The 72,089-nt window shown below is 41.6% G+C and overlaps 1 protein-coding gene across 2 annotated transcripts; it reads right to left on the reverse strand.

Annotated features, from left to right (window-relative positions):
* Positions 1–5,041: 5,041 nt before the first annotated feature.
* cop1 (COP1 E3 ubiquitin ligase) lies at positions 5,042–53,892 on the reverse strand. Of its 2 annotated transcripts, none has more exons than XM_079818408.1 (20): positions 53,330–53,892; positions 46,946–47,005; positions 46,748–46,845; positions 46,602–46,666; positions 46,407–46,526; positions 39,942–40,010; positions 39,796–39,855; positions 37,547–37,638; positions 37,343–37,400; positions 37,151–37,265; positions 32,183–32,318; positions 27,849–27,992; positions 26,345–26,453; positions 21,275–21,356; positions 21,078–21,194; positions 20,882–20,999; positions 19,200–19,324; positions 17,232–17,392; positions 9,902–9,946; positions 5,042–7,301 (listed from the first exon to the last, which is right to left on the reverse strand). In XM_079818408.1, exons 1-20 carry the CDS (start codon positions 53,593–53,595, stop codon positions 7,284–7,286), a joined length of 2,058 nt encoding a protein of 685 aa, XP_079674534.1. In that variant the 5' UTR covers positions 53,596–53,892; the 3' UTR covers positions 5,042–7,283. The 2 variants fall into 2 exon arrangements, with proteins under 2 accessions (XP_079674534.1, XP_079674535.1); XM_079818409.1 differs by having other exon boundaries at positions 6,300–7,301; positions 21,275–21,353.
* Positions 53,893–72,089: the final 18,197 nt, after the last annotated feature.

Genomic DNA, 72,089 nt, shown 5'->3' on the forward strand with positions numbered 1-72,089 from the left:
ATTTGAACTACTTTATAATCAAAATCTTTTCCAATCTTGACAAAACACATATCGTCGGAAAGGTCTGAGTCTCAAGGGTCCAGATTTGGTGACCGTTTTGTAATGGAAGTGACATTTGGACAGAAATTTACAGGAAAATACATCAAAAAAACAATCAATGGAATTTGATTGACTCCCGGTGGCTGTGTTTGGTACAGCGCCTAAACAAAATCTCATGGGAACTTCAATTTTTGTGATATCAACTTCAAATTTGGAATACAACTTTAGACATATGGCTTTGATTTTATAGTAATTTTAGATTAAAACGTTTTTGTAAAATATACATTTTATATAAAATAAAAAATATTTAGTACAGTATTTTTTATTTACAGTAAATGTAAACTTCCATAACTTTTTCATACTTTCATATTTTGAATTGCTTCAATAATCTATTGAATTGAATTCAGCAATAATCTACCAAGTGTCTGCTATAAAACAAGACCAAACTTAGGTCTATATTCCAAAGCATTGTTGAATTACAGCCCTTTAAGTTTGGATAGTGCATTTTCATGTGTATTCTCAAAAAGGGGGGTGACAGTTAAGGGGTTTAAGCAAACATTTAACCCAACCGCTGGGTTAGAACAACCCAAATGCTCAACCCAATTTCCATTTTCAACCCAACTTGGGTTATTTTTAACCCAGCATATTTTAGAGTGTACACTCGTAGAATAAAAGAGAACTAACACACCACAGAAATCTAACATCTGTTTAATGACATGGTGTCATTTTGACGACATGGAAGGGCCTTTTAAAGTCACTGTGAAACACTTTTTTGTATGGAATATTGTAGTATTTATTATAATTGATTTATCTGTATATGGTGATTTATCTAATATGGTGCAAACCATTACTTATGCAAAAATATAATAATTAATGTGCCCTCATAATGTTTAATCAAAAAAACGTCTCATTCTTGCAAATATATCTATAATTAAAGCTGCAAGCATTGATGAAAGGGCCCTCTAAACATTAGACTGACCAAATATGTTGTTGTTCTGGGTAATCATAGTGTAAAAATGTAATTTCCTGTTGCCAGCAGGTGGTGCTATGACTGAATATTGACATGTAGGTGTCTTCAGGCCAGGACTATTATCAAACATGTGAAGTTCGGGGCATTGTTTTTAGCAGAAGATTGGGATTGATTGGACATTGTATGCCCAAGTTACAATAACTTCCTATTTCATGGCTAAAACATCGTATTTGTCAGGCCGCCATGGACACGTCCTTCAGGGAAAACTCAAGATCTTCACAGTTTAACATCACCAAGGCCTTTAGATTAGACTGACCAAATATGATGTTGATCTGGTTAAAGCTCTAGGAGGAGTTCGTTGAAGTACAACGTCTGGAAATAGGAAAATTTGCAACAATTTTGTGAAGAAAATTCAAAATATCTCACTTCCTGTTGGGTTTCAGATTTTGCACCCAGGGTATGTGTATCTTTTTTGTAGGTGTTGGGCTGTTGCATGTGTCTACCGAATTTCATACTCGTACGTGAAATGTAGCTCGAACGCCGCTTAATTGCGCTATCGAGCCATTTTGCCACGCCTAATTCTGAACCAAATATGATGTTGTTCTGGTTCAATCTCAATGAGGAGGTAATCACAGTGTAAAACATGTCATTTCCTGTTGCCAGCAGGTGGCGCTATGACTGAATATTGACATGTAGATGTCTTTAGGCCAAGGTCCTCATTTATCAACAGTGCGTAGAAAAGGTTCGATATTTTGTCCTACGAATTAAATCTCGAATGTGCCGAAGTACAAGAAAATCTGTATTTATCAAACCTGCGCACACAGTTCTTGCGCACATAAGCAGTCATCGTTGATAAATCCCACATGTGTGTAAGTCTCATGCTCGTTCACCGTCATTAGCATTCAGAAACGCCTCCGATGAACCATATATGGTGACAACACTTCCCTTTAAAAATCACGGGATTGTGTTTTTTCCTCAACGCAATAATGGCAAAGAAGATGAGCTTCACAAACAACAACAAAATCTGCATGTTAACAGAATGAGACCCTTTTCTATCCACATCATTAAATGTGTTGGCTGATGGTGCATTTCTGCCGATGTGTGTGTTCAGTCTATGGCTCCAGTTATGTTTGGGAATCTGGCGATAGCAAGAAAGCCCCATTTTTTGGCTTGTTGAGGATTTCAGCAAGAGAAATGGATGTAGGTTGGGGCCAAGGAAATAATTGTGTCGTAACATTTGTCACAGTCGTCTTTTATAGGGTTTGACACCAATTACACATCGTCTTTAAAACTACAAACATGATCCATTGAATGTTTTATAATTAAAGGAAACACAGGACATGTGGATTGCTTAATGCATACGGTCTTAAATGCTTTTTACTGTATGTGTAGTGTCGCTATTCTACCACTAGATTCTCTGTGTAAGCTCAGAGCTGTGCTTATATTTACACATTCTACGTATAAGTGCAAGTTGGTAAATCCCACACTTCGCGTAAAACTGCCCAATTCAAATGTTTACGTGCTTTTCTTATTTTTATTTTTTGAGCGGTGATGAAATATATTGCTCTTGTAAACACTCGCCAGCATTTAAATAAATACTAGTGTAGAAATGCATCCAAATGACAGCGAAGTGCAACTGTACGGTGCTCTGCAGGGGTCAAAAAGGATTTAAACAGTGAATTTTGAAGTGATATATTCTTGAAAACTCGGAGATGTGGATTCAGACAGCAATTAAATGACCACATGACCTGGTGTTTGTCATTCGGTCGGGGATCTGTACGCGGATGGTGGGAGACGGACGGCAATAAAATCACATAAAATCCCTGTAAATGATGACAATACCTTCCGACCGCACAAGAAACAATTACCAGGGCTTCAGCAACTCCTTCACCACTAACTGAGCGAGCTGGAAAATCACACTTTTCCCGGGACACAACATCATGGCCACCAACAGAACTCAGCACAGACTGTTCTTGCTCTGGCTATAACTTCTGGATACATGGTAGCGGTGCCACGACCGACCGAACGGCTTCGCTCGCATCTTTTCTCCGCCGCCATTACTGAACTACAACTCAAACTAGCGCACCACATCAACGTCATCGTTCTCAGCCACGTCCTCTGTTCGCTGATTGGACCGGTAAAAACTTGTTCGGAGAAAACCTAAGAATATACCGCAGTCCCAGGCGAAGAACTGAAGGAAAATGAAAATTGAGCCGAAGTACGTAGCAGGGCGGAGCTAGGCTAACATTGTACACCCAAGTTACAACAACTTCCTGTTTCAAGGCAAAACATCGAACCACCACGGACACAGCCTTCAGCGAAAACTCAAAATCTTCACAATGTAACATCATCAAGGCCTTTAGGATAGACTGACCAAATATGATGTTGATCTGATTAAATCTCTAGGAGGAGTTCGTTGAAGTACAACGTCTGGAAATGGCAAAAACTGCAAAACATTTGCAGAGAAAATTCTAAATATCTCACTTCCTGTTGGGTTTCAGATTTCGCACCAGGAGACTTTTTAGTAGGTATTGGGCTGTTACATGTGTATACCGAATTGCATACTTAAACGCGAAACGTAGCGCAAACGGCGCTTAATTGAACATGTGTAGGTGGCGCTATCGGGCAATTTTGCCTCACCTTATTCTGAAACCCATATCAGATGTACATTTTCGCCACTTCTGACACGTGTGCAAAGTTTCCTGAGTTCTCCAGCAGGTTCAGGCCCTCAAAGATGCGATTCATTTCGGAGAAGAAGAAGAATAGACTGAGCCATTACAATAGTTGCGTTTTCTGGTGCGAGGGCCGGATAAACTGACAGTCACATAAGATCAGCAATAGCAAACCACATTGATCCAAACATTTCCCGATGGATAAAATAAGTCCCGCCCAACATTTTTTTCTTGCTTGAGAAGCCATTTCACTCGAATACATGTCACAAAAGGGAAGAAAAGACTTCCATTTCATGCCAAATTTAACGAATACAACTGGCCAGATCAACAGATTCCTCTGTCTCAGGAAGCTTCCCGTTCCTCTTTCTTTGGGTTCCTCAGTTGTGTGCTAATGATGGTCCGACTGAGTCTCACTAAACCTCCACATCAACCAGACCTGAAGAGACACAGAGAGTCACACTAAACAAGCTGGGAACTTAGAAGAGAATAACACAAGACTAGAAGTTAAGAGGGAGGGTTTAAAAAGCACCTGTGCCAGTGTTATGACCAACATTCATGCACTTTACTATAAGACTGAGGCGTTATGAACTGTAATATGTTTTTCAATGTGTTTTTTATCAGTACTGGTCTGGTAGCGGAGCAGAAACTTGGAAAAACTACTCTAATCTGATCAATATATTATTAGACTTGACCTTTAAATGGTTGGTTACACATTCAGTGCCCTAACAAATTATTTACCCTGCTTGTAATATATACACATACCGATCAGGCATAACATTATGACAAGTGAAGTGAGTAACACTGATGATCTGTTAGTGGGTGGGATATATTAGGCAGCAAGTGAACATTTTGTCCTCAAGAGTTGATGTGTTAGAAGCAGGAAAAATGGGCAAGCGTAAGGATTTGAGCGAGTTTGACAAGGGTCAAAGTGTGACGGCTAGAGACTGGGTCAGAGCATCTCCAAAACTGCAGCTCTTGTGGGGTGTTCCCGGTCTGCAGTGGTCATCCATCATAAAAGTGCATCCATCCATCATAAAAGTGCATCCATCCATCATAAAAGTGCATCCATCCATCATAAAAGTGCATCTATCCATCATAAGAGCATCCATCCATCATAAAAGAGCATCCATCCATCATAAAAGAGCATCCATCCATCATAAAAGAGCATCTATCCATCATAAAAGAGCATACATCCATCATAAAAGTGCATCTATCCATCATAAAAGTGCATCCATCCATCATAAAAGTGCATCTATCCATCATAAAAGTGCATCCATCCATCATAAAAGTGCATCTATCCATCATAAAAGAGCATCTATCCATCATAAAAAGTAAAATGTTTTGGGTGAACGATCACTTTAAGGCAGTATTTCTGTAAAATTTAATCTCATACAAGAATTAAGATCAAGCTCACGCTCAACTAAACAAATAAAAGAAACATTACAAAACCAACAAGGATGGAAAGGTTGTTAGCCATTTCTCAGTGATTGAGTTACATGAGGGCATCAAATCCATGTTAGTTTTTACATTTTTTCTGAACACTTTTTAATGTTTGGTCGCCATTATGGAGATCAGGGTTTTACACAATTTTTGGCAAAGAAAGCCGTAACCAATGATCAGGTGATAGATAACAGCATTATAAAGGGGAGTAGTTTACTACTTTATTCATGATCGAAAATGATTATTTATGAATAATATATTTACCAACAAAAGTTTTATGCAGCAGATCGGTCATTCTGAATTTAGATTTTTAAATATATTGTGGGAACTTTTTTTAGACACAAACGCACAGACATCAAGAATCAGCATATGAATCTCAACAATGGTGACATGTTTCATGCCACAATGGATGCTGGGAACCATAATTGTAATACTTTGTTGGCTCCCAGCATGCATTGCGGCATGAAGCACATCACCATTGTTGAGATTCATATGCTGATTCTTGAGGTCTGTGTGTGGCAAAATACTTTTTCCCCCGTAATGTATTTTAAATTCAGAATGTCTGATCTGCTGCAACACTTGTGCTGGTAAAATATTGGTCAGAATTAAGATTATTGATTTATTAGAGTTTATGAGGCTGAAAACTTTCTTTCTTAGCAACAAATTATGTATTTTTCTAAACACTGTTACAAAGAGCACAAACTCACTCAGAGTCAAACTGCCCAACTAAGGGAAACACTGATCTCCATAATGGCGACCAAATTATTTCCAATAAAAAATTGAACATCTGAACCTGTTAATTCTTAAGAACTTGTTTCTAATGGACAACATTTCTTGAATTGGCTCAACTACAAAAGATGTGTTACAGAATAGTTGCATATCTAATAATGTATATATATTTTTTATGTCACAGATGACTTATTTTCAGTTTGTATAACTTATTTACAAAAGTTGAGTCAAGAAAAAGCCTGGGGCAATTAGTACTTAGATTTTTTAGAACCGTACATTTTTGTACACTGTATATACTCCTAAAACTACACGTTTACTTTCAAACATTTCACTTTGAGAAAAGAAGGAAGGCAGGGAATATCTCAAGTTTTTTTTTTTCAATGTTAGAAGAATAAACAGCAAAAAAAAGAGTCAATGTATGCTTAATTCATTGAGATATTGCGAAGAAAGAAAACAAACTAGTATGATTTAATCACAGATTTTTGACTCATTTTTATCCAATATATGAAGATATGATATAAAGAAACACCCAAACCCATAACCGCAGTTATCTTCAACAGATCCAGGAAAACACTGTAAAATATAACACAGTAACATTACCCTGATGAAACTAATACATTCTGACGCAAAGATGAAGACGGTATATAACCAAAGGGAGAAAAAAATCATTTATTCATTCAAATGAATGTTAAAATGAGTAAATAAACAGAATTACTGAGATGCAACAGAGGACTTACGAATAAAGCTTGAGACCTAAAGGCTATTATGGGTCCAATGTTCACACAATTTCTATAAATTATTAAAATAAATAACACTTGTACAAGAAGATGAAAGAGCAGCAATGTTACGGGTGGTGTTAAATAATCCCAATGGAGTATACATAGTGTCATTAAGCCTTGACCAGTTAAACTTTAGTCCATGTTTGATCACTTGGGGGGAAAGAAAGACTCATGAATCTCATGCAAAGGTTGTCTGATGAGTATAGGAGTTCCTGGGACTGTACGATCATTTAATCATTAATACCAAATTAAGAGTATATAATGTATACCTAAAAAAACCCTCGATATAGACATCCACTCAAACCCACAGAAGGAGCTGGACTCTCGTTCGGGAGACCATGGGGATATGCCAAAGCTTACACACAGATTATCAAAAACAGGGAAAAGAATAAAAAACCAGGAGTATTTCATTGTGTTATGGTCTTGTGCTTTGGCCTCAGAATGTCTTGTGGCTCAAGGTTTGAGACGAGAATGTTTCCACCTTTACAGATGTTCAGATGTCCAGCTGTTAATACCGTCAGCACAAACGTGTCCTCAACATTACAGCCATAGTGTGCCGATGCAGAATGCTCGAGTCTCTAATATAATGTTGTGCTGGTCGTCTGCTTTATTCCCAACAGGTGTTTAGCCGACTCTGATGATTCCTGTGGACCTTCACACCAGCTCCAGTACCTGCAGAAATGGGGAAAGAACATGTGTAGGACACAGTTTATGCTTGGCATTGTTTTGGAAATGGATGTGATATTCAATAACTGAAGCAATTATGACTAGAGATTAGGGATGGGACGGTGTGAACATTTCCGCTGGGCTAAAACCTCCCAACCTCTGGACTAAAACATCCCAACCGCTGGACTAAAACATTCCAACCTCTGGACTAAAACCTCCCAACCTCTGGACTAAAACCTCCCAACCTCTGGACTAAAACCTCCCAACCTCTGGACTAAAACCTCCCAACCTCTGGACTAAAACCTCCCAACCGCTGGACAAAAACAACCCAACCTCTGGACTAAAACCTCCCAACCTCTGGACTAAAACCTCCCAACCGCTGGACAAAAACAACCCAACCTCTGGACTAAAACATCCCAACCGCTGGACAAAAACAACCCAACCGCTGGACAAAAACAACCCAACGGCTGGGCTAAAACATCCCAACGGCTGGGCTAAAACATCCCAACCGCTGGGCTAAAACCTCCCAACGGCTGGGCTAAAACCTCCCAACGGCTGGGCTAAAACCTCCCAACGGCTGGGCTAAAACATCCCAACGGCTGGGCTAAAACATCCCAACGGCTGGGCTAAAACATCCCAAACGCTGGGCTAAAACATCCCAACCGCTGGGCTAAAACATCCCAACGGCTGGGCTAAAACATCCCAACCGCTGGGCTAAAACATCCCAACCGCCCGCTGGGCTAAAACATCCCAACCGCCCGCTGGGCTAAAACATCCCAACCGCCCGCTGGGCTAAAACATCCCAACCGCCCGCTGGGCTAAAACATCCCAACCGCCCGCTGGGCTAAAACATCCCAACCGCCCGCTGGGCTAAAACATCCCAACCGCCCGCTGGGCTAAAACCTCCCAACCTCTGGGCTAAAACAACCCAACCGCTGGGCTAAAACCTCCCAACCTCTGGGCTAAAACCTCCCAACCTCTGGGCTAAAACATCCCAACCTCAGGGCTAAAACATCCCAACCGCTGGGCTAAAACATCCCAACCGCTGGGCTAAAACATCCCAACCTCAGGGCTAAAACATCCCAACCTCAGGGCTAAAACATCCCAACCTCAGGGCTAAAACACCCCAACCGCTGGGCTAAAACATCCCAACCGCTGGGCTAAAACATCCCAACCGCTGGGCTAAAACATCCCAACCTCAGGGCTAAAACATCCCAACCGCTGGACTAAAACAACCCAACCGCTGGGCTAAAACAACCCAACCGCTGGACTAAAACAACCCAACCGCTGGGCTAAAACAACCCAACCGCTGGACTAAAACAACCCAACCGCTGGGCTAAAACAACCCTATCGCTGGGCTAAAACATCCCAACCGCTGGGCTAAAACATCCCAACCTCAGGGCTAAAACATCCCAACCTCAGGGCTAAAACATCCCAACCGCTGGGCTAAAACAACCCAACCGCTGGGCTAAAACAACCCAACCGCTGGGCTAAAACAACCCAACCGCTGGGCTAAAACAACCCTATCGCTGGGCTAAAACAACCCAACCGCTGGGCTAAAACATCCCAACCTCAGGGCTAAAACATCCCAACCGCTGGACTAAAACAACCCAACCGCTGGGCTAAAACAACCCAACCGCTGGGCTAAAACAACCCAACCGCTGGACTAAAACAACCCAACCGCTGGGCTAAAACAACCCAACCGCTGGACTAAAACAACCCAACCGCTGGGCTAAAACAACCCTATCGCTGGGCTAAAACAACCCAACCGCGGGGCTAAAACAACCCAACCGCGGGGCTAAAACAACCCAACCGCGGGGCTAAAACAACCCAACCGCGGGGCTAAAACAACCCAACCGCTGGGTTTGTCCATTTTCAACCCAACTTGTCTTGTTTTTAAAACCTGCACTATTTAACTTTGCGTTAATTCATTATTTTAAGCGTTGAGCTAATGCATTAGCGTTTAACACACCCGGTCATGCGCTTCGACAGATGAGTGTGTGTCCTCCATTTTACAGGTTACATCCACTGATCTATATAGAGAACTCCTCATCTGTAAATGCTACTAATTCACACCAGTATTCCCAAAATGAGGCGCTTTTTGATTATAAATTAATTTTTAAAAGTGTGTAACTGAGCTCTAGCACCCTGCAGACAGTTTGGGCTGTTTTCTGCATATAATAAAAATATATATTTAATGACAGGTATGGGGGGGTGGGGGGTTATTAGGCGGAAGTTATATAAAAAGGTCATATTCCTCCCTTCAGATCCATTTGAATAAATCTTGCATACATGATACAGACTAGATGATTTTTCCCAGTGTTTGCTGCCCTCTAGTGTTTACAGCCCAAACTATCTGCAGGGTGCTAGAGCTCACAGGCCTTCCGCCATTCCTTCTCGTTCAAAAAACAACATTGACTGATTCCCACCAGACTGCTGCTGGCAAAATAGCAGACATTCAAAATAACGATAATCAAACACGTTTTTTACAGCGGTTTACCAGTCCCATCCCTACTCCAGATCCTCCCGCTGAGCTTTGAGTAGTTACATCAGATCCTCCAGCTGAGCTTTGAGTAGTGATTTAGCCTGTTTTGCAGAACACTCACCTTGATTGTTCCTTGACTGTTGGCTGCGATCAACACATTTGACTCCTGAGGATCAGAACAGAGAGAGAGCATTGACTGACAGAATGTGCTCAACACAATTCAGCTGGGGGTGTAGCTACTCAACACGAAATTACTACACAATGTAGTAAGCATTACATTATTATTGTAATAGAATGTTCATCATGTAATAAAATCTTGAGCTCATAACGTAATAATTTTTACATTATGAGGAATATATTACATTATAAACTCACCAAAAACATGTCACTCATTATTGTAATAGCTTTTCAAACAAAAAATTGTATTCTCTTAAAGTCAGTTTTTAAAAATATAATCAAGTCTTAAACTACCTGCGAATCAGATTAATATTCATGCAATTATTATTATTATTATTATTATTTAATTATTCCTTTATCGTACATTTTTTAAAATCTAAACCTAGTCTTAACTTGCCTAATAAATCCACCAGATTACTGATTCTGCTACTACTACAAGGTATAAAACTAATTTCTCTCTTTTTTTCTTCTTTTTTTTTTTTTTACAAAAAATAAAAATAAATTCAGGGGTCTGTTTTACTGTTTTTCAACTCACACACAATCTCACTAATAGTAGTAGTAGTAGTAGTAGTAATAGTAGTAGTAATAATAGTAGCAGCAGCAGTAGTAGTAGTAGTAAAAATAACAGTAGTATTGGTAATAGTAGTAGTAATAATAATAATAATACTAGTAGTAGTTTAAAGGTGTAAGGTTTATTAATAAATTCAGGGGTGTGTTGTACTTTTTTTCAACTCACACACAATCTCACTAATGGTAGTAGTAGTAGTAATAGTAGTAGTAATAATAGTAGCAGCAGTAGTAGTAGTAGTAGTATTAGTAAAAGTAGTATTAGTAATAATAGTAGCAGCAGCAGCAGTAATAGTAGTATTAGTAATAGTAGTAATAATAGTAGTATTAGTAAAAGTAGTATTAGTAATAGTAGTAATAATAGTAGTAGCAGCAGCAGCAGTAGTAGTAATAGTAGTATTAGTAATAGTAGTAATAATAGTAGTAGCAGCAGCAGCAGTAGTAATAGTAGTATTAGTAAAAGTAGTATTAGTAATAGTAGTAGTATTAGTAATAGTAGTAGTATTAGTAATAGTAGTAATAATAGTAGTAGCAGCAGCAGCAGTAATAGTAGTATTAATAAAAGTAGTATTAGTAATAGTAGTAATAGTGGTAGCAGCAGCAGTAATAGTAGTATTAGTAAAAGTAGTATTAGTAATAGTAGTAATAATAGTAGTATTAGTAATAGTAGTAATAATAGTAGTAGCAGCAGTAATAGTAGTATTAGTAAAAGTAGTATTAGTAATAGTAGTAATAATAGTAGTATTAGTAAAAGTAGTATTAGTAATAGTAGTAATAATAGTAGTATTAGTAATCGTAGTAATAATAGTAGTAGCAGCAGCAGTAATAGTAGTATTAGTAAAAGTAGTATTAGTAATAGTAGTAATAATAGTAGTAGCAGCAGCAGCAGTAGTAGTATTAGTAAAAGTAGTAATAGTAGTAGCAGCAGCAATAGTAGTAATAGTAAAAGTAGTAATAGTAATCGTAGTAATAATAGTAGTAGCAGGAGCAGTAATAGTAGTAATAGTAAAAGTAGCATTAGTAATAGTAGTAATAATAGTAGTAGCAGCAGCAATAGTAGTAATAGTAAAAGTAGTATTAGTAATAGTAGTAATAGTAGTAGCAGCAGCAGCAGTAATAGTAGTAATAGTAAAAGTAGTATTAGTAATAATAGTAGTAGCAGCAGCAGCAGCAGCAATAGTAGTATTAGTAATAGTAGTAGTAGTAGTAGTAGGCCTAGTAGTAGTAGTAGTTTAAAAGGTGTAAAGGTAATTTATCTTTCTTTTTTCATTTTTACAAAATAATAAAAATAAAATAAATTCAGGGGTATGTTGTACTGTTTTTCAACTCACACACACACTCACTAATAGTAGTAGTAGTAGTAGTAGTAGTAGTAGTAGTAGTAATACTACTAGTAGTTTAAAGGTAGTAGTAGTAGTAGTAGTAGTAGTAGTAGTAGTAGTAGTAGTAGTAGTAGTAGTAGTAGTAGTAGTAACAGTAGTAATAGTAGTAGTTTAAAAGTGTAAAAGTAATTTATCTTTCATTTTTTCATTTACAAGGTGGTCTGACAGAACGCATTGAGGATGTTTGGCATTAACCGTCCTGGCCATTTGCGTTTCATTATTGTTATGTGTCCACAAAAAGGCCTTGACATTTTACTTCTGCATAATTTATGTGTGGATGAGAAAGCCAATTAATTAAGAGCAAGACACTAAGCAGAAATTCAGTCTGCTCAGCACATCGGTTTTGCACACAATTATTATGGTTTTTTTTCTCTCTGGGAAAATGTCAAGTATAAAAGGTGTGTAATACACAGGGGATGTGGAGCAGACGTAATGTTTGCACGGGTTCAGCGGATACACCAACACACGAGTCCACATTCTGCTCACATTTCTGAGATGATCACACTAGAAATGTTAATTCTCTGGGGAAACACAATTACTGTGCATTTTTAATTCTAATGGCATAGTGCCATTCACAGGAGACAATTATAAATGAAAATACAAATTGGACGAAATGCACACTTTTATGAGTTGAGCGAGCTGTGATTGAAGTACTACAATAGCTCAAATTAAATAGAAATACTTCAAACAAAACAAAAACTAATTATGGTCCCACTTTATACCATGTACTTGCGTCCAAAACATAAGCACAATCCGAATATGCCAGTAATACGCATGCTAATAAGCAACTAGTTAATAGTGATAATTGAACCCTTAAATAAAGTGTTAATATGTGTAACCCTAACGTTTGTGTCTTTTTCAGTTTAGTTTTTTTGATCATTGTGCCTGTGGTAATGCTAACTACATACATTTTGGCACAGGTGTGTATTTTTATTTACCATTTCACACCCATTTCCTTTAAAAAAATCCCAAATCCAAGTTCTGCTGGGATCTGATGGGGAAAAGTTGAATCTGACCGAAAGCTCATTTTTTGAGATATCAACCTCAAATTTGGAACACAAATTTATAGATTTGTGGCTTTGAATTTCTAGCAGTTTTAGAGTTCAAATTGTTCACTGCAAAAAATGCTTGTCTTACTTAGTATTTTTGTCTTGTTTTCAGTCCAAATATCTAAAAAATCTTACATTAAGAAGCATTTACTAGACAAGCTAAAGTTTTTGTCTTGTTTTGGGGGAAAATAACTCAAAATTAAGGGAGTTTTTGCTTAAAATAAGCAAAATAATCTGCCAATGGGGTAAGAAAAATAATCTTAATTCAAACAGAAAACAAGATTATTTTTCTTACCCCATTGGCAGATTATTTTGCTAATTTTAAGCAAAAACTCACTTAATTGTAAGTTATTTCCCCCCAAAACAAGACAATAATTTGTATTTGGCTGGTAAATGCTTCCTGTTTTGAGAATTTTTAGATGTTTGGACCAGAAACAAGACAAAAATACTGAGTAAGAAAAGCATTTTTTGCAGTGTTTTATAAAATATTATTCATAAATCATTTTCATAAACCTCTATACATTTTTTTAGTTTCACTTTTTAAACTTGTTTGACTTCAATAATCTGCTTTAATAATCTTTAAAATGAGACCGAATGAAAATCCGTGCTTCCAATATTATTATTTTTTTATAATTGATGCACACAGGTTAAATATGAGCACATAGTAAGTTAAGGCCAACTAACATAAAGAGGGTCCTTAATTATAATTACAAAAGCACAAAAAAAACAACAACTAAAACTTCAGTTAAAATTAAAATGAATACTGAAAATATAAAAGCCAATTAAAATATGAATAAATACTACATGTGTATAATTCACTCAACTTTAACATTTGCATAAAGACAAATATTTTGGGCCGTTACAGACATTATGCCAAATATATATATATATAAAAAAAAGAGATGACCTACTTACTCGAAATGAAATATGACAGAATGGGGAAAAACCCCATTAAATACACACAGAACCTGAAAGCTCTTCCATCATCCCAAATGAAGGTTCACTAATTTAATAGGGCTGAAATTACGCATCACTGTTCTTATAATAACATTCTCATGTTCTATAATACTAATAATAATATTACATTACTAATACATCATTCGGTATGGCCGTGTTCAGAAAACTAAAGAGAAATTTTTAAAACATCAAAATTGAAAAACAAAAAGAATCTGGTTAACTCGTATCATTGTGCCCACAAACTCTTAAAGAAGACCAGGGCAATTAAATCATCAATCTGAAAATGCCATGATCGTGACATCAGAGCAAACATTATAAATCTCCTGGGGTAATAAATACAGCACATGGGCTGAAAGATGACTTTATAGCAATGCCTTTTACTGCAAAACACACTATTTAGAGGAGTGTGGGTTTCTGAGAGCCGTCCTTCATGTGCCAATGACTTCAGTTCTACTGCCCCCTATGGGTGTAATATTGACAACAAAATAATATCTCTATATTTTCTGGGATCTTCTCGATAACGATAATTAGACGATATTTGGCTGAGTGTGTTATTGAGCTGGTGAAGGTTTATATTCTTCATATTCTGTGTGACAGAAATCATCTTTTCCAATACGTTTCAATTGATTTTTACCTTTTATGCATTTGTTTTTTAAACCTAATTATATGCATGCATCATCTTTGGTGTCAATTTCATAAATGTAATACAATTTAATTATAATAATATATAATCAAATTAAATAACTAAATTCATCTTTGCAATGGAGCGGAAACACAGAAGCTCATCTGAAGTGGATTTAGATCTTTTACACAGACTGCTAATAATGTTTTGATTATGAATATTGATTTGAAATGATTAAAAACAAGAAAAGATACTTTCAATGTGAAATTAAAACCACCAGTAGGTGACAGAGTCACTGTTAATGAGTGATTGATTGAGATTAAATCGATTCATTCAAGCGGCTGATTCATTCAGGAACAAAGCATTTGACTCTTAATCTATCCGAGTCATTGAATCATTGATTCAACAGATTCATTCAAACGGCTGATTCATTCAGAAACGAAGCATTTGACTCTTAATATATCTTAGTCATTGATCAAATGGATTCATTCAAACGGCTGATTCATTCAGAAACGAAGCGTTTGACTGTCTTAATCTATTTTAGTCATTGATTCAATGGATTCATTAAAATGGCTGATTTATTCAGGAACTAAGCATTTGACTCTTATTCTATCTTAGTCATTGAATAATTGATTCAATGGATTAATTTAAACGGCTGATTCATTCAGAAACAAAGCATTTGACTCTCTTAATCTATCGTAGTCATTGAATCATTGATTCAACTGATTCATTCAAACGGCTGATTCATTCAGAAACGAAGCATTTGACTCTCTTAATCTATCTTAGTCATTGAATCATTGATTCAACAGATTCATTCAAACAGCTGATTCATTCAGAAACGAAGCATTTGACTCTCTTAATCTATCGTAGTCATTGAATAATTGATTCAATGGATTAATTCAAACGGCTGATTCATTCAGAAACAAAGCATTTGACTCTTAATATATCTTAGTCATTGATCAAATGGATTCATTCAAACGGCTGATTCATTCAGAAACGAAGCATTTGACTCTCTAATCTATTTTAGTCATTGATTCAATGGATTCATTAAAATGGCTGATTTATTCAGGAACGAAGCATTTGACTCTTATTCTATCGTAGTCATTGAATAATTGATTCAATGGATTAATTCAAACGGCTGATTCATTCAGAAACAAAGCATTTGACTCTCTTAATCTATCGTAGTCATTGAATCATTGATTCAATGGATTCATTCAAACGGCTGATTCATTCAGAAACGAAACATTTGACTCTCTTAATCTATCGTAGTCATTGAATAATTGATTCAATGGATTAATTCAAACGGCTGATTCATTCAGAAACAAAGCATTTGACTCTCTTAATCTATCGTAGTCATTGAATCATTGATTCAATGGATTCATTCAAACGGCTGATTCATTCAGAAACAAAGCATTTGACTCTCTTAATCTATCGTAGTCATTGAATCATTGATTCAACTGATTCATTCAAACGGCTGATTCATTCAGAAACAAAGCATTTGACTCTCTTAATCTATCGTAGTCATTGAATCATTGATTCAACAGATTCATTCAAACGGCTGATTCATTCAGAAACTAAGCATTTGACTCTCTTAATCTATCTTAGTCATTGAATCATTGATTCAACTGATTCATTCAAACGGCTGATTCATTCAGAAACAAAGCATTTGACTCTTAATATATCTTAGTCATTGATCAAATGGATTCATTCAAACGGCTGATTCATTCAGAACTGAAGCATTTGACTCTCTTAATCTATCTTAGTCATTGAATCATTGATTAATTCAAACGGCTGATTCATTCAGAAACAAAGCATTTGACTCTCTTAATCTATCGTAGTCATTGAATCATTGATTCAATGGATTCATTCAAACGGCTGATTCATTCAGAAACAAAGCATTTGACTCTCTTAATCTATCGTAGTCATTGAATCATTGATTCAATGGATTCATTCAAACGGCTGATTCATTCAGAAACAAAGCATTTGACTCTCTTAATCTATCGTAGTCATTGAATCATTGATTCAATGGATTCATTCAAATGGCTGATTCATTCAGAACCGAAGCATTTGACTCTCTTAATCTATCTTAGTCATTGAATCATTAATTAAAAAAGCGGATTCATTCAGGAACAAAGCATTTGACTCTCTTAATCTATTTTAGTCATTGAATTATTGATTCAATTGATTCGTTCAAAAAGCTGATTCATTCAGGGAGGAAACACAGACGTGTGTTGCTCAGAGATACAATTACAGCTGTGGCTTTGTTTTGAACCATTTTCGTTGGCGAAATAGAGCAAAAACAGGCTATATGGAGTCTAAAATGTAAGTCACTTAATATGAACTTCTTGTTTAGTAAACTTGTATAAACTCAATATCACAAACTGAAACGCTATTTGTGTGGTATTTATTAGCTATATTAAATGATATAAATACACATTAATGCGCACCCGCACTAGTCTAATCTATGAGACTACATCACAGTGTATGCGTGGGCTCTCTGTGTGTGTGTGTGTGTGTGTGTGTGTGTGTGTGTGTGTGTGTGTGTGTGTGTGTGTGTGTGTGTGTGTGTGTGTGTGTGTGTGTGTGTGTGTGTGTGTGAGGGATATACTCCATGATGTCATGTGCCCCGGTCAGGCCATGTCCTGCTTCTAGAAGAGGGATTTATCATGTCAAACGGGAGATAAGACTGAATCATACCCCATCAGGAAGAGCTCGCCAGCAAACCGCACTGACAAACTCATTGGTGTCGTCCTCCTTCTTGTCCTTGTCCAGGACACTCTTCACAGTGTCAAACTTAAAAGTCAGCAGCGTCTTGGAGAGCCCCTTGTAGTACAGGTACAGGGAGTTATTTTCACTTCCTGTGGGGTGTGAAGCGGTGGCATTATTGAGGGTTTAACACCATAAACATTTATTACGGTGTCCTCAAACTGTGCCAAAAGTAGAGGTGTCGCGATACACTCGTGTCACTGCTTCTCATTTAGTATCATCATCTTGTTTAGAGTCCAAACAGCTTAATTCTTAAAATCAAGACAAATTAACTAAATAAGTAAGATATTTTTTTTCTTGTTTTCTAGGGGGAAAAAATTATCTGTCTATTATCTTTCTATTTTTCTATTTTTTATTTTATTTTATATTTCTATGATTATTTATACCCCTTTGGCAGATCATTTTGCTTGGAAACAAGACAAAAACATGCTTTTCTTACTTGTAATTTTTAGATATTTGGACTGGAAACAAGACAAACATACTAAGTAAGAAAAGCATTTTTTGCAGTGTAGTATATTTGTCTTGTTTCCAGCCCAAATATCAAAAAATTACATTAAAATAACAAAATCTGCCAATGGGGTAAGCAAAATAATCTTGTTTTCTGTTTGAATTAAGATTATTTTATTTACCTCATTGGCAGATTATTTTGCTTATTTTAAGCGAAAACTCCCTTCATTTTGAGTTATTTTTCCCAAAACAAGACAATAACTTTTACTGGTCTAATAAATACTTCTTAAATGTAAGATTTTTTTTACTAGAAGCAAGACAAAAATGCTAAGAAAAGCATTTTTTGCAGTGTTCGATATAAATCACGATATTTTAAGCCAAAATAAAGAGTTTTTTGTTCGTTTTTTTTTAAATATTATTGTATTATCATCACAAATATTCCCCCATTGCATCATTATACATTATATATAGTAGTTTAATGTTAGCCTGACGTCGTCATCCTAAAATTCAAGTCAGAATATGAGTCTCCATTGGGCTGTGATTATGGGCTGTTTCAACCCAACCAGGAAAGAAAATGCCTCTGCACTCAATTGGACAGACCTACAACCAATCAGAGCGACGTATAGTTGTCAACAGAACTCAACTGCACGCACGCTGGAGGAAGTAGAAGAAGAAGAAAATAAGTGTAAACGATGTTTGCCGGTGTTGTAAACAGAATGTAAGGATACACAGAGTACTTACACTGCAAAAAATGCTTTTCTTACTTAGTATTTTTGTCTTGTTTTCAGTCCAAATATCTAAAAAATCTTACATTAAGAAGAATTTACTAGACAAGCAAAAGTTGTGTCTTGTTTTGGGGAAAAATAACTCAAAATTAAGAAAGTTTTCGCTTAAAATAAGCAAAATAATCTGCCAATGGGGTAAGAAAAATAAACTTAATTCAAACAGAAAACAAGAATATTTTTCTTACCCCATTGGCAGATTCTTTTGCTTATTTTAAGCAAAAACTCCCTTAATTTTGAGTTATTTTTCCTCAAAACGAGACAAACTTTAGCTTGTCTAGTAAATGCTTCTTAATGTAAGATTTTTTAAATATTTGGACTGAAAACAAGACAAAAATACTAAGAAAAGTATTTTTTGCAGTGTACCAACACCATCATCATTTCTGAGACAAATAGTAAAGGTGAACGCATATACGAACAAGTTCTCCGTTTAGGAAAACGAGTTCAACCCAAGCGATCTTTGGGGACGTGATCATCTGTCCATCATCGTGTAAAGCCCGCCCTGATGATCTGATTGGTTCCAGCATAGTTATAAAACAACTCAATATCGCGAATCATATCGTTTACATCAACGATGCATATCGGCGCATTTCCATATCGCGATATATCGCGATATATCGTTACACCCCGAGGGAAAAGTAAAATGTTTTGTTTGTATAGTGCCACTCACCACATGCTACATAGTCTCCATTAGAAGCCAGACCCACGAAGTTCTTCTCGTTGATGTGGCCTTTGAAAGAGCGCAAACAATGAGGCTTGTTCACGTTCCAGAGTTTGAGCTGGCTGTCCGTCGAGCTGCGGGGCGGCACAATTACACTTCAATATTACATTTATAACTCAAAAGTTGTTTGCAATTATTGGTGCTCAGATTTCTCATTGTAAGGTTTGGATCATGGTTCTAGTTCAAAGATTAGGAAAGCTGAGGAGCATTTATAATAGCGCTGGGAATAAAACACAGATTTCTCATTTTTAATCGACTCTCTTTTACTAACCGATAGCAATTCTTAAAGGATTAGTTCACTTCAAAATTTCCTCGCCCAAGATGTTCATGTCTTTCTTTCTTCAGTTTTTTGAGGAAAACATTCCAGGATTTTTCTGCTCATAATGGACTTCAATGGGAACCAACGGCTGAAGGTCCAAATCACTGCAGTTTCAGAGGAAGAGCTTCAGAGGCTCTGACCAATCACAGACGAGGAATAGTCTGATCTAGACAAACCATCGAATAATGTTGTGTTTTTGGAGTTGTGAGATCCAGTGGATCACCGGGCAATCACTGCTCATTAACCCCAGCGAGAGCAGCCTTTCCTCGGCCAGTCCTTCTGCCGTCTGCCACTGGCTCTGATGTCTCTGTAGTGGTTAAACATGAGCTAAATTTTCATCTTGAGTAGATCTAACGGCCAATCTTTGGTGTCCTGAATCTATCATTTGTTGTCTGCCAAATTGTTTTGACTGAGGGCAAAGAGAAGTTTCATAACTTTATTTTTTAGGATATTTAAATACACATGCAGTGAAGATAATGTAGGAGTTGCCTGGACCACATTTGTGTGGCTATTAATGCTTAATATATATGTTTAATGAAAATGAAAAGAGGTAGAGTGGTGTTTTATGACATTTCTCCTGGAGTGCCTTGAACGCGCGTCAATTTCGCTTCCAGCGCGTACAATTCGCCGCGAATGCATTCAAAATGTTCGCGCGTGAAATTAGACGCGGTAGACGCGATTTTGACTCTATTCTATCCGCGTTTGGTGTGAACGCAGCATTAGTCTTCACACAAGCACTTTGTAAACACGGGAGCGATACTTCAACCTACGTCTAGCGTGACCTTTCCTACGCGATTACGCAATCCGTGGTGTCACAGAGCAGCGGAAGATGAGCATTCGAGGTTAAAGTGTATAAATGTGTATGTGTGTTGTAAATGGTTTGTCTAGATCAGACTCTATTCCTCGTCTGTGATTGGTCAGAGCCTCTGAAGCTCTTCCTCTGAAACTGCAGTGATTTGGACCTTCAGCCGTTGGTTCCCATTGAAGTCCATTATGAGCAGAAAAATCCTGGAGTGTTTTCCTCAAAAAACTTCATTTGGACTTAAGAAAGACGAACATCTTGGATGAGATGGGGGTGAGGAAATCATCAGGAAAATTTTCATTTTGAAGTGAACTACTATACATCCAAAATACGAATCGTGAAATTTGTGTCAATACCCAGCCATAATTTATAACCAATATGTTTGTAAGACTGTACTGGTCCAATAGTATCGTGATACAGCAATATAAGTAGTTACCATGACTTGTGTGTTATGTACATGCATTTTCCATTGATAACAGAAAAGCACAGGAGTTTTCAGAGAATACATACGCAGACACAATCTCTTCTCCATTGACAAACTTGGCGTAGGAAACCGCTTTCCTGTGGCCTTTGAAAACCATGATGGGCTGCTTAGTGTTTCTCAGGTCGTAGTAGTGCACACAGTGGTCTGGAAAGGGTTTAAAATGTTTTATGATTTCTGCGGGAAGTATTATTTTTAATAGATCGATTGAAATGAATGATGTACCTGCACAACCAAAGGCAAGGTGATATCGAGAGGTTGGGCTGAACTTCACACAGCATACATTGGCCTTCGCTTCAATGCTGGCCACTGAATTATCCAGGTTGGTGGACCACAACTTGACTAGGATAAAGAGAGCATTCATAAGTATTTATGGAAGAATATCTGCAAATCAAAATAACTTGTTCAGTCGCAAAAAATACCTTTAGCGTCGTCCGATCCTGATGCCAAGAGCTTGGGATCCATGAGGTTGAAATCGACACTCCAACACCGCTTCTCATGCTCCTGAGAAAACCACAATCTACCTTAGATTACGTCTAAAGGAATCACACATTACACACTAAAATCACATTCATAAGAATAGTTTGTGATTCCGTTTTAACCCTTTGATTTTAATAACATAAGGTACAGCACAGCCTACAGTACATCCATTTGTATATTCATAATTTTACATGGTTTAGAAAATAGTGTTGGGGAAGATGCGAAATATGTTTTCACAGTATTTAGAGAAAATAATTGTATTTCACCTCATTCATTGAAAATAAATCAACAAAATAAATCATTGAATCAAAACAGACGTAAATATTACTCACTCTTTTCCAGGACATTTCAATTTTAACAAAGGATCAAGCTAAATATTGCTCTCCAAGTTTTAAAAAGGCGTATTGCCATGACCACTATAAAAACTGTTGAAATATGAACTCATAAATCATACATTATGATGGTTTACGCCACTGAAAAAAAAAATTAAAAAGGTAATTCTGACTCTCGCAATTGCGAGTTTACATAATTGTGATATACTCGCAGCAATTGCCCATTATAAAGTCAGAACTGCGAGTTTATATCAAGCAATTCGGACTTTTCCAGGACAACAACAAGATTTTCCAGGGCATTTTAAATTTTCTCTAATTTTCCAGGACGAGTGGGAATCCTGATTACTTTTCAAAAGTTTGAGATCAGTAAAAAAAAAAAATTATTGAAAGAAATTTATACTTTTATTGAGCAAGGACAAATTATATTTAAATTAAATAAAGATCACAGTAAATGCATTTATACTGAAAAGATTTCCATCTCAAATAAATACTGTTCTTTTGAACCTTCTATTCACGAAATATAAAAAAAAAAGTATAATAATAAATAAAAAAGCACCAATTTTGGGTTCATTTTAAGTCAGCCATATAGTAATTTTTAAACAACATTTGGGTTAAATAAAACAACCCAGCCGTAAAACACCCCAACCGCCGGGCTAAAACACCGCCGGGCTAAAACACCCCAACCGCCGGGCTAAAACACCCCAACCGCCGGGCTAAAACACCCCAACCGGCGGGATAAAACACCCCAACCGGCGGGCTAAAACACCCCAACCGCCGGGCTAAAACACCCCAACCGGCGGGCTAAAACACCCCAACCGGCGGGATAAAACACCCCAACCGGCGGGCTAAAACACCCCAACCGCCGGGCTAAAACACCCCAACCTCCGGGCTAAAACACCCCAACCGGCGGGATAAAGCACCCCAACCTCCGGGCTAAAACACCCCAACCGGCGGGCTAAAACACCCCAACCTCCGGGCTAAAACACCCCAACCGCCGGGCTAAAACACCCCAACCGCCGGGCTAAAACACCCCAACCGGCGGGATAAAACACCCCAACCGCCGGGCTAAAACACCCCAACCGCCGGGCTAAAACACCCCAACCGCCGGGCTAAAACACCCCAACCGCCGGGCTAAAACACCCCAACCTCCGGGCTAAAACACCCCAACCGGCGGGCTAAAACACCCCAACCTCTGGGCTAAAACAACCCAACCTCTGGGCTAAAACAACCCAACCTCTGGGCAAAAACATCCCAACCGCCGGGCTAAAACACCCCAACCGCCGGGCTAAAACACACCCCAACCGCCGGGCTAAAACACCCCAACCTCCGGGCTAAAACACCCCAACCTCCGGGCTAAAACACCCCAACCGCCGGGTTAAAATACCCCAACCTCCGGGCTAAAACACCCCAACCGCCGGGCTAAAACACACCCCAACCGCCGGGCTAAAACACCCCAACCGCCGGGTTAAAATACCCCAACCTCTGGGCTAAAACACCCCAACCGCCGGGCTAAAACACCCCAACCGCCGGGCTAAAACACCCCAACCGCCGGGCTAAAACAACCCAACCGCCGGGCTAAAACAACCCAACCGCCGGGCTAAAACAACCCAACCGCCGGGCTAAAACACCCCAACCTCCGGGCTAAAACACCCCAACCGGCGGGATAAAGCACCCCAACCTCCGGGCTAAAACACCCCAACCTCCGGGCTAAAACACCCCAACCTCCGGGCTAAAACACCCCAACCTCCGGGCTAAAACACCCCAACCGCCGGGCTAAAACACCCCAACCTCCGGGCTAAAACACCCCAACCGGCGGGATAAAACACCCCAACCGCCGGGCTAAAACACCCCAACCGCCGGGCTAAAACACCCCAACCTCCGGGCTAAAACACCCCAACCGGCGGGATAAAACACCCCAACCGCCGGGCTAAAACACACCCCAACCGCCGGGCTAAAACACCCCAACCTCCGGGCTAAAACAACCCAACCTCTGGGCTAAAACACCCCAACCGCCGGGTTAAAATACCCCAACCTCTGGGCTAAAACACCCCAACCGCCGGGCTAAAACACACCCCAACCGCCGGGCTAAAACACCCCAACCTCCGGGCTAAAACACCCCAACCTCCGGGCTAAAACACCCCAACCGCCGGGTTAAAATACCCCAACCTCCGGGCTAAAACACCCCAACCGCCGGGCTAAAACACCCCAACCTCCGGGCTAAAACACCCCAACCGCCGGGTTAAAACACCCCAACCGCCGGGCTAAAACACCCCAACCGCCGGGCTAAAACACCCCAACCGCCGGGCTAAAACACCCCAACCGCCGGGCTAAAACAACCCAACCGCCGGGCTAAAACAACCCAACCGCCGGGCTAAAACACCCCAACCTCTGGGCTAAAACACCCCAACCGCCGGGCTAAAACACACCCCAACCTCTGGGCTAAAACACCCCAACCGCCGGGCTAAAACAACCCAACCGCCGGGCTAAAACAACCCAACCGCCGGGCTAAAACAACCCAACCGCCGGGCTAAAACACCCCAACCTCCGGGCTAAAACACCCCAACCGGCGGGATAAAGCACCCCAACCTCCGGGCTAAAACACCCCAACCGGCGGGCTAAAACACCCCAACCTCCGGGCTAAAACACCCCAACCTCCGGGCTAAAACACCCCAACCGCCGGGCTAAAACACCCCAACCTCCGGGCTAAAACACCCCAACCGGCGGGATAAAACACCCCAACCGCCGGGCTAAAACACCCCAACCGCCGGGCTAAAACACCCCAACCTCCGGGCTAAAACACCCCAACCGGCGGGATAAAACACCCCAACCGCCGGGCTAAAACACACCCCAACCGCCGGGCTAAAACACCCCAACCTCCGGGCTAAAACAACCCAACCTCTGGGCTAAAACACCCCAACCGCCGGGTTAAAATACCCCAACCTCTGGGCTAAAACACCCCAACCGCCGGGCTAAAACACACCCCAACCGCCGGGCTAAAACACCCCAACCTCCGGGCTAAAACACCCCAACCTCCGGGCTAAAACACCCCAACCGCCGGGTTAAAATACCCCAACCTCCGGGCTAAAACACCCCAACCGCCGGGCTAAAACACCCCAACCTCCGGGCTAAAACACCCCAACCGCCGGGTTAAAACACCCCAACCGCCGGGCTAAAACACCCCAACCGCCGGGCTAAAACACCCCAACCGCCGGGCTAAAACACCCCAACCGCCGGGCTAAAACAACCCAACCGCCGGGCTAAAACAACCCAACCGCCGGGCTAAAACACCCCAACCTCTGGGCTAAAACACCCCAACCGCCGGGCTAAAACACACCCCAACCTCTGGGCTAAAACACCCCAACCGCCGGGCTAAAACAACCCAACCGCTGGGTTAAAACAACCCAACCTCTGGGCAAAAACATCCCAACTGCTGGGCTAAAGCGGGACTTTTGCGTAATTGACAGGCCACACTCTCACACGTCCCGGTTCATCGGGTAAAATAGCAATTTTCTCACGATTTACAAATAGTTGGAATCATTTGGGATATTTTAAGTACTCAACTGAACAAAATATATAACACTGGCCTAGTGGTGTTTGGATATTTCACTGACAAATTTTTATATGATGTTATTTGAGCACCAAATCGTCATATTAGAATGATTTCTGAAGGAACATGTGACACTGAAGGTGGAAATTCAGCTTTGCAACCATTGGATTTACACCACGTTTCTATTTTAATGTAATATTTCATTACTTCCTGTACATTAAAGTCAAACAAATGCTGTGAGCATAAGAGACTTCTTTTAACCCTCTGGTGCTCTTCGGTCATTTCTGACCGGAAAATCTTCTGTTTTGAAATTTTTTAAATTACCTCTTCATCGGAATGACTTTTTTCACCAAAACTTGGTGACTTTTCTAGCATTAGGTGTGTAAACACACAAAAAAATTGAAGGCATGATTCGAGCATGCTAAGTGGTCGTAAAAAAATATTCCCACTTGTGGTCTTCGGTCCAAAATGACACCATAGGAAATGAATGGGAAATCTGCAAAAACACAAATTCACAGAAAAAAAATCTAACAAAAAAAAATCTAAAACTTTATAATAAATAGTTATAATTAAATATATATTCAAATCCAACAACAACAACAAGCCTCTCCATAGAGACCTCTAGTGGTTACACACATGCTTGCAGGATTTCTGAAATAATTCCAAAAGAGGAGCTAATCTGCCTTATATATATATATATTGAAGGCCTAGTCTCTATTTTAACCTGAAATACTGCAAAAAAAAAAGTTGTATAATTTTCAATGGCAAAAATAGACCATAATTATAGCATAAATATAAAAAAATACCATCAAATCATCTCAAAATACAAAATTAAAAAGAAACCAATATTATTGAAGAATTATTTATTATTTGAATTTATGTGTCCGGTCACTTATGAGCGGGAAGACGACCAGAGAAACCCCTAAACCAAGAGCACCAGAGTTAAACTTTTATTTTTTTTTAATTAATAATAGCAGCAGACATTATTTTACGCACATGTATGTTTCTTACAACAAAATATGACACTTAGATCTGTAGTAGTGTGTGAGTTAAGAGGGAAATGTACTAAATTGCTCTCCTTCTGAAAAGGGCACATAGTAATGAATGTCATCTGGTCGGACACATAAGGGTACCTGGTAGACCTTTGACCTCTGCCCTGTGAACCCATCCCAGAGGATGACAGTGCCCTCGTAGTCGCTGCTCGCCAACAGGTTTTTGTGGTAGCTGCTCCAGCTGATACAGCTGCAAACAGACAGAAGACAGAAGGAGAGTTGGGGATGGATCAGGGTTCACACTCTTTTTCAGCAAACATTTTACAGTACTTTTCCAGGACATTTTCAATTTTACTACAGCGGGAATAAAAGACAAAGATCACGCCAAGTCTTTAAAAGCCGTCCAGTTTATCGCCATTACTTAACAATCCAGCATTTTTCAACATGAGCTCTTAATCATGCATTATGACTATGGAAGCTTGTTTACACCACAGAATAGAAAGAAAAGGTAATTGTGACTTATCTCGCTATTCTGACTTTCTCGCAATTGCGAGTTTACATATTTGTGACAAACGCAAAAATTGTCGCAATTCTTTTTTCCTCAGAATTGGACTTTATAACTTGCAATTGCAGTTTAGATCTCGCAATTCTGAGAAAAGAACTCAGATTTGCAGGATATAAACTCGCAACTGCGCAAAAAAGTCAATTGTGAAGAAAAGTCAAGTCAAGTCAAGTCAAGTCAACTTTATTTATATAGCGCTTTTAACAATGTAGATTGTTTCAAAGCAGCTTTACAGTGTTAAACAGGAAAATAACGTAGCATAATTTTATTCAGCTGTATAGCCATTCTGGAAAAATTTCAAGTATCATACAGTGACAGTGTGGGCTTTAGATCAATAATTTGATCAGTAATTTAGTTTAAATGGTTAATTTAGTTTATTATTTAGATGTATTTCGATGTTTCGTTGAAAAATTTAGTGTATTGCCATGTCCCATTAATTCATGTTTGTCCCTCTAATACACATTAATGTCATTTGTGTGTGTGTGTATCCACTGTCAGAATAGTCAGAATAGCAAGTTTATATCACGCAATTCTGACTTTATAACACACAAATGTGACTATATCAAAATGATGTGATTAGTTAGCAGCTTACGAGTTAGCATTCACTGCACACATTTGAGCCGTTACAGCATTAGCTATTAAACATCATTATTCAAATACTACATCAAACTCAGCAATCCTGAACATGTGCTTCTGCAACTAGCGCTAATTGTTTGGGCCAGCGATAAACTCTTAATACTCGGCTAAAGAAATAACATTTTTTTAAAGAATTTTCCCAGACAACAACAAGATTTTCCAGGACATTTTACATTTGCTCTAATTTTCCATGTGTTTTCCAGGACTAGAAAATTTGTCATCAATTTTCCAGGTTTTCCAGGACGAGTGGGAACCCTGTATATATGCATTTCTAATTAATGTTTTTTTTCTCACTGATTGTTGTTTGTATGCTTTATCTGCTCTCTTGCTTGCCTAAGATAAAGTTCTCCTAAGAGAGATAATAAAAAGGAAATACTCCTAATACTCAGCCATCAGGCCTCTGCATAATCCAGAGCTGTCCGGCCTGGTTTCAGACTGGCTTTATACCTGATTTTGGAGTTGCATGTCATCTCATTGACAGGATAATGGATGTCCACGGCGTCCTGGATCACAGTGCCGTACTCAAACACTTTAATTTTCTTAGTGACACCGGCAATGGCAAAGTAATCACAGTCTCGGTCAAACTCGATGCTGCAAAAGAGGAGACAGAACAAGTGTTAGCACAGCGAGTTCTCCTGACGCCGCTCATTATCGGCTACACACACACACACACACACACACACACACACACACACACACACACACACACGCACACACACACACACGCACACACACACGCACGCACGCACGATCACACTCAAGCACGCCTGAAAAATGTTAGCAGAGCATGAAAAAAAAACCTGAAAAATATATATTGCACAAAATAAAAATAATGTAAATATTATTATTATAAGTGTGAATCAAAAAATTGAAAGAAATGTAAAGAATAACAGCATGATTTCATCTCTTAAATGTCCTAGTGTGCGTTTTAATCATAATTTAGAATTTTTATCTCAGAATTTTTTTAATCATAATTTCAGCTGTTCGTCTCACAATGACTTTTTCTAATAATGAGGACTTTTAAAATCCTATTTTCAACATTTTAACTTATAATTATGACTTAGCATGTCATATTTCTGACTTTTTATCTAATGAGGACTTTTAAAATCATATTTTCAACATTGTATCTAATAATTATGAATTAGCATTACATATTTCTGACTTTTTATCTAATAATGAGGACTTTTAAAATCATATTTCAACATTTTATCTAATAATTATGACTTAGCATTACATATTTCTGACTTTTTATCTAATAATGAGGACTTTTAAAATCATATTTTCACATTTTATCTAAATTATGACTTAGCATTTCATATTTCTGACTTTTTATCTAATAATGAGTACTTTTAAAATCATATTTTCACATTTTATCTTATAGTTATGACTTAACATGTCATATTTCTGACTTTTATCTAATAATGAGGACTTTTAAAATCATATTTTCAACATTTTATCTAATAATTATGACTTAACATTTCATATTACTGTCTTTATATCTAATAATGAGGACTTTTAAAATCATATTTTCAACATTTTATCTAATAATTATGAATTTAAAATCATATTTTCAACATTTTATCTAATAATTATGACTATGATAATTGAAATGAGCAGATCAGTGATATAGTTGAATATTTAGTGTTTTATATTAAATGTTTTCATATTACATTTTATATTTAGGAAAAAAGTCATTTTTTTCATCTCTCCACTGATGTATGGTTTGTTAGGATAGGACAATATTAGAAAATCTTGAATCTGAGGGTGTAAAAACATCTAAATATTGAGAAAATCTCCTTTAAAGTTGTCCAAATGAAGTCTTTAGCAATGCATATTACTACTAATAATACATTTATGATATGAACATTGACCAAATATCTTCATGGAACATGATCTTAATATCTTAATGATTTTTGGCATAAAAGAAAAATGGATAATTTTGACCCATACATCGCCACAGATATACCCGTGAGACGCAGCACTGCTGTTGAGGTCAAGGGTCACATTTAAGAACGAAGTAAAAATATTAAAGTAACAAAAACAGCACACAGTGTGTATTTGCAGTTATATTTACAATTACACATTATATTTGTCATTCAGAGGTTAACTAAATATCAATTAAACACATTTTAAATAATTGCTGCAAGTTATCCTCCATATATCCCACATGAGCTGGGGTTAAAGCGCCCTCTATCAGTTAACACTAAAGGATTAAACCTTGTTTGCTAATATTTAATGATACATATTAAATGGTCATTTCAAAGCACTCTGGTCCAACACACTCAAATGTTTAGTTGTATTTATGTTGAGCCATGGATTGTTCAAGAAAAGCTGTGTTAGGTTATTACAACCACTCAGTATTTCTGTTCCCCACTAATATTAATATTTAGTTGATTGATAATATTTTTCTTTGACTTATGACTGGTTTTATGCTCCAGGGTCATATGTACACTTATTTAAAAGTTTGAAAATATTCAGTAAAAAAATAATAATATTGTAAAATATTACAATTTAAAATAACGATTACATTTTAAAATGTAATTTATTCCTTTTACCATTTCTATTTATTTATTTTGTCTTCATCACATGATCCTTCAGAAATTATTCTAATTTGGTAACAATTAAAATTATTATCAATGATGAAAACATTTGTGCCGCTCAATATTTTTGTGGAAACCGTGATCATTTATGGTTACTGGAAAATAGATAGTCTTCAAAATGCTCAGTGAGGATCTGTGATACAATACCACCCTCTGCTGGTTACTTCAAAACATGACATTAAAGGGATAGTTCAACCAAAAATGAAAATCATGTCCTCATTTACTCACCATCAAGTGGTCCCAAAACCTGTAGGGTGTGTAAATGAGGACATCATTTCATTTTTGGGTGAACTATCCCTTTAACAAAGATTAAAGTCCAACAACATGTGTTAAAGGATGAGTTTTGAACATTTCCTGATGATTTCCTCTCCCCATCTCATCCCAGATGTTCATGTCTTTCTCTCTTCAGTCGTCTTTAGAGGAAAACACTCCAGGATTTTTCTGCTCATAATGGACTTCAATGGGAACCAACGGCTGAAGGTCCAAATCACTGCAGTTTCAGAGGAAGAGCTTCAGAGGCTCTGACCAATCACAGACGAGGAATAGAGTCTGATCTAGACAAACCATCAACACATTTACAACACACACACACATTTATACACTTTAACCTCAGACGCTCGACTTCAGTGTAGTGCTTCTTCACGGTGTATGATGTCATCACATCAGAAAGGTCACATGACGCAGGTGGAAGTGCCGACCCAGAGTTAAAACGACTAAATCAAACGCCCTTTACACAAATAAAGGGGAAACAACGATGTCGGACCATTTTAAAGTTGGAGGAGAACATGAGATGGAGTTTTTCGGCACTTCCACCTGCGTCATGTGACCTTTCAGATGTGATGACATCATACGAACAACACTGAAGTCGAGCATCTGAGGTTAAAGTGTATAAATGTGTGTGTGTGTTGTAAATGTGTTGATGGTTTGTCTAGATCAGACTCTATTCCTCGTCTGTGATTGGTCAGAGCCTCTGAAGCTCTTCCTCTGAAACTGCAGTGATTTGGACCTTCAGCCGTTGGTTCCCATTGAAGTCCATTATGAGCAGAAAAATCCTGGAGTGTTTTCCTCAAAAAACGACTGAAGAGAGAAAGACATGAACATCTTGGATGAGATGGGGGAGAGGAAATCATCAGGAAATGTTCAAAACTCATCCTTTAACACAACATGTTGTTGGACTTTAATCTTTTTTAAAGGGTTAGTTCACCCAAAAATGTAAATTGTGTCATTAATGACTGAGCCTCATGTGGTTGGACACCCGTCAGACCTCCGTTCATCTTCAGACACAAATGAAGATATTTTAGTGTAAATCTGATGCTCTGAAAGGCCTCCATTGGCTCAACTTTACACTCTCAAGACCCTTAAAAGACACTAAAGACGTCGATACAAAGTCCATCTCACTACAGCGGCTCTACAATAACTTTATGAATCGGCGACAATAGTTTTTGTGCGCAAAAAAACCCTAAATAACGACTTATATAGTGATGACGATTTCAAAACACGGCCTCATGAAGCTTCGAAGCGTTATGAATCAGTGAGTCGATTCAGCGGTTCAGAGCGTTATGAATCAGTGAGTCGATTCAGCGGTTCAGAGCGTTATGAATCAGTGAGTCGATTCAGCGGTTCAGAGCGTTATGAATCAGTGAGTCGATTCAGCGGTTCAGAGCGTTATGAATCAGTGAGTCGATTCAGCGGTTCAGAGCGTTATGAATCAGTGAGTCGAATGATGATTCGGATCGCGTGTCAAACCGCCAAACTGCTGAAATTTGCCGATTCAAACTGCTGAATCGACTCACTGACTCATAACGCTTCGAAGCTTCATGAGGCCGTGTTTTGAAATCGTCATCACTATGCAAGTCGTTATTTAGGGTTTTTTTGCGCACAAAAACTATTGTCGCCGATTCATAGTTATTGTAGAGCCGCTGTAGTGAGATGGACTTTGTATCGACGTCTTTAGTGTCTTTTAAGGGTCTTGAGAGTGTAAAGTTGAGCCAATGGAGGCCTTTCAGAGCATCAGATTTACACTAAAATATCTTCATTTGTGTCTGAAGATGAACGGAGGTCTGACGGGTGTCCAACCACATGAGGCTCAGTCATTAATGACACAATTTACATTTTTGGGTGAACTAACCCTTTAAAGCGATAGGTCAGCCAAAAATGAACGTGAACTCGTCCTTCACTCACCTGGACACAATGCTGGAGCCGTTATAGAGGTCACTGGCGTAAGAGAGGGTGGCCAGAGGCCGCACAGAGTTGTATCGGGTAAACTTTGATAGACACTCCATGAAATCATCCAGCTGGTTAACAGTCCTGCTGTCATCTATTAACAAGGAAAGCCATTGTGTAAAATATAACAATATTACAGTTTTTATATTAACAGATATATAGATTTATAAACTAGGGATGCACGATATTGGATTTTTGCCGATATCCGATATGCCGATATTTTTCAACTAATTTTGGCCGATGCCGATATCGATACCGATATACATTTATTTTGTTTGGAAACCACCATTTTGAGCAAAACTATTTTTTTTTTCATTCTGGTTTCAGATCTCTGAGGTCTCCTTACTAAAAGTATACTTGTTAAAGATAAATAAATGTTAATAAAGTTATTTTTATAATAAGAGTATATTTTCTCTAAAAATAACAATAATAAAGTCAGTGATTTTTCACCCCAGACAGATGCAGTTGTAACCTAAATATTGTATTTTTGGATGTAATGTTTGTGCACATGAAGTGGGGGTGGCGTGGCATCAGTTGATGCCGTCTTTAGCTTCAGATAAATAAATAAAAATACAATTATTTTAGAGCTCCTTGGATTCTTTTTTTTATCATCATTTCATACAATTTTATTACAGATTAATAAACTGTATATAAAAGTATTTAATTTACAAGTTTTTTTATTATTACTGCAACAACAGCGCTCCCACTAAATAGGCTATATCAAATTCTCCCGGTCGGGCACTAGGACCTGGAGGAGCTTCTGCTGCTGTGGAGGCTGCTGCGCGCGCTAGAGAGTGGGGAGACGCAGTTGTGCTTATTTTGGGCTAGTTTTGTTGTGAAAACCTGGCAATCCTGTTGATTCACAAATTCAATATAATGATGTCAATATAAATCACATACATTTGCTTGTTTTCACTTCGAGAATGGCCACACGGCTGACATGATCTTATCACTATAGCAGTCCTTGCACACGTGAGGTATTGCAGGCTCATTATCATATCGGCATAATTTTTTTCATATCCGATTCCGATGTCGTGCCGATAATATCGCGCACCCCTATTATAAATAGTATAGAGCCCTGCATGGGCATCAAATCTAGGCGCTAGCTTATCAAAAACCTCGGCTCGAGTCAGTTTTTATCCTCCCTATTACACTGCAGCCATTAAAATAGTTCAGTTTTGTTTTTAATGTCAAATAAGTTATATGTAGGGCTGAAACGATTCATCGAGTTACTCGATTACAAAATGTCCTCGTTAAACTCCTATGCAGGGATTCTCACGGACCGCTGTTCAGGAAGCACACCATAGCGCAGGATACACTTCCAATTTAGTTGGGGAAGGCGAAGGGGTATAAAATAAAATTGTGATTGGGCCTTAGTCTAATTCGTTTTAATGAAGATGATTGTGTTATTGAGCATCTAAGACTTACTTTCTGTTTCACTTGCGGCTGTTTGCGTGTTGGCTTTCTTTACTCATTTGTGGCGATGCGTGTTGCAGTAGCGCCTTCATATCTGCCTATAACATGTTTATTTTTTAACAATTTGCAATTAACAATGTACATATGCAGTTTAAACAAGTTTCGTCTGAAATGCGTCCCAGACCACCTTCTGAATTGGTTTGTTTGAAATCAGTTTAAATCAGTCTTGAAAGCCATTTTTTGGAAAACTTCTTGTCGATTTGGGGAAAATATCTAATTGCGATTATTCTGGTTAAAATTGTGATTGCGATTTAAAATGCGATTATTATTATTTATTAATTTTTACAAATGAAAAGTTTGTATATAACATTTTGTGTTTATATATTAATGTGACTTAAATTAATTATTATTATTATTGCTAAATACAAATAAGAAATATTACTATTAAAATAACATTCATTATCAAAAAATTTAAATAGAGCATTTAAGAATAAATATAACATTATAATAATAATTTTACAGAAAACGAAAAATTATGGGTTACCTGTTAGTATGCAGACAGCCTATGACTAAAAATCATTAGAAAGGTCTAAGGATTTATTGTAAAAAACAATTATTATTATACAAATCTGTGCTTTTTATCTGTGATATCAATTTCTTAAAGTCTATGTCTTTAATATGAGCCGCTTATGCATCCACTGTGGGGATTAAAGCTCCTGTACATTGAAGAAAAACATATAGATTGTCATATACATTTATTTAGAGAGAAGTTTTATTTTTCTTATTTTCTACCCAAATGTTTCATTCACACTGGAGGCCAGAGGGCGCCCTCGAGCAGAAACGCCACATTTGCGCCAGAGAAGTAATCATTTGTTTTCAGGAAGGAAATCCCTAATGTGAAGCTATCGCTGTAGCTGAATAAAGAGAAGATAGAATCGCTTTGCCTGATTAAACATGAAGATAATACTTCTGCCACAAGATATGGTGTATTGAGTTCAAGCCTTCTCGGGTATTTTCATAATAATAAAGTATGCAGTGCTGATTGACCTTCTGTGAGAAGACACATCAGCTCGACTGACGATATGAAGAGAGTTAAAACATATTAAACGTTGTATTTGGTTGGACAACCGATAAATTGGTTTATGAACGCTTCTCATTACTAGTTTGTGAAGATGTTTGACACACATTGCTCAAACTCGCAGTGCTTTCAGACGGAGCAGCGATTACTGATCACAGAGCCGATCTTCACTCACACACTGCAGGGGGCCTATAACTATACATAAATAGAAAGGTCTAAGGTTTTATTAAAAACTATGATTAAATATAAAAATATTTAAAATAGCTGTGACTGTACTTTCTTCTCTCTAGACAGGAGAAAAACGTATGGATCTGCATGTTAACTCACTTCACTCAAACAAGTAGCTCTCTCTCACACACATGCAAAACTGTTTTGCACGCGTACTACTCTGGTAAATGTATTAATTCAATTATTAAAGATGTACTTAAGTCCTACTTAAAGGGATAGTTCACCCAAAAATTAAAATTATTTCATCCTTTACTTGCCCTCAAGTTGTTCCAAACCTGTATGAGTTTCTTTCTTCTTGTGAACACAAAAGAAGATATTTAGAAGAATGTTTGTAACAAATCAGATAGAGCAACCATAGTATTTCTTTCCCTACTATACTGCCGTCCAAAGGCTAAGCGCAGTAACTACACATTTGGTCAAAATTGAGTTAAGACTTGAAATGGGCTTTGTGACATCTGTTCTGTCTTGTGACAAAGTTTGCAGGTTCAATTTTGTCCAGTTTTAGAGAAACGAGCGTGTCAAAATTGCAGTAACTACAAAATCCAAGCCAATACCAAGGCAAACCGCAGTAAGTGATGTTACTGCGTTCTAGCTTTGTTTCCCCGTTCTTGACACTGCAGATACTGCGGTTTCAGCATTGTCACGAATGGGGATTGTAACTTATGCAGTTTGCCCCGATCGTAACACACAGAAACAATCCCGCAGCCATATGATGTTTGAACTCGCGTTAAAACGCAAATATTCAAAGACTGGTAAGGAAGATAGCAAAATAATAACTCATAGTAAGGCAACTGACAGCTTTATATTCAGTTAACATTGACTAGCCAGCCGCTAGCAAATTTTGACTAACCTGTGCTGCTCTATTAAAGGCAATATCCTCTGACAACGTAAAGATAATCCGATTTAATCACGTTGGTGTTTGTTGATTCAGACATCTCTCCGTTTCAGGCAGCTAATCCAATTTTATTGACAGGGGTTACTCCTTAAAAAGTTAGCTGGGTCTGGTAAAGTTATCTTGTTAGACAAAGTTACTCTAAAAGTTAGCGGCGCCAGTCAGCAGGTGACAAACGGACGAGCGCAGCGCAGCCGGCCCACAGCAAGCACACTAGGGGAAAAAGTACACTTGCATAATGTACTGAAAGTACTCTATTTTCACGCACTAATTTCGTAGGCTACTTAATATACAAAAAAAAAGTGCCAATCAGTTTTTTGGATTTCACAGATAGGCTAGCTAAGAATACATAATAATTATATTTTAATTATTAATTATAGCTTTAAGGGTGTAGATAGCATAAAGAGGAAATGTACATGTTTGAGAATAGCTTAGAAGTTAGGCTAAAGGGAGAAGAAATACGTAAGTTAACTTACTCTCTAACCTCTAATTCTAGGAAATGATGTATGGCCATATTAAAGGGATAGTTCAACCGAAAATGAAAATTCTGTATTATATAAAGTTTATTATTACTATAAACATGTATTAAGATGCATGAAAAAAAGTTGGATGAACACATTTAGTTTGTAGATACTGCACTTTGCCTTTGCAATAGTGTTTTAGTTGTTTAAGGTCATCCAAAGGCAGAGTGCAGTATCTGCATTTTGGGGTCAAATATCACATCGGTGGTCATGGTTTTTATCTATAAAAATTTCTTCCTAAGAAGGCAATCCATGAATGCATTACCACTAATCTACCCACAACATGTTTGACTGGCTGTTGTAAAAACTTTAAAGCCATTTTTCTCAGTTTCAGTGTTTGCGTAGTTACTGCACTTAGCCTTTGTAGGGCAGTATAGTAGTCAATAGTTGCTCTCTCTGCTTGGAAAATTCGCTCTTAAATATACCTATTTATTTTAAAGTATAATATTTCTGTTATAAGTACTCTTTTTAAAAGTGTGCTGAAATGTACTTTTTTTTCACAAGGATATTTTATATTAAATTCGGACTACATAATTTATTTTTCCTTGACACTTCTATTTAGTAGAAAAATAGTCACTCACGCACATAAGCCAAATCCCGATTGCGGTTCGATTTCGATTAATCGTGCAGCCCTAGTTTCTTTTAATTAATGAATGTCTAAAATATAAAAAGAAGGAGAACCCTAAAACAGGTGTGATGTGAAAATTGGCCCTAGGGGCGTAAATAAGTCGGGCCGTCAGGCTCAGGCTGTAATCCAGGACTCTAATATATTTTGCTTTGAATCAACCAACCTGTTATTCGGGACATCCTATTGGAGAAGTAACACTGCTCTAGATCCTCAAAGTGTGCCGTCAGCCTCTTCCTCCGTGACGCCAGAGTGCTGTTGTACCAGGTCTGTCGTTTACCCTAAAACCAATAATATCAGCTTTACTCCAAGCCATATGAACCAGATATAACAGCAACAACTCCTGAAATAAAGTTACCTGCGAGCTTCCACCAAAAGGAGGCTGGATGTATTCTGTGGGGTCTATTATGCTACTGCTGCAGACAGAAACCGAAAAATACTGCATTAATTTCAAATTTAATTAGGTTGGCATCTCACGTGTGTAGAAAGGCCATTGATTTCTTTGTGTGAAATACTTTTTAATGAGGAATATGGATCAATATGAAAAGCAGTGTGGTCTTACCTGGGTGCAGGTGAGGGAGCTTCAAACTGGGGGACAGTACTGTCTAAATTAGGGTCCATGTCACTCACAGGCGAGTATAAACCGCTCATTTCCTTGAAATAAAAAAAATCACACGCATCAGATGTACACTAAGTTATACTGTAATGTAACATCATTAATGTTTCATAGAGACATCAGTGATACTGGCCTTCATTCATAAAAACATGCCATTACAACACATATTTAAAATATGCTGCCTTTTAACTGTTTCTAAATTAATTTGAAGAGTAACTGAAATTACAATACCAAAATATTAAAAACTCCAAACTAATCATGATTAATTACAGAAACAAATTTGATTCATTCAGTTTTTTTAATCAATTCACAGCACTAATATGTTGTGACGAAGTGCTTGGAGTGCCGTGTTTGTCCTGAAAAGTACCGAGTACATGTGATGTTTGTTACCTCGATACATTTAAGGTCATTCCTATTTTATGTTCTATTATATTAACATTAAAAGCACACTCTTTTTACGACTAAAATAACAGTTATGGGGTAAAAAAAAAACTGAATTCCCAAAAATGAAAACAGAATTAGCAAAAATTAAAATGGAAAAAACGGAATTTGGGAAAAAATAAAATGGATTTTATAGGCCCCTCCATATCAAACCCTACGGATTGAGAATGGGATGGCATTAAAGTTCATGTGCATATAAGACCAGTCCCAATACCTTTGGCAATATAGTGTATATATGCAGTCAAGGCTTCATCGGGACAGCATTCTTGCAATTACTCAGATGAATGATCTCTGGTTTTCAACCACAAAATCTCACAGAATCAGACACTGCTGCTTTTTAAACAACACAACATTTCCTGTTATGAATTATAACACCAGCAGGTCCGTTGGGTCTGACTGCTTTCTGACCTCAACCAAACCACCCCAGGGTTCGTTTTCAATCGGGCCAAGATTACCTCGTCCAGGTGCTCTCAGATCGATTGTTTTGGTGCGCATCTGAGAGCGATTGCCGGGTTTATATATGCCTAAACCAGGGCTCGATATTAACGCTTGTGGATTTTTTGAAGGGGCAAGTGAAAAATAATTTTACTTGCCCGACGGACAAGTATCCTGGTTAAAACTTCAAAACAAAAACTAACTAGGGAATCACCAAAATGCAATAATGATTCTGCATTTAGTTAGTGTAAGTGGAGATCGACAGTGATAATAATATAAACTGACATTAACAAGGTTGCCTTGTTGAGGCTCGCGCCGCCTCTCGAAGAGAAAATCGGAAAATAATGAGCGCCGCTCATACAAACATACACGGTTAAAAATTGTGTAGTTTTATTATTTATAACATATGAAACAGTTAAGCAACAAAACACTAACAAGAGTGTTGTTTTCCTGAAAACCATCACGACTGAACATGAGGCTGATTTCATACGCCAGCTCCATAACCAATTCATTAACATTAAGTCACTTATATTTTAGATGCAATTTGGACTGTTTTTGTTCTATTTCAGCAGCGAAAATAGTTCCAAACAAAGATCACAGCAGAACCGTAACGCATCTCACAGCAACAGTGTGTGTTAGTGAATGATTCAGTGTTTCAATTAATCGGATGAATCAAAGATTCAATGACCTATTGAATGAATCGTCCGTTCGAACGAATCGACTTAATGACTCACTCATTAAGACGGTCACATGCTGCCACCTACTGGTGGTTTAGTTTCATCTTTACAATATTTCTTATTTGTATAGTCAAAAATATTTAAAATAATCTCATAACATTATTTAATGCAGTTGTAATTTTTCAGTGTAAATAATTTAATTTGATTGGTAACAGCCTATAGTGTCTTATTCTAATTTAATTTATAGATCAAATTTAAGAATATAAAATGAAAGCTGAAGCATAGCCTATATTTAATAAGATTATGGAAAAATGGCATTTATAAAAAGGTAAAAATATCTTAAATATGTCAAAGCTGATTGAACACTGGAGAGAATATTGCTTCAGAATAGATTATATTTACAACACAAAAAAAAATAAAAAATCCAGACAAGCAAATGTTTTACTTGGACAAGTGAATGACAGATTTACTGCACGTGAACAGGCTTAATGTCGAGCCCTGCCTAAACTAACCAAACTATGGGAGAAAACGCACCAGTCTCCAAAACAAATGCTCCAAACGAGCCAGGTGTGAAAACACCCTTAAAAAATACAAATTCAACTCCCCATCTCTGACAATTCTGGTCAACCATCCTAAACTGACCTCGACTCGTTTGATATCCTCTTCCAAAAAGTTCAGCTCTTTCTGTAGCTGCTCCAGTTGCTGTTGAAGACAGAGAGAGTTCATGAGTTAATGCCATCACAGCGGTCAACTGTGCATTCAACATTTAAAAAACACGGAGGATAAACCTCTCTTTTATTTCTTCTGGCTTCTTTCAGGAACTCCATTAAGATCTGGCGCTGAGCAGCTTGTGATTCCTGTGGACAGAGATCAGTGAGAGATCAGCAAAAAATGTAATAATGCTTGTTCATGCTGATTAAGATTTAATAAAAGGTTATTATAAATTGATCACATGATTAACATTTGACAGATTTACTAACAGCAGGTTTTGACCGATGTATTCACTTAAGTCACAGGTGGGACGCCTGGCGCTCTTTTTTTCTTATCATAATTTAAGTAATTATCGTAAGTTAGGTATCATTCGAAAGCTTACAAACTCAAAATTCATCCCGTGAAAACCGTTTTGAAATTGGACGTTGTGTTACCATGGAAACGGTACTGTAAATTATTCTAGCGGGCTCCTCCCCAAGTGGGCGGCGTCATGTTTCATATTACAACAATTATTTTAACTACTTTATAATCAAAATCTTTTCCAATCTTGACAAAACACATTGTCGGAAAGGTCTGAGTCACAAGGGTCCAGATTTGGGGACTGTTTTGTGATGGAAGTGATATTTGGACAGGAAAATGCATCGAAAAAAACAATCAATGGAATTTGAATGACACCCGGTGGCTGTTTTTGGTACAGCGCCTCAACAAAATCTCATGGGGTCTTCAATTGTTGTGATAACTTCAAATTAGGAAACAACTTGGTTAGACACATGGCTTTGATTTTATGGTAATTTTTGAGTATTTTTTTTTGTAAAATATATATTTGATATGAAATAAATATTTAGTACAGTATTTTTTATTTACAATAATTTTAAACTTCCATAACTTTTTCATACTTTCATATTTTGAATTCACTTCAGCAATAATCTGCAGTGTGTCTGCTTTAAAACAAGACCAAATTTAGGTCTATATTCCAAAGCATTGTTGAATTACAGCCCTTTAAGTTTGGATAGTGCATTTTCGTGTGTATTCTCAAAAAGGGGGGTGATAGTTAAGGGGTTAAAAAACACATTTTATCACTATTGTAATATTTTCAGCATCACACCGTGTCCTAACTAGACGCGTGCGCAACTACAACATGCGACAAAATCAATCAAAAACCACAGCCAATCAGAGCAGCGTGTGGGCGGGCTCCAGAGATTAAGGAATAACGGATAAGTACATAAACATTAGGGCTGGGTATTGACACAAATTTCACAATTCGATTTCGATTCACAAGCTTTCGATTGGATTCACAAGCGATTACTTTAGATATACATCATGTACAACACATGGCCAATTTTCTCAAGGAAAACAAATCTCTGAACTAATGTTGTAAACTACGGGAGTCAGCTGATACTACATTAGCCGACTAATATTGAAGGTAAAAAAATGAACTGACTTGTATACAAACACTTAAATTACACTCAATTATGAAGTTATAATATTAACTTTACAATTACATAATCATATTTATACTCCAATTAATTTTTTGAAATATAAACATTTGGCTGTCATAAAAACTTGCCAGATTTATACATAGGCTGCATACATGCATTAAATATTGAAGAACATTAAAAATGACAATGAATATGTAATGTGGTGCATATAATTATCAAAATGCTCCTCTCTAGAGTTATTTTTTCTAGCTGACTAGTGAGTTTATGGACACTGGATATGGTTTTTCTGAGCTAAATGTGACGTTACATGACGTTGTTTACAAGCCATTTTACTGACGTCTTTCTGTGGTTGAAACACTTGAGCGATTCTATGTGACATGATACAGATTTCGGTAAGTTGTCCTGTATCTTTTAACACACTTTCAGAAGCTCATTTGTGTTTATTTCGCGCTGTTACTGGTATTAAGGCGGAAGAGAAGATCTGTTCATCTGCCGGTTCTCTTGAGCTGAGATCTCATGCAACAGCGCCAAAACGGTATTTATGCTTTTGAATTTCGTAAAAAAATAAACGTAATTTGAAATCTGAGACTTTGTTTTATATCAATAGTAATAAAGCACAAAGATTATAGCGATTTATTGGACGGGAGGCGCTACAATGTTTATTTCAATCATTAACTGAAAACAGGATAACTAATCGATTCTTGGGATTTAAGAAGAATTACCCAGCCCTAATAAACATTACTAAAAATACTGAGTTACTAAAACAATCTTTGTCATAGAATACACTTCTTGTTTCCAATTGTTTAATTTCAAGATCTGAGGTGAATTATCCATTGTTGATTTTAGTAGGACTATGCCTCGTTTACACTGTTAAAGAGTTGATTCTCATGATAAACATGGACGAGATGGAGTAGTTCTGTGCCAAATACACTCCTTCAGGATTAAAACACGTTTCAGAACGGTTTTTTTTTGTAGCGGACTCCCTCCGATTGATGGTCAAACTTTACTGATGGTTTATTAAGTTTATTACATCGTTTTTCACAGCTTAAGAAGAGCGCATTAACGTCTCATTCACAGCCTATCTTAATTAATTAGCCTAAATTTATATTTAATACAAAATAAACTCTGACACACCAGTAAAACAGTCAGATAAAACACTGACCCTAGCAATGGATTAACACACATCAATGATAAATAAGTCAATAAAAGTATCCAGTGACACTGACTGTAAAGTTACACTGCAAAAAATGCTTTTCTTACTTAGTATTTTTGTCTTGTTTTCAGTCCAAATATCTAAAAAATCTTACATTAAGAAGCATTTACTAGACAAGCAAAAGTTGTCGTCTTATTTGGGGGGAAAATAACTCAAAATTAAGGGAGTTTTTGCTTAAAATAAGCAAATAATCTGCCAATGGGGTAAGAAAAATAATCTTAATTCAAACAGAAAACAAGATTATTTTTCTTACCCCATTAGCAGATTATTTTGCTTATTTTAAGCAAAAACTCCCTTAATTTTGAGTTCCCCTCCCCCAAATTAGACAAAAACTTTTACTTGTCTAGTAAATGCTTCTTAATGTAAGATTTTTTTTATATTTGGACTGAAAACGAGACAAAAATACTAAGTAAGAAAAGCATTTTTTGCAGTGAACATGGTGGCAGTACAAAATTGGCTAACTAAGAAGATTTTAAAACCGCTTTGCCTCCTAGTATTTACTATTCATCTCATTGGAAAACCATCAATCATTAACAAGATAACGTCCCGATTTTAATTTTTACTTCTGCAATTTACACCGATACAAACTGCAAAGGGGTCAGACATTAACTCTTCCATTAAGAGGCTCCTTGCAATTGATTTCCAAGAGCATTTTATTTATTTATAAGTGCAATTTTTAATTTTTACCTTTGTTGTCATTTGACAAATACTTAAATTTAACCAATTACTTAAATCAATCAGAATACTAGACTGTTACCAATAACATTATCATTAACAAAAGCCATCTTTACACAGAAGCTGCAACTGAAATCGCTTATTTAGACTGTTTAATGTTACTCAAATTATAAAATGAACTCTTTACAATGTCAGTTATTGATATGCTCTTGATATTGTAGGCTAATAATGATTCGTCGATTAATAGATACATAAAATGAGTGTTTGGGGAAACTGCACGTCATATTCTGACTACACAAATAAAACTACAAACATTTACCAATTATTGTAATGCTTCTTATGCATTAGAAAATTAAGACTTTGTGTGATCTTACCAGCTTGATGACTACATTATATTAACCCGAAAAAACTATACAGAGAGCGAAATAAATCTCTGCGCACTGAACAAATCTGCAATTTGTTGTTTAGACAAATGTGGAGACACATTGATGTCTTAAGACACGAAACCATCAGTTTCTTCGAGAAACCCAACAGTATTTGTTATTTTTTTACCTCTTATCAGACGAATGTCATCTAGTATTCCCAGTGCCATAACTTCCGGCGAATAAGGTCAAAATACTGTCGTGAGCAAAGATATATAAACGTAGATGCCTCATTCGACCGATCCGCCAGGCACTAATGAGGAATCTATGTATATATCTATGATTGCGCCGGTATTTTGACCTTATTCGCCGGAAGTTATGGCGTGCTGATGCATAGCCATAGAAAAAAATAAAATACATTTTTAAATATGGATATTTTTCTTACACAAACGCATCGATTCGCTTCAGAAGGCCTTTATTAACACCCCAGAGCCGCGTGGAGCAGTTATATGACGGACAGATGCATTTTTTATGGACTTCAAAAACAGAGCAACTATTACTGCCATTATAATGCTTGGATAAGCCAGAACATTTTTGATATAACTCAGATTTTATGCGTCTGAAAGAAGAATGTCATACACACCTCGGATGACTTGAGGGTGAGTAAATCATGGGCTAATGTTCATTTTTGGGTGAACTATCCCTTTAAGTAGCTTTTATAAACGTGCCTTGGAAAAAACTGCATCTTGAGACAAAACAACGGCACTGACATATATAAGTTATATCAGTGCGTTCAGTTAAAACAGCTCAAGCTTGCATTTTAGTCTGAGACTAGCTTAGCTTAAGGTATAGTTCACCAAAACTGAATTAATTTCTTTCTTTCACTGAACACAAAAGATGACATTTTGAAAAACAAGGGGAACCGAACACCCATTGACTTCCATAGTATGGGGTGGAAAATACTATCAACCCATCAACTGTTTGGTTACCGACATTCTTCAAAAAATCATCTTTTGAGTTCAGCAGAGGAAAGAAATCCAAGGTTTGGAGCAAATCGAGTGCGAGTAAATTATGACAATATTAATTTTTTGTGGAAACTATCCCATTACGCCTTGTCTGTGAAACCAGGGGTGTGTGTAATATCTCATTTTGTACTCCAATTAATATCATACAGGTTTGGAATATAATGGTTAGTTGTACATGACGATAGACTTTTTCTGCAATATGTTGTTTATGATGACAGGAGAATTCACGAGTTTGTTAAATGGACTGCATTGATATAGCGCTTTTAACATTAGTATTTTCTCTACGCGAGAACGTGTGTGTGGTGTGAGAGGCCCATGGCTTGTCGGACATAGCAACAGTAACTAAAGGGGACGGGGCTTTGCGAACGGTCAATTCACCAGCATACGAACGTTCGTCTATAATCAGGTTTTTCTGTTTGGTCAGTGACCGCGTGCACACAGTGGTGAAGTGGCAGTTTTGAATTGAACACAGAATCGATTCTGAATCGTTAGATAACGAATCGCGATGCAACGACCTTTTCTCCAACCCCTAGAACTAGGGATGCACCGGTTGACCGGCAAAAAAACGGAACCGGACGGTTTTTGCGGGTTTTCTTTGTATTTTTCCGGAAGTGCGCCCGCGTGCACATACGCCTATATTGCAATCATTCGCGAACATGTCACTTGTGTTACAAACGGAAACTGGAGAACTGAGGGAAGAGACGAGATGCTGAAGGGAATGAAGAGCCGCTTTTCTGCGCGAGCTGAAGTTGCGCGAGCTGAAGTTGCGCGAGCTGAAGTTGCGCGAGCTTAACTCTCCGCCTGCTCAAGCGTAGATAGTGAACGTTTGTTCAGCTCAGCTTCTCACGTGTTGGATCGGATGAGAACTAAACAGACTAACTTGTGACAAAGCCGAAATACTTCTTTTTGTAGCCTAAAGAAGAACATGCTGCACTTTAGAAATTAAATACTATCAGTTCTGTAGCCTATAGGATGATCATCTTTATTTGGTAAAACTTTAGAATAATGGTCATTAGTTATCAACATTAGTTAACATTAACTAATAATGAACTGCACTTATAAAGCATTTATTAATATTTGTTAATGTTAGTTTCAACATTTACTAATGCATTATTAAAATCTTGTTAACATTAGTTAACGCACTGTGAACTAACATCAACAAACCATGAACAGCTGGATTTATATGAACTAACGTTAACAAAGATGAACAAATACAGTAACAAATGTACTGCTCATGGTTAGTTCATGTTAGTTAATACATTAACTAAAGTTAACTAATGACCATTATTCTAAAGTGTTACCTTTTATTTTACCTTAAAATTACATTGACTTAATTTGATTTAAAAAGCACCTGCTGTAGCATCTTAGTTTTTTTCGTTGCACTAAACATTATATGATTTAACATTTTGGAACAATTATATACTTTGGTTTTATTGAATTTCACTGGTAAAGACTTTTTTTCTTTACACTGAATTTAAAAACAAATGCTGATTTAAGTAACATCTTTGTTTGCGGAATATGCAGTTGTTGCCTTTAATTTCACCTTTCAGCCTTTTCATTTCCAATTCAATTTCCTGTTAATTTCAGATTGCGGACTTGTTTTCATTAGCCAAAAGCTAATTTAACCTGTTAAATACCAAATAAACATCTTGTTCATGTATACTTTCATTCTCTTACTGTGTAAAAAACAAAAAGGAAATCGGTATCGGACAGTTTTCTTGAAAAAAATCGGTATCGGAATCGGCCATGTAAAATCATGATCGGTGCATCACTACCTAGAACCCATAAGTGTTGCAAAAGTCATATTATCTGGAAAAAGTGTACCAACCGCCTCCAGTTGTTTCTTTTTTTGCAGCAGGTACTCTAATATGTAGTTGACGTTGGCTAAATCCATATTCTCTTGATCTGCGCCAAGGACGTCTTGGAAAACCTGCCATTTGGTTCCATTCTATAAACGACATGAAACAAATTTAATGTGCTATAAACTAGTCAATCAAATGTGTTGAAATGGTGAGCCGCTTACAGGATGATCCCGTTTCAGACGCTTCTCTTCAGATCTCTGCTTTTGCTTCAGGATCAGTTCATTCACTGTAAAACAATTAGAGAAATTAAGACTGTCTGAGGATGTCAAATTAGACAAGCATGCACAAAACAACAGCATACACATACCTAAGAAGTTGGGGTAAAGTTGATCCACATTGTCAATGATATAATTACATTTGGGGCATCTGTTGCTGTCCTCTAAACTCTGTCGTATACATTTATAACTGAATGGAAATAAAGACATGATTGTTTGATTTGAAAACTATGAATGCAACACCAAAAGGCAAGAGTAAACTCTCGGTTTAGAGAACAAGATCTTCTCACCAGAAACTGTGGCCACACTTTGTCATGTGAGCTTCCTCTATCATCTCAAAACATATCGGGCTGTTAAGAAAAACAACAAATGAAAAAATCATGACATGCAAGACTTGCTTCCCTTTTCCAACCAAACGCTGAGACTATACAGAGCAGTTTAAAAGTCTGACAACACGATTTAAACATTATTTTTTTACATCGCAAATTATATTATCAGCATAATTTTGACTGAAAGGGTAAAGGATTTTCTCTCTAAACACACATACACGCGTTTCAAAATCAAAATTACTTTGAGTTTGTCGGATATACTTTCTGGGATTGTTGACAAAATGACAACTTTCGTCTCTAACATCATGACCCGGTTTCACAGATTAAAGCAGGATTAGGCCTTAGTTTAATTAGGACACTTAAAGGGATAGTTCACCCAAAAACTAAATGTTTATGTTGATCTGCTCACCCCCTGGGGCCCGTTCTTCGTACGTCGCTAACTCAGTTAGCTGGATTTGATTGTTGACGATTTGACATGATCAAAATCATTAAGAAAAGTAATGCGTTACAATATTGCGTTACTCCCTTAAAAAGTAACTAATTGAGTTACTTAGTTACTTTTTAAGAAAAGTAATGCGTTACAATATTGCGTTACTCCCTTAAAAAGTAACTAATTGAGTTACTTAGTTCCTTTTTAAGAAAAGTAATGCGTTACAATATTGCGTTACTCCCTTAAAATTAACTAATTGAGTTACTTAGTTACTTTTTAAGAAAAGTAATGCGTTACAATATTGCGTTACTCCCTTAAAAAGTAACTAATTGAGTTACTTAGTTACTTTTTAAGAAAAGTAATGCGTTACAATATTGCGTTACTCCCTTAAAAAGTAACTAATTGAGTTACTTAGTTACTTTTTAAGAAAAGTAATGCGTTACAATATTGCGTTACTCCCTTAAAAAGTAACTAATTGAGTTACTTAGTTACTTTTTAAGAAAAGTAATGCGTTACAATATTGCGTTACTCCCTTAAAAAGTAACTAATTGAGTTACTTAGTTACTTTTTAAGAAAAGTAATGCGTTACAATATTGCGTTACTCCCTTAAAATTAACTAATTGAGTTACTTAGTTACTTTTTAAGAAAAGTAATGCGTTACAATATTGCGTTACTCCCTTAAAAAGTAACTAATTGAGTTACTTAGTTACTTTTTAAGAAAAGTAATGCGTTGCAATATTGCGTTACTCCCTTAAAAAGTAACTAATTGAGTTACTTAGTTACTTTTTAAGGAAAGTAATGTTACGTTACTTTTGCGTTACTTTTTCTCACCTGGGGCCCGTTCTTCGTACGTCGCTAACTCAGTTAGCTGGATTTGATTGTTGACGATTTGACATGATCTTGGATTGTTTGGTTCTTCGAAGCTCATCCTGGACTTGTTGTCATAGCAACAGCTCCGTAAGCTTAAACCTGCTCGAGCGGCTTATTTCATGTAAACAGGATTAGATCACATCTTGAGGTGATACTTAAAATCTGTCCCAGCCACTGCTACTTTATTACAAGAGTTCATTACTGAACCAGGGGCAATAATAATAATTTTAAATAATAATAATAATAATAATATAAAAATGTTATATTGTATGAGAATGTGTATATAATATTATAATGTTGTATATAATAATATAGACACAGCCACTTGATTGAGCGATTTTATTTGTGATGGAATAATTACTTTATAATTTTATTGGAGGTTTACACACATGTTGTACAGTTAATATGAGCCGTGCATTAATTTAAGTGATCACAGATATTATGGGATGGCTTGATGCAGCGCAAGAGATGCCGATAATTTGATCTTGACCCTTAAGAAACTTTAATACTGTCACGTTACAAATCTGCTCCAAATTGAATTAAAAATTAAATTACAACATTGAAATAAAAATGTAAAGGGTGTACAAATACTGTATAAAATCTGAATATAAATAATCATGTTAAAAAAACATTTATCTATAATAACTTATGTTGGTTTGGTGGTTTGGCTGTTTCCTTATAAAGGTCCAGAAATTCGTGGGGTTTTTATTGTATAATTTCTCAAGTTTTTTGCCAGGTGGCTTTTTTAATTATATGATGACATTACGTTGCTGTCTTGACGCCAGCCAATCGCTGCATTGCTGATCGTGGTTTCGAGTATCGCTGCATCTGCCCTCTTCAGGGAACACAAGAACGCGCAGTGATCTTAGATCATTTAATCCAGATATTTTAATCCAATTCGCAAATTCGTTTGAAGAACCAAATTAGCCAGAGATCAGTTATCACGATTAACAGATCTGGGATCTGTCAAATCATCTCAGATGTAATAAGCAACGTACGAAGAACGGGCCCCAGGGCATCAGAGATGTAGGTGTGTTTGTTTCTTCAGTAGAACACAAATGAAGATTTTTAACAGTGTGATAGTCGTATAATGATGTCAATGGGGATATTTTAGAGTATGAGAGCAATGAGAGTAAAAAAACAGATATACGAATTAGGGCTGTGCAATTAATCGAATTTCGATTTCGATTTTCGATTTTGCCTCCCAACGATCACCAAAATAGTACAATCGAGAAAAAACGATTATTTTGCCTTGCGTTCTGAATGAAACGCGCACGCGCTCATCCGCCCCTCCCGAAGCCACAAACTTTCTCAGATCGTGAGTCTCGTGTGCATATCATCCGCTGGAATTTAAAAACTCGGCGCGAGTAAAGATGGCAGAAGGAGGGCAGTTACAGCAGCGTTTGCTGAGCAAAAAAGGCAAAACCAACTCCGTTGTCTGGGAACAGTTTGGCTTTGAGGAATCAGACGACGAGCAGAAACATGCTACGTGCAAGATTTTCTACATGGTAGTGGCTGCAACGCAAGGGAACACCACGAATCTGTTTAACCACTTGAAAATTAAACACAGAGTGACCTATGACAATCTAATAAAGAAACAAAAACTGACGAGAGCAGGGGTGCCGTGTAAACGTCCTTTTTTCCCCTCATATTTTTCAAATAATTCTCTCTTTGTAAACTTTGTTCAATGCATGCGAGTGCTGCCGTATGTTTGAATATGACCAGTCGTTTTCCCCGTCATCACCCGGGTTTAGTGCCAGAAGACGCGAATGAGAAGCCGCGCGCGCTGTGAGGAAATGTATCTCTGTGCGCTCATCCGAGAGCGCGCACACGTCTCACAGCGCGCAAATACTGAGTTCTCTTTCAAGTCTTGCTCTTGAACGGACAAACTCACACAAAACGTATGTCAACATGTCCATCTTGATGAGTATCCTAGCAGACATAGTCTGTATATGCCTTAAGTAAACTTTATACAGTCGATAAAGACGACGCATATCCGATCCGGATTGAATAGCTTTTGTAAGTTTAATAGGATTCATCTTTAATTTATGCACTCAAATATGCAATGTTATTTTACATTTGAGACATTTCTGTACCTGAAAACTAATGTTAGACGTACCTGAAAAGCATATCTAGCCGAACCATATTGTTGATCTTATTTATTTGTGATTATCATTTTTACGTGAATACTTTTATACTTTGATTTGAATATATGTTATATTATTTATTTTAATAGTTCAAAAAGTACAACAAATGTTACAATTTCAATTGAATTGTTGAAAGGTGTATTTTTAATAAATACAACACATTCCCAAAGTCATGTGAAATAATCGTGTTACATAATCGTGATTTCAATATTGACCAAAATAATCGTGATTATGATTTTTTCCATAATCGAGCAGCCCTAATACGAATCCTTATTAAACCCTGAGCTCGTGGAGACACATTGATGTCTGAAGACACGAAACCATCAGTTTCTTCGAGAAACCCAACAGTATTTGTTATTTTTTTTACCTCTTATCAGACGAATGTCATCTAGTATTCCCAGTGCCATAACTTCCGGCGAATAAGGTCAAAATACTAGCGTAAGCAAAGATATATAAACGTAGATGCCTCATTCGACCGATCCGCACAGGCACTAATGAGGAATCTATGTATATATCTATGATCGCGCCGGTATTTTGACCTTATTCGCCGGAAGTGATGGCGCGGCTGATGCAGAGCCATAGAAATTTTTTTTATAGATTTTTAAATATGGATATTTTTCTTAGACAAACGCATCGATTCGCTTCAGAAGGCCTTTATTAACACCCCAGAGCCGCGTGGAGCAGTTATATGACGGACAGATGCATTTTTTAAGGACTTCAAAAACAGAGCAACTATTACTGCCATTATAATGCTTGGATTAGCCAGAACATTTTTAATATAACTCAGATTTTATGCGTCTGAAAGAAGAATGTCATACACACCTCGGATGACTTGAGGGTGAGTAAATCATGGGCTAATGTTCATTTTTGGGTGAACTATCCCTTTAAGTAGCTTTTATAAACGTGCCTTAGAAAAAACTGCATCTTGAGACAAAACAACGGCACTGACATAATAAAGATATATGCATTTTAGTCTGAGACTAGCTTAGCTTAAGGTATAGTTCACCAAAACTGAAATAATTTCTTTCTTTCACTGAACACAAAAGATGACATTTTGAAAAACAAGGGGAACCGAACACCCATTGACTTCTATAGTATGGGGTGGAAAATACTATCAACCCATCAACTGTTTGGTTACCGACATTCTTCAAAAAATCATCTTTTGAGTTCAGCAGAGGAAAGAAATCCAAGGTTTGGAGCAAATCGAGTGTGAGTAAATTATGACAACATAAATTTTTTGTGGAAACTATCCCATTACGCCTTGTCTGTGAAACCAGGGGTGTGTGTAATATCTCATTTTGTACTCCAATTAATATCATACAGGTTTGAAATATAATAATTAGAAGTACACAACGACAGCCTTTTCCTTTATGGGAGAACTGTCCCTTTAACACCATGTTGACAATTAAAAATTAGCTTCATCCATGAGGAGAAATCACAGGATTTGCCAGATACACCTGGGATTTAAAGGTAAAGTTCACCCACAAATTAAAATTCAGTCATGAATTATTCTCCCTCATTTCGTTTTTAGACCTTCGTTCATCTTCGGAACACTAATAAATATATTTCTGATGAAACCCGAGAGCTTTCTGACCCCTCTGGACACTTTCAAGGTCCAGAAAGGAAGTAAAAACATCTGTGTGACTCCAGTGGTTCAACCTTAATGTTATGAAGCAATGAGAATACTTTAAGTGCACACAAATAAAAAAAAATCATAAAATCAAAAATATCATAATGAGTGTTCCGAAGGTCTTACGGGTTTGAAACGACATGAATTAATGACTGAATTTGTGGGTGAACTTACACTTAAAGCCCGCGTGTGGGAAACAAACAAACGGAAATACACTTTCAAGGTCCAGAAAGGAAGTAAAAACATTATTAATATAGTCTGTGAGACTCAAGTGGTTAAACCTTAATGTTATGAAGCGACAAGAATACTTTAAGTGCGCACAAACAAACAAAAACAACGACTTTATTCAACAATTTCTTCACGTCTACGCATTTCCCGTTGTAAATACAGTGCAGCGCTTGCGCCTGTGAGCACGACGCATGCGTGAGATGATGACGCAGGACCTGCACTATATTTACAACAGAAAATGTTGTATATAGTCGTTATTGTGCACACAAAAAGTACTCTCATCACTTCATAACATTAAGGTTGAACCACTGGAACTATTTTAACGATGTACCTTTGTAAAAGCGTTAATTGTATTGCTGTTTGAAGTGCGTGGAAGGGTCAGAGAGCATCACAAATATCATAATTAGTGTTCCGAAGGTCTTACGGGTTTGAAACGACATGAATTAATGACTGAATTTGTGGGTGAACTTACACTTAAAGCCCGCGTGTGGGAAACAAACAAACGGAAATACACTTTCAAGGTCCAGAAAGGAAGTAAAAACATTATTAATATAGTCTGTGAGACTCAAGTGGTTAAACCTTAATGTTATGAAGCGACAAGAATACTTTAAGTGCGCACAAACAAACAAAAACAACGACTTTATTCAACAATTTCTTCACGTCTACGCATTTCCCGTTGTAAATACAGTGCAGCGCTTGCGCCTGTGAGCACGACGCATGCGTGAGATGATGACGCTGTATTTACAAAGGGAAATGTTGAATTAAGTCGTTATTGTGCACAGAAAAAGTACTCTCATCACTTCATAACATTAAGGTTGAACCACTGGAACTATTTTAACGATGTACCTTTGTAAAAGCGTTAATTGTATTGCTGTTTGAAGTGTGTGGAAGGGTCAGAGAGCATCACAAATATCGTAATTAGTGTTACGGGTTTGAAACGACATGAATTAATGACTGAATTTGTGGGTGAACTTACACTTAAAGCCCGCGTATGGGAAACAAACAAACTGAAACTTTATTAGACCTTTCTATGGACTTACCATACAAAATCATTACTCTTGTCCTCATACGGATTGATTAGACCGTTGTACAAGGGTCTTTTCCTGCTCGACGAGCCCAGTCGACCGCTCTGTCCCTCGGCTACCGAGCCCAGAGTCCGCGAGGACACCCCGTTACCGGAGCCGGAGCCGTTGCCGTTCTGAGCTCCGCCGCTCCCGCTGTTCGCTCCACCGGCGCCGCTCCCCGAGCTCGTCCCGGGGACGGACCCCGCGGCACCGCCAGACTGCTGTTGCCGACTGCTTGACATGATTGAAGGCCAGAGCTGAAGCTAAAACTGCGGGGCTTCACCGCATCCGGGCGGCTGTGGGAGATACGCTAACAGGCTAACGCAAACAGCCAAAAACTCGCACTGCTAGCACTGAAAGGCGCTTATTTGAGCACAGCTGCGACGGTTCCTCTGCATGCAGGAGGTTAGCATCGGGTCAGCTCGATGCTAATATAGATATGCAGCTCCGCGGAGATTTGTTGACAACTCTGAGAGAGCTTTAGAAATTTCAATCCACTGTCTGCAGGATGTTCACTCGAGAACTTCCCCGAAGGAAACGTTCGTGTGTGTCGGAGTTCAGCGGCGCCTACTGGCCTGGAGGAAAACCGCAGGGATCAATCAAAACTGTCCAAACCTCAAACAAAATACTTCAGGACAACTACCTAACCGATCATTCAAGATCATCCAAGTATACCATCGTTCTTATGCAGCAACGTATGTTGTTAAAAACACACCGACTATTTTGTTTAAAGGGATAGTTCACCCAAAAATGAAAATCAGACCATCATAGGTGTATATGAGCGTCGTACAAGCGTTCACAAGAGACTGGCGTTCCAGTGTTTGCACTTTTATGATGGATAGATGCACTTTTATGATGGATATATGCACTTTTATGATGGATGGATGCACTTTTATGATAGATAGATGCACTTTTATGATGGATAGATGCACTTTTATGATAGATAGATGCACTTTTATGATGGATAGATGCACTTTTATGATGGATAGATGCACTTTTATGTTGGATAGATGCACTTTTATGATGCATGGATGCACTTTTATGATAGATAGATGCACTTTTATGATGGATGGATGCACTTTTATGATAGATAGATGCACTTTTATGATGGATAGATGCACTTTTATGATGGATAGATGCACTTTTATGATGGATGGATGCACTTTTATGATTGATAGATGCACTTTTATGATGGATAGATGCACTTTTATGATGGATGGATGCACTTTTATGATTGATAGATGCACTTTTATGATGGATAGATGCACTTTTATGATGGATGGATGCACTTTTATGATTGATAGATGCACTTTTATGATGGATAGATGCACTTTTATGATGGATGGATGCACTTTTATGATGGATAGATGCACTTTTATGATGGATAGATGCACTTTTATTATGGATAGATGCACTTTTATGATAGATATATGCACTTTTATGATGGATGGATGCACTTTTATGATGGATAGATGCACTTTTATGATGGATAGATGCACTTTTATGATGGATGGATGCACTTTTATAATGGATAGATGCACTTTTATGATGGATGGATGCACTTTCATGATGGATGGATGCACTTTTATGATGGATAGATGCACTTTTATGATGGATGGATGCACTTTTATGATGGATAGATGCACTTTTATGATGGATAGATGCACTTTTATGATGGATAGATGCACTTTTATGATGGATGGATGCACTTTTATAATGGATAGATGCACTTTTATGATGGATGGATGCACTTTCATGATGGATGGATGCACTTTTATGATGGATGGATGCACTTTTATGATGGATGGATGCACTTTTATGATGGATAGATGCACTTTTATGATGGATAGATGCACTTTTATGATGGATGGATGCACTTTTATAATGGATAGATGCACTTTTATGATGGATGGATGCACTTTTATGATGAATAGATGCACTTTTATGATGGATAGATGCACTTTTATGATGGATGGATGCACTTTTATAATGGATAGATGCACTTTTATGATGGATGGATGCACTTTCATGATGGATGGATGCACTTTTATGATGGATGGATGCACTTTTATGATGGATGGATGCACTTTTATGATGGATAGATGCACTTTTATGATGGATAGATGCACTTTTATGATGGATGGATGCACTTTTATAATGGATAGATGCACTTTTATGATGGATGGATGCACTTTTATGATGGATAGATGCACTTTTATGATGGATAGATGCACTTTTATGATGGATAGATGCACTTTTATGATGGATAGATGCACTTTTATGATGGATAGATGCACTTTTATGATGGATGGATGCACTTTCATGATGGATAGATGCACTTTTATGATGGATGGATGCACTTTCATGATGGATAGATGCACTTTTATGATGGATAGATGCACTTTTATGATGGATGGATGCACTTTTATGATGGATGGATGCACTTTCATGATGGATAGATGCACTTTTATGATGGATAGATGCACTTTTATGATGGATGGATGCACTTTTATGATGGATAGATGCACTTTTATGATGGATAGATGCACTTTTATGATGGATGGATGCACTTTCATGATGGATGGATGCACTTTTATGATGGATAGATGCACTTTTATGATGGATGGATGCACTTTTATGATGGATAGATGCACTTTTATGATGGATGGATGCACTTTTATGATGGATAGATGCACTTTTATGATGGATAGATGGACTTTTATGATGGATGGATGCACTTTTATGATGGATAGATGCACTTTTATGATGGATAGATGCACTTTTATGATGGATGGATGCACTTTTATGATGGATAGATGCACTTTTATGATGGATAGATGCACTTTTATGATGGATGGATGCCCCATGTTACCAAATACACTGGCCAGTTCAAAAGGTTGTGTTGACTGTGGAGTTGTAGTGTTTTCCTGAAATACCAGAGGCTGCGGTTTCAGGACCGCAATTCTGGGACCCTAGTTTTTTTTTGTATGTATTAGCAGTTTATACTATTTTACAGTATAGCACTTACTATTCAATTCTAAATTTTGTTTTATTTTTAGAATTTTTCAGGAATTATTTAGTTGTTTAATTTTAAACTTTTAATTGATATATTGTCCTAACCAACCCCTAACCCTAAATATTGTCACAATTAGCAGGACAATATCCATAATATATACAATATATGATATAATATTGGTGTTCTCATGGATGCATGGATGATGGATGGATTGATTAGATGGATGGATAGGTGGGTGGGTGGATGCATGGATGGATGGATGGATTAGATGGATGGATGGATTGATTAGATGGATGGATAGGTGGGTGGGTGGATGCATGGATGGATGGACAGATTGATTGATTAGATGGATGGATAGGTGGGTGGGTGGATGCATGGATGGATTAGATGGATGGATGGATTAGATGGATGGATGGATTGATTAGATGGATGGATAGGTGGGTGGGTGGATGCATGGATGGATTAGATGGATGGATGGATTGATTAGATGGATGGATAGGTGGGTGGGTGGATGCATGGATGGATTAGATGGATGGATGGATTGATTAGATGGATGGATAGGTGGGTGGGTGGATGCATAGATGGATTGAATAGATGGATGGATAGTTGGGTGGGTGGATGCATGGATGATGGATGGATTGATTAGATGGATGGATAGGTGGGTGGGTGGATGCATGGATGGATGGATGGATTAGATGGATGGATATGTGGGTGGGTGGATGCATGGATGGATGGATGGATTAGATGGATGGATATGTGGGTGGGTGGATGCATGGATGGATGGATTGATTAGATCGATGGATAGGTGGGTGGGTGGATGATGGATGGATGGATTAGATCGATGGATAGGTGGTTGGGTGGATGCATGGATGATGGATGGATGGATTAGATGGATGGATAGGTGGGTGGATGCATGGATGGATGGAGGGATTAGATGGATGGATGGATTAGATGGATGGATGGATGGATTGATTAGATGGATGGATAGGTGGGTGGGTGGATGCATGGATGGATGGACGGATGGATTGATTAGATGGATGGATAGGTGGGTGGGTGGATGCATGGATGGATGGATTAGATGGATGGATGGATTGATTAGATGGATGGATAGTTGGGTGGGTGGATGCATGGATGGATGGATTGATTAGATGGATGGATAGGTGGGTGGGTGGATGCATGGATGGATGGATCGATTAGATCGATGGGTGGGTGGGTGGATGCATAGATGGATTGAATAGATGGATGGATAGGTGGGTGGATGCATGGATGGATGGATGGATTAGATGGATGGATAGGTGGGTGGGTGGATGCATGGATGGATGGATAAGATGGATGGATAGGTGGGTGGGTGGATGGATAATGAATGGATGGATGGATGGATGGATGGATTGATTGATTGATTAGATGGATGGATTGATTGATTAGATGGATAATGGATGGATTTATTGATTGATTAGATGGATGGATGATAGGTGGATGGATGGATTGATTAGATTGATGGATGGATAGGTGGATGATGGATGAGAGGTGGGTGGATGGATGATGGATGGATGGATGGATGGATGGATGGATGGATGGATGGATGGATGAATAGATAGATAGATAGACAGACAGACAGACAGACAGACAGACAGACAGACAGACAGATAGATAGATAGATAGATAGATAGATAGATAGATAGATAGATAGATAGATAGATAGATAGATAGATAGATAGATAGATAGATAGATAGATAGATAGATAGATAGATAGATAGATAGATAGATAGATAGATAGATAGATAGATAGATAGATAGATAGATAGACAGGCTGTTCAGTAGCTTTATGTGTCTGTGTAAGCAGTGAAGGTTTCCATCCGTTTGCAGTCCTCATCAACCTCTTCATTTAGACCCTGGGCAGTGTAGTCAGGATGTGTCCCACCCCCAGCCTGTCCCCCTTCTCCATCTACTTCAAAAACAAACTGGTCAACATCAGTAGCCCACAGCCGTATACACAACCCACTGTGACCCAGAGCTTTCTGAGACCATGCCAGAGGAGAAGCGGCACAGCTTTCTACCACCCACCATCTGACCACCTGCCTTCTTGATCCAAAAGGGAGATCTCATCCAGAAATAAGTTTTCTGTCATCATGTTTTTCCAAACCCACCCACGCTTTCATTCTTCTTTTGCCTGCTTTGATGACCAACCAGACCAGCTACTGAATCTTTCAAGATTGCATAAGGTTATAAAAGCACTAAACGTATCATAAAGGTAGACCACATTATGTGTGCGCTATATTCCAAGTCTTCTGATGTCTGCCATGTTAAGCCCACACGGTAAAGTATTCAATAAATATCTTGAGATCTGCCTTAACTCATCTTAGTACAATACCATTTTGTAAAGAAATTAATACTTTTATTAAGTATTTCATGCAGTTCCCATTGAGACTGGATGGCGGTGTAACATCAGCTTCTCTTGTGTTAACTCCTAAAGACACTCATGACTGAAGTTTTCATTTCATACAGCAGGGGGAGTTATTATTGTATCTTTAGAAACACTACAGCAGATTCAAACACTCACATCTACATCTGTTCGACTGTCAAATATTATTTTCAAATGCTCAATTACACAAATTAAAATCAGACACCTACCACAATAATTCTGCAACTTGCGTTTTGGGTATATAAAACATTAAATACGTTTTAAATAATTGTTATTTCTAAGTAATTTATTTAAAAATGTAAAAAGATACTTAGTTAAATTGTTATCCTGGATTTTTAGAGTCAATTACACTGAACAATAATTAATTAATTATAGTTTGTTACATTTATATGGCGCTTTTCTGGGGACTCAAAGTGCTTTACAAGCGGAAGGGGGAATCTCACCGACACCAACATTTGGAATTAACAGGTTTTTATTCAGCTTGTACACTGTAAAAATAAAATATATTTTCTGCCTGGACATTATCCAATAATATTATGAAAGGTTCGTTATTGTGTTATTCTTGGAAAGGAGCCCTCTCTGGACTCTGTGCTGGGGACGGAGCCTTCTCTGGACTCTGTGCAGGGGACGGAGCCTTCTCTGGACTCTGTGCTGGGGACGGAGCCTTCTCTGGACTCTGTGCTGGGGACGGAGCCTTCTCTGGACTCTGTGCAGGGGACGGAGCCTTCTCTGGACTCTGTGCTGGGGACGGAGCCTTCTCTGGACTCTGTGCAGGGGACGGAGCCTTCTCTGGACTCTGTGCAGGGGACGGAGCCTTCTCTGGACTCTGTGCTGGGGACGGAGCCTTCTCTGGACTCTGTGCAGGGGACGGAGCCTTCTCTGGACTCTGTGCTGGGGACGGAGCCTTCTCTGGACTCTGTGCTGGGGACGGAGCCTTCTCTGGACTCTGTGCAGGGGACGGAGCCTTCTCTGGACTCTGTGCAGGGGACGGAGCCTTCTCTGGACTCTGTGCAGGGGACGGAGCATTCTCTGGACTCTGTGCTGGGGACGGAGCCTTCTCTGGACTCTGTGCTGGGGACGGAGCCTTCTCTGGACTCTGTGCTGGGGACGGAGCCTTCTCTGGACTCTGTGCTGGGGATGGAGCCTTCTCTGGACTCTGTGCTGGGGAAGGAGCCTTCTCTGGACTCTGTGCTGGGGACGGAGCCTTCTCTGGACACTGTGCTGGGGACGGAGCCTTCTCTGGACTCTGTGCTGGGGACGGAGCCTTCTCTGGACTCTGTGCTGGGGATGGAGCCTTCTCTGGACTCTGTGCTGGGGAAGGAGCCTTCTCTGGACTCTGTGCTGGGGACGGAGCCTTCTCTGGACTCTGTACTGGGGATGGAGCCTTCTCTGGACTCTGTGCTGGGGATGGAGCCTTCTCTGGACTCTGTGCTGGGGACGGAGCCTTCTCTGGACTCTGTGCTGGGGACGGAGCCTTCTCTGGACTCTGTTCTGGGGACGGAGCCTTCTCTGGACTCTGTGCAGGGGACGGAGCCTTCTCTGGACACTGTGCTAGGGACGGAGCCTTCTCTGGACACTGTGCTGGGGACGGAGCCTTCTCTGGACTCTGTGCAGGGGACGGAGCCTTCTCTGGACTCTGTGCTGGGGACGGAGCCTTCTCTGAACTCTGTGCAGGGGACGGAGACTTCTCTGGACACTGTGCAGGGGACGGAGCATTCTCTGGACTCTGTGCTGGGGACGGAGCCTTCTCTGGACTCTGTGCTGGGGACGGAGCCTTCTCTGGACTCTGTGCTGGGGACGGAGCCTTCTCTGGACTCTGTGCTGGGGATGGAGCCTTCTCTGGACTCTGTGCTGGGGACGGAGCCTTCTCTGGACTCTGTGCTGGGGACGGAGCCTTCTCTGGACACTGTGCAGGGGACGGAGCCATCTCTGGACTCTGTGCTGGGGACGGAGCCTTCTCTGGACTCTGTGCTGGGGATGGAGCCTTCTCTGGACTCTGTGCTGGGGATGGAGCCTTCTCTGGACTCTGTGCTGGGGACGGAGCCTTCTCTGGACTCTGTGCTGGGGATGGAGCCTTCTCTAGACTCTGTGCTGGGGATGGAGCCTTCTCTGGACTCTGTGCAGGGGATGGAGCCTTCTCTGGACTCTGTGCTGGGGACGGAGCCTTCTCTGGACTCTGTTCTGGGGACGGAGCCTTCTCTGGACTCTGTGCAGGGGACGGAGCCTTCTCTGGACACTGTGCTAGGGACGGAGCCTTCTCTGGACTCTGTGCTGGGGACGGAGCATTCTCTGGACTCTGTGCTGGGGAAGGAGCCTTCTCTGGACTCTGTGCTGGGGACGGAGCCTTCTCTGGACACTGTGCTGGGGACGGAGCCTTCTCTGGACTCTGTGCTGGGGACGGAGCCTTCTCTGGACTCTGTGCTGGGGATGGAGCCTTCTCTGGACTCTGTGCTGGGGAAGGAGCCTTCTCTGGACTCTGTGCTGGGGACGGAGCCTTCTCTGGACTCTGTACTGGGGATGGAGCCTTCTCTGGACTCTGTGCTGGGGATGGAGCCTTCTCTGGACTCTGTGCTGGGGACGGAGCCTTCTCTGGACTCTGTGCTGGGGACGGAGCCTTCTCTGGACTCTGTTCTGGGGACGGAGCCTTCTCTGGACTCTGTGCAGGGGACGGAGCCTTCTCTGGACACTGTGCTAGGGACGGAGCCTTCTCTGGACACTGTGCTGGGGACGGAGCCTTCTCTGGACTCTGTGCAGGGGACGGAGCCTTCTCTGGACTCTGTGCTGGGGACGGAGCCTTCTCTGAACTCTGTGCAGGGGACGGAGACTTCTCTGGACACTGTGCAGGGGACGGAGCATTCTCTGGACTCTGTGCTGGGGACGGAGCCTTCTCTGGACTCTGTGCTGGGGACGGAGCCTTCTCTGGACTCTGTGCTGGGGACGGAGCCTTCTCTGGACTCTGTGCTGGGGATGGAGCCTTCTCTGGACTCTGTGCTGGGGACGGAGCCTTCTCTGGACTCTGTGCTGGGGACGGAGCCTTCTCTGGACACTGTGCAGGGGACGGAGCCATCTCTGGACTCTGTGCTGGGGACGGAGCCTTCTCTGGACTCTGTGCTGGGGATGGAGCCTTCTCTGGACTCTGTGCTGGGGATGGAGCCTTCTCTGGACTCTGTGCTGGGGACGGAGCCTTCTCTGGACTCTGTGCTGGGGATGGAGCCTTCTCTAGACTCTGTGCTGGGGATGGAGCCTTCTCTGGACTCTGTGCAGGGGATGGAGCCTTCTCTGGACTCTGTGCTGGGGACGGAGCCTTCTCTGGACTCTGTTCTGGGGACGGAGCCTTCTCTGGACTCTGTGCAGGGGACGGAGCCTTCTCTGGACACTGTGCTAGGGACGGAGCCTTCTCTGGACTCTGTGCTGGGGACGGAGCATTCTCTGGACTCTGTGCAGGGGATGGAGCCTTCTCTGGACTCTGTGCAGGGGACGGAGCCTTCTCTGGACACTGTGCTAGGGACGGAGCCTTCTCTGGACTCTGTGCTGGGGACGGAGCCTTCTCTGGACTCTGTGCAGGGGATGGAGCCTTCTCTGGACTCTGTGCTGGGGACGGAGCCTTCTCTGGACTCTGTGCAGGGGACGGAGCCTTCTCTGGATACTGTGCTAGGGACGGAGCCTTCTCTGGACTCTGTGCTGGGGACGGAGCCTTCTCTGGACTCTGTGCAGGGGACGGAGCCTTCTCTGGACACTGTGCTAGGGACGGAGCCTTCTCTGGACTCTGTGCTGGGGACAAAGCCTTCTCTGGACTCTGTGCAGGGGATGGAGCCTTCTCTGGACTCTTTGCAGGGGATGAAGCCTTCTCTGGACACTGTGCTGGGGACGGAGCCTTCTCTGGACTCTGTGCTGGGGACGGAGCCTTCTCTGGACTCTTTGCAGGGGACAAGGCATTCTCTGGACTCTGTGCTGGGGACGGAGCCTTCTCTGAACACTGTGCTGGGGACGGAGCCTTCTCTGGACTCTGTGCTGGGGACGGAGCCTTCTCTGGACTCTTTGCAGGGGACGGAGCATTCTCTGGACTCTGTGCAGGGGACGGAGCCTTCTCTGGACTCTTTGCAGGGGACGGAGCATTCTCTGGACTCTGTGCTGGGGACGGAGCCTTCTCTGAACACTGTGCTGGGGACGGAGCCTTCTCTGGACTCTGTGCTGGGGACGGAGCCTTCTCTGGACTCTTTGCAGGGGACGGAGCATTCTCTGGACTCTGTGCAGGGGACGGAGCCTTCTCTGGACACTGTGCTAGGGACGGAGCCTTCTCTGGACTCTGTGCTGGGGACGGAGCCTTCTCTGGACACTGTGCTGGGGACGGAGCCTTCTCTGGACTCTGTGCTGGGGACGGAGCCTTATCTGGACTCTTTGCAGGGGATGGAGCCTTCTCTGGACTCTGTGCAGGGGACGGAGCCTTCTCTGGACACTGTGCTGGGGACGGAGCCTTCTCTGGACTCTGTGCAGGGGACGGAGCCTTCTCTGGACTCTGTGCAGGGGACGGAGCCTTCTCTGGACACTGTGCTGGGGACGGAGCCTTCTCTGGACTCTGTGCTGGGGACGGAGCCTTCTCTGGACACTGTGCTAGGGACGGAGCCTTCTCTGGACTCTGTGCTAGGGACGGAGCCTTCTCTGGACTCTGTGCTGGGGACGGAGCCTTCTCTGGACTCTCTGCTGGGGACGGAGCCTTCTCTGGACTCTGTGCTGGGAACGGAGCCTTCTCTGGACTCTTTGCAGGGGACGGAGCCTTCTCTGGACTCTGTGCAGGGGACAGAGCCTTCTCTGGACACTGTGCTGGGGACGGAGCCTTCTCTGGACTCTGTGCTGGGGACGGAGCCTTCTCTGGACTCTGTGCTGGGGACGGAGCCTTCTCTGGACTCTGTGCAGGGGACGGAGCCTTCTCTGGACTCTGTGCAGGGGACGGAGCCTTCTCTGGACTCTGTGCAGGGGACGGAGCATTCTCTGGACTCTGTGCTGGGGACGGAGCCTTCTCTGGACTCTGTGCTGGGGACGGAGCCTTCTCTGGACTCTGTGCTGGGGATGGAGCCTTCTCTGGACTCTGTGCTGGGGAAGGAGCCTTCTCTGGACTCTGTGCTGGGGACGGAGCCTTCTCTGGACACTGTGCTGGGGATGGAGCCTTCTCTGGACTCTGTACTGGGGATGGAGCCTTCTCTGGACTCTGTGCTGGGGACGGAGCCTTCTCTGGACTCTGTGCTGGGGACGGAGCCTTCTCTGGACTCTGTGCTGGGGATGGAGCCTTCTCTGGACTCTGTGCTGGGGAAGGAGCCTTCTCTGGACTCTGTGCTGGGGACGGAGCCTTCTCTGGACACTGTGCTGGGGATGGAGCCTTCTCTGGACTCTGTACTGGGGATGGAGCCTTCTCTGGACTCTGTGCTGGGGATGGAGCCTTCTCTGGACTCTGTGCTGGGGACGGAGCCTTCTCTGGACTCTGTGCTGGGGACGGAGCCTTCTCTGGACTCTGTGCTGGGGACGGAGCCTTCTCTGAACTCTGTGCAGGGGACGGAGACTTCTCTGGACACTGTGCAGGGGACGGAGCATTCTCTGGACTCTGTGCTGGGGACGGAGCCTTCTCTGGACTCTGTGCTGGGGACGGAGCCTTCTCTGGACTCTGTGCTGGGGACGGAGCCTTCTCTGGACTCTGTGCTGGGGATGGAGCCTTCTCTGGACTCTGTGCTGGGGACGGAGCCTTCTCTGGACTCTGTGCTGGGGACGGAGCCTTCTCTGGACACTGTGCAGGGGACGGAGCCATCTCTGGACTCTGTGCTGGGGACGGAGCCTTCTCTGGACTCTGTGCTGGGGATGGAGCCTTCTCTGGACTCTGTGCTGGGGATGGAGCCTTCTCTGGACTCTGTGCTGGGGACGGAGCCTTCTCTGGACTCTGTGCTGGGGATGGAGCCTTCTCTAGACTCTGTGCTGGGGATGGAGCCTTCTCTGGACTCTGTGCAGGGGATGGAGCCTTCTCTGGACTCTGTGCTGGGGACGGAGCCTTCTCTGGACTCTGTTCTGGGGACGGAGCCTTCTCTGGACTCTGTGCAGGGGACGGAGCCTTCTCTGGACACTGTGCTAGGGACGGAGCCTTCTCTGGACTCTGTGCTGGGGACGGAGCATTCTCTGGACTCTGTGCAGGGGATGGAGCCTTCTCTGGACTCTGTGCAGGGGACGGAGCCTTCTCTGGACACTGTGCTAGGGACGGAGCCTTCTCTGGACTCTGTGCTGGGGACGGAGCCTTCTCTGGACTCTGTGCAGGGGATGGAGCCTTCTCTGGACTCTGTGCTGGGGACGGAGCCTTCTCTGGACTCTGTGCAGGGGACGGAGCCTTCTCTGGACACTGTGCTAGGGACGGAGCCTTCTCTGGACTCTGTGCTGGGGACGGAGCCTTCTCTGGACTCTGTGCAGGGGACGGAGCCTTCTCTGGACACTGTGCTAGGGACGGAGCCTTCTCTGGACTCTGTGCTGGGGACGGAGCCTTCTCTGGACTCTGTGCTGGGGATGGAGCCTTCTCTGGACTCTGTGCTGGGGACGGAGCCTTCTCTGGACTCTGTGCTGGGGACGGAGCCATCTCTGGACTCTGTGCTGGGGACGGAGCCATCTCTGGACTCTGTGCTGGGGACGGAGCCTTCTCTGGACTCTGTGCTGGGGATGGAGCCTTCTCTGGACTCTGTGCTGGGGATGGAGCCTTCTCTGGACTCTGTGCTGGGGACGGAGCCTTCTCTGGACTCTGTGCTGGGGATGGAGCCTTCTCTAGACTCTGTGCAGGGGACGGAGCCTTCTCTGGACACTGTGCTAGGGACGGAGCCTTCTCTGGACTCTGTGCTGGGGACAAAGCCTTCTCTGGACTCTGTGCAGGGGATGGAGCCTTCTCTGGACTCTTTGCAGGGGATGAAGCCTTCTCTGGACACTGTGCTGGGGACGGAGCCTTCTCTGGACTCTGTGCTGGGGACGGAGCCTTCTCTGGACTCTTTGCAGGGGACAAGGCATTCTCTGGACTCTGTGCTGGGGACGGAGCCTTCTCTGAACACTGTGCTGGGGACGGAGCCTTCTCTGGACTCTGTGCTGGGGACGGAGCTTTCTCTGGACTCTTTGCAGGGGACGGAGCATTCTCTGGACTCTGTGCAGGGGACGGAGCCTTCTCTGGACTCTTTGCAGGGGACGGAGCATTCTCTGGACTCTGTGCTGGGGACGGAGCCTTCTCTGAACACTGTGCTGGGGACGGAGCCTTCTCTGGACTCTGTGCTGGGGACGGAGCCTTCTCTGGACTCTTTGCAGGGGACGGAGCATTCTCTGGACTCTGTGCAGGGGACGGAGCCTTCTCTGGACACTGTGCTAGGGACGGAGCCTTCTCTGGACTCTGTGCTGGGGACGGAGCCTTCTCTGGACACTGTGCTGGGGACGGAGCCTTCTCTGGACTCTGTGCTGGGGACGGAGCCTTATCTGGACTCTTTGCAGGGGATGGAGCCTTCTCTGGACTCTGTGCAGGGGACGGAGCCTTCTCTGGACACTGTGCTGGGGACGGAGCCTTCTCTGGACTCTGTGCAGGGGACGGAGCCTTCTCTGGACTCTGTGCAGGGGACGGAGCCTTCTCTGGACACTGTGCTGGGGACGGAGCCTTCTCTGGACTCTGTGCTGGGGACGGAGCCTTCTCTGGACACTGTGCTAGGGACGGAGCCTTCTCTGGACTCTGTGCTAGGGACGGAGCCTTCTCTGGACTCTGTGCTGGGGACGGAGCCTTCTCTGGACTCTCTGCTGGGGACGGAGCCTTCTCTGGACTCTGTGCTGGGAACGGAGCCTTCTCTGGACTCTTTGCAGGGGACGGAGCCTTCTCTGGACTCTGTGCAGGGGACAGAGCCTTCTCTGGACACTGTGCTGGGGACGGAGCCTTCTCTGGACTCTGTGCAGGGGACGGAGCCTTCTCTGGACTCTGTGCAGGGGACGGAGCATTCTCTGGACTCTGTGCTGGGGACGGAGCCTTCTCTGGACACTGTGCTGGGGACGGAGCCTTCTCTGGACACTGTGCTGGGGACGGAGCCTTCTCTGGACTCTGTGCTGGGGACGGAGCCTTCTCTGGACTCTGTGCTGGGAACGGAGCCTTCTCTGGACTCTGTGCAGGGGACGGAGCCTTCTCTGGACACTGTGCTAGGGACGGAGCCTTCTCTGGACTCTGTGCTGGGGACGGAGCCTTATCTGGACTCTTTGCAGGGGATGGAGCCTTCTCTGGACTCTGTGCAGGGGACGGAGCCTTCTCTGGACACTGTGCTGGGGACGGAGCCTTCTCTGGACACTGTGCTGGGGACGGAGCCTTCTCTGGACTCTGTGCTGGGGACGGAGCCTTCTCTGGACTCTTTGCAGGGGACGGAGCATTCTCTGGACTCTGTGCAGGGGACGGAGCCTTCTCTGGACACTGTGCTAGGGACGGAGCCTTCTCTGGACTCTGTGCTGGGGACGGAGCCTTATCTGGACTCTTTGCAGGGGATGGAGCCTTCTCTGGACTCTGTGCAGGGGACGGAGCCTTCTCTGGACACTGTGCTGGGGACGGAGCCTTCTCTGGACACTGTGCTGGGGACGGAGCCTTCTCTGGACACTGTGCAGGGGACGGAGCCTTCTCTGGACACTGTGCTGGGGACGGAGCCTTCTCTGGACTCTGTGCTGGGGACGGAGCCTTCTCTGGACTCTGTGCTGGGAACGGAGCCTTCTCTGGACTCTTTGCAGGGGACGGAGCCTTCTCTGGACTCTGTGCAGGGGACGGAGCCTTCTCTGGACACTGTGCTGGGGACGGAGCCTTCTCTGGACTCTGTGCTGGGGACGGAGCCTTCTCTGGACTCTTTGCAGGGGACGGAGCATTCTCTGGACTCTGTGCAGGGGACGGAGCCTTCTCTGGACACTGTGCTAGGGACGGAGCCTTCTCTGGACTCTGTGCTGGGGACGGAGCCTTCTCTGGACACTGTGCTGGGGACGGAGCCTTCTCTGGACTCTGTTCTGGGGACGGAGCCTTCTCTGAACTCTTTGCAGGGGACGGAGCCTTCTCTGGACACTGTGCTGGGCACAGAGCCTTCTCTGGACTCTGTGCTGGGGACGGAGCCTTCACTGGACACTGTGCTGGGGACGGAGCCTTCTCTGGACTCTGTGCTGGGGACGAAGCCTTCTCTGAACTCTTTGCAGGGGACGGAGCCTTCTCTGGACTCTGTGCTAGGGACGGAGCCTTCTCTGGACTCTGTGCTAGGGACGGAGCCTTCTCTGGACTCTGTGCTGGGGATGGAGCCTTCTCTGGACTCTGTGCTGGGGACGGAGCCTTCTCTGCACTCTGTGCTGGGGACGGAGCCTTCTCTGGACTCTGTGCTGGGGACGGAGCCTTCTCTGGACTCTGTGCAGGGGATGGAGCCTTCTCTGGACTCTGTGCTGGGGACGGAGCCTTCTCTGGACTCTGTGCTGGGGACGGAGCCTTCTCTGAACTCTTTGCAGGGGACGGAGCCTTCTCTGGACACTGTGCTGGGGACAGAGCCTTCTCTGGACTCTGTGCTGGGGACGGAGCCTTCTCTGGACACTGTGCTGGGGACGGAGCCTTCTCTGGACTCTGTGCTGGGGACGGAGCCTTCTCTGAATTCTTTGCAGGGGACGGAGCCTTCTCTAGACTCTGTGCTGGGGATGGAGCCTTCTCTGGACTCTCTGCTGGGGACGGAGCCTTCTCTGAACTCTGTGCTGGGGACGGAGCCTTCTCTGGACTCTGTGCTGGGGACGGAGCCTTCTCTGGACTCTGTGCTGGGGACGGAGCCTTCTCTGGACTCTTTGCAGGGGACGGAGCCTTCTCTGGACTCTGTGCAGGGGATGGAGCCTTCTCTGGACTCTGTGCTGGGGACGGAGCCTTCTCTGGACTCTGTGCTGGGGACGGAGCCTTCTCTGGACTCTGTGCTGGGGGCGGAGCCTTCTCTGAACTCTTTGCAGGGGACGGAGCCTTCTCTGGACTCTGTGCAGGGGATGGAGCCTTCTCTGGACACTGTGCTGGGGACGGAGCCTTCTCTGGACACCGTGCTGGGGACGGAGCCTTCTCTGGACTCTGTGCTGGGGACGGAGCCTTCTCTGGACTCTTTGCAGGGGACGGAGCATTCTCTGAACTCTGTGCAGGGGACGGAGCCTTCTCTGGACACTGTGCTAGGGACGGAGCCTTCTCTGAACTCTTTGCAGGGGACGGAGCCTTCTCTAGACTCTGTGCTGGGGATGGAGCCTTCTCTGGACTCTGTGCTAGGGACGGAGCCTTCTCTGGACTCTGTGCTGGGGACGGAGCCTTCTCTGGACTCTGTGCTGGGGACGGAGCCTTCTCTGGACTCTTTGCAGGGGACGGAGCCTTCTCTGGACTCTGTGCAGGGGATGGAGCCTTCTCTGGACTCTTTGCAGGGGACGGATCCTTCTCTAGACTCTGTGCTGGGGATGGAGCCTTCTCTGGACTCTGTGCTGGGGACGGAGCCTTCTCTGGACTCTGTGCTGGGGACGGAGCCTTCTCTGGACTCTGTGCTGGGGATGGAGCCTTCTCTGGACTCTTTGCAGGGGACAGAGCCTTCTCTGGACTCTGTGCTGGGGACGGAGCCTTCTCTGGACTCTGTGCTGGGGACGGAGCCTTCTCTGGACTCTGTGCAAGGGATGGAGCCTTCTCTGGACTCTGTGCTGGGGACGGAGCCTTCTCTGGACTCTGTGCTGGGGACGGAGCCTTCTCTGGACTCTTTGCAGGGGACGGAGCCTTCTCTGGACTCTGTGCAGGGGATGGAGCCTTCTCTGGACTCTGTGCTGGGGACGGAGCCTTCTCTGGACTCTGTGCTGGGGACGGAGCCTTCTCTGGACTCTGTGCTGGGGGCGGAGCCTTCTCTGAACTCTTTGCAGGGGACGGAGCCTTCTCTGGACTCTGTGCAGGGGATGGAGCCTTCTCTGGACACTGTGCTGGGGACGGAGCCTTCTCTGGACACTGTGCTGGGGACGGAGCCTTCTCTGGACTCTGTGCTGGGGACGGAGCCTTCTCTGGACTCTTTGCAGGGGACGGAGCATTCTCTGAACTCTGTGCAGGGGATGGAGCCTTCTCTGGACACTGTGCTAGGGACGGAGCCTTCTCTGAACTCTTTGCAGGGGACGGAGCCTTCTCTAGACTCTGTGCTGGGGATGGAGCCTTCTCTGGACTCTGTGCTAGGGACGGAGCCTTCTCTGGACTCTGTGCTGGGGACGGAGCCTTCTCTGGACTCTGTGCTGGGGACGGAGCCTTCTCTGGACTCTTTGCAGGGGACGGAGCCTTCTCTGGACTCTGTGCAGGGGACGGAGCCTTCTCCGGACTCTTTGCAGGGGACGGATCCTTTTCTAGACTCTGTGCTGGGGACGGAGCATTCTCTGGACTCTGTGCTGGGGACGGAGCCTTCTCTGGACTCTTTGCAGGGGACGGAGCCTTCTCTGAACTCTTTGCAGGGGACGGAGCCTTCTCTGGACTCTGTGCAGGGGATGGAGCCTTCTCTGGACACTGTGCTGGGGACGGAGCCTTCTCTGGACACTGTGCTGGGGACGGAGCCTTCTCTGGACTCTGTGCTGGGGACGGAGCCTTCTCTGGACTCTTTGCAGGGGACGGAGCATTCTCTGAACTCTGTGCAGGGGATGGAGCCTTCTCTGGACACTGTGCTAGGGACGGAGCCTTCTCTGAACTCTTTGCAGGGGACGGAGCCTTCTCTAGACTCTGTGCTGGGGATGGAGCCTTCTCTGGACTCTGTGCTAGGGACAGAGCCTTCTCTGGACTCTGTGCTGGGGACGGAGCCTTCTCTGGACTCTGTGCTGGGGACGGAGCCTTCTCTGGACTCTTTGCAGGGGACGGAGCCTTCTCTGGACTCTGTGCAGGGGACGGAGCCTTCTCCGGACTCTTTGCAGGGGACGGATCCTTTTCTAGACTCTGTGCTGGGGACGGAGCATTCTCTGGACTCTGTGCTGGGGACGGAGCCTTCTCTGGACTCTTTGCAGGGGACGGATCCTTCTCTAGACTCTGTGCTGGGGATGGAGCCTTCTCTGGACTCTGTGCTGGGGACGGAGCCTTCTCTGGACTCTGTGCTGGGGACGGAGCCTTCTCTGGACTCTGTGCTGGGGACGGAGCCTTCTCTGGACTCTGTGCTGGGGACGGAGCCTTCTCTGGACTCTGTTCTGGGGACGGAGCCTTCTCTGAACTCTGTGCTGGGGATGGAGCCTTCTCTGGACTCTGTGCTGGGGATGGAGCCTTCTCTGGACTCTGTGCTGGGGACGGAGCCTTCTCTGGACTCTGTGCTGGGGACGGAGCCTTCTCTGGACTCTGTGCTGGGGACGGAGCCTTCTCTGGACTCTGTGCTGGGGATGGAGCCTTCTCTGGACTCTGTGCTGGGGACGGAGCCTTCTCTGGACTCTGTGCTGGGGATGGAGCCTTCTCTGGACTCTGTGCTGGGGACGGAGCCTTCTCTGCACTCTGTGCTGGGGACGGAGCCTTCTCTGGACTCTGTGCTGGGGACGGAGCCTTCTCTGCACTCTGTGCTGGGGACGGAGCCTTCTCTGGACTCTGTGCTGGGGACGGAGCCTTCTCTGGACTCTAGTGTTACGCATCACGTTTGAGCTTCTCAAGAACCAATGAGGTTCATTTTAGTGTAACGCATCACGTTTGAGCTTCAGCAAGAACCAATGAGGTTCATTTTAGTGTTACGCATCACGTTTGAGCTTCTCAAGAACCAATGAGGTTCATTCTTGTGTTACGCATCACGTTTGAGCTTCTCAAGAACCAATGAGGTTCATTCTCGTGTTACGCATCACGTTTGAGCTTCTCAAGAACCAATGAGGTTCATTCTCGTGTTACGCATCACGTTTGAGCATCAGCAATAACCAATGAGGTTCATTCTTGTGTTACGCAAAACGTTTGAGCTTTAGCAGGAACCAATGAGGTTCAATCTCGTGTTACGCAGCAGGTTTGAGCTTCAACTAGAACCAATGAGGTTCATTCTTGTGTTACGCAGCAGGTTTGAGCTTCAACTAGAACCAATGAGGTTCATTCTCGTGTTACGCAGCACGTTTGAGCTTCAACTAGAACCAATGAGGTTCAATCTAGTGTTACGCAGCAGGTTTGAGCTTTAGCAGGAACCAATGAGGTTCATTCTCGTGTTACGCAGCACGTTTGAGCTTCTGCAAGGACCAATGAGGTTCATTCTTGTGTTACGCAGCACGTTTGAGCTTCAGCAAGAACCAATGAGGTTCATTCTTGTGTTACGCAGCACGTTTG

Source organism: Gobio gobio (assembly GCF_949357685.1).
Source record: "Gobio gobio genome assembly, chromosome: 6".
Taxonomy (NCBI): Eukaryota; Metazoa; Chordata; class Actinopteri; order Cypriniformes; family Gobionidae; genus Gobio; species Gobio gobio.

Bases quoted from the DNA above. Each gene is read 5' to 3' on its own strand.
- cop1 (XM_079818408.1), bottom strand. From the start codon at position 53,595: ATGTCAAGCAGTCGGCAACAGCAGTCTGGCGGTGCCGCGGGGTCCGTC. The intron at 47,006-53,329 runs GTAAGTCCATAG...TTTTCTTAACAG, and splicing joins AAGAGTAATGATTTTGTATG to CCCGATATGTTTTGAGATGA. The intron at 17,393-19,199 runs GTGAGTGGCACT...CACACCCCACAG, and splicing joins TGGAGACTATGTAGCATGTG to GAAGTGAAAATAACTCCCTG.